Source organism: Natator depressus, chromosome 13 (assembly GCF_965152275.1).
Source record: "Natator depressus isolate rNatDep1 chromosome 13, rNatDep2.hap1, whole genome shotgun sequence".
Taxonomy (NCBI): Eukaryota; Metazoa; Chordata; order Testudines; family Cheloniidae; genus Natator; species Natator depressus.
In genome coordinates this window covers 33,481,158-33,552,572 of record NC_134246.1, presented here as the reverse complement: position 1 = coordinate 33,552,572, position 71,415 = coordinate 33,481,158, and the positions used below count along the sequence as shown (strand labels likewise).

General features: G+C 46.3%; 2 protein-coding genes and 1 pseudogene across 2 annotated transcripts; 2 read left to right on the top strand and 1 right to left on the bottom strand.

The window, feature by feature from the left end:
- Nucleotides 1-5,811: 5,811 nt before the first annotated feature.
- On the bottom strand, nucleotides 5,812-6,824 carry LOC141997721 (olfactory receptor 10A4-like; annotated as a pseudogene).
- Nucleotides 6,825-15,064: 8,240 nt separating this feature from the next.
- Nucleotides 15,065-57,520, top strand: LOC141997720 (cytosolic phospholipase A2 gamma-like). Its single transcript, XM_074970148.1, has 15 exons — nucleotides 15,065-15,149; nucleotides 28,729-28,886; nucleotides 29,210-29,326; nucleotides 31,107-31,249; nucleotides 32,862-33,060; nucleotides 34,501-34,618; nucleotides 35,281-35,421; nucleotides 39,001-39,054; nucleotides 41,094-41,153; nucleotides 44,693-44,815; nucleotides 45,216-45,341; nucleotides 48,030-48,110; nucleotides 50,630-50,787; nucleotides 51,836-52,004; nucleotides 57,354-57,520. The coding sequence occupies exons 1-15, from the start codon at nucleotides 15,065-15,067 to the stop codon at nucleotides 57,518-57,520; spliced, it is 1,899 nt and encodes a 632-aa protein (XP_074826249.1).
- A 6,195-nt stretch (nucleotides 57,521-63,715) lies between these two features.
- LOC141997473 (olfactory receptor 5AP2-like) lies at nucleotides 63,716-64,663 on the top strand. The gene has a single exon (XM_074969857.1). The coding sequence runs from the start codon at nucleotides 63,716-63,718 to the stop codon at nucleotides 64,661-64,663; it is 948 nt and encodes a 315-aa protein (XP_074825958.1).
- The last annotated feature ends 6,752 nt before the right edge of the window (nucleotides 64,664-71,415 follow it).

Below are 71,415 nucleotides of genomic sequence, written 5' to 3'. Positions count from 1 at the left end.
ATTGGCCCGGGGTCTGGGTCCATTACCTCTGACCGGGTCCTGGTAGAAGTTTCCAGAACAGCGCTAGGAGTGACGGCTTGTTTAGCCTGGCTGCGGGTGACCATTCCCACCCTCTTGGCCCGCTTCACATGATTGGCCAAGTCTTCCCCCAACAGCATGGGGATGGGATAATCATCATAGACTGCAAAAGTCCATGTTCCTGACTAGCCCTGGTACTGGACAGGCAACTTGGCTGTAGGCAAATTGAAAGAGTTGGACTTGAAGGGTTGAATCGTCACTTGGATCTCTGGGTTAATTAAATTGGGGTCCACTAAGGAAGCATGGATAGCCGACACTTGTGCTCCGGTGTCCCTGCACGCGGTGACCTTCTTCCCACCCACAATCACAGTTTCCCTCCGCTCCAAGGGTATCTGGGAGGTATCTGGGCCTGAGGCCCTCTGGTGTGATTCCGGTGCAATGAACTGTAATCTGTTGGTGTTCTTGGGGCAGTTGGCCTTTATATGCCCTGGCTCATTACATTTAAAACATCGTCCAGCTGACGGGTCACTGGGGCAAGGTGGGTTGCTGAAGACCAGGGTGGCAGGACGATAAGGTGGCTGGAGGGTTCCTTGGGGGATAGGTGGGGCCTTGGGCGGCCCCCGGTAATAGGGTGTGGTCTGAGGTTGTCCCGTCTGGTATCCGCTCCAAGTGCAACCAGTTTTTTTCTTCTCTGCCACCTCCACCCATTTGGCTCCAATCTCCCCCGCCTTGATTACAGTTTTGGGTTTCCCATCTAGGATGTATCTTTCTATTTCCTCAGGAACACCCTCTAAGAACTGTTCCATTTGCATTAGGAAGGGCAAATCTACTGGTGATTCAAAACTTGCTCCTGATATCCAGGCATCCCAATGTTTCACAATGTGGTAGGCATGTCGGGTAAATGACACATCTGGTTTCCACCTTAGGGCTCTGAATCGCCAATGGGAATGCTCGGGTGTCAGCCTCGTTCTGACTTTCACCTTGGTTTTAAACAGTTCATACTTGTTCATGTGTTCTTTAGGCATTTCAGCTGCCACCTCAGCTAAGGGTCCACTGAGCTGCGGCCTCAGCTCTACCATGTATTGGTCTGTAGAGATGCTGTACCCAAGGCAGGCCCTTTCGAAGTTTTCTAAGAAGGCCTCGGTATCATCGCCTGCCTTGTAGGTGGGGAACTTTCTGGGATGGGAAGTGGTATCTGGAGAAGGATTGCTAGGGTTTTTTGGTATATTCTGCTGAGCCCTTGCCTTCTCCATCTCCAGTTCATGCTTCCTCTCTTTTTCCTTTGCCTCCAGTTCTTTTTCCTGTGCCTCCATAGCTCTCCTGTGAGCAGCCGCTTGGTGTTGTGCTGCCTCTTTCGCTGCTTCCCTTTCTTTGTCCTTTGCCTCCATAGCTCTTCTGTGAGCAGCTTCTAGAGCTTTTTCTGCTTCTTTCACTGCCTCCAGCTTGGCTAACTCCAATTTGTGTAGTGCCTTGGTGTCTGTCATCTTTACCTCTCTTTTTTTAACTAACTTTACACCCGAGGGTTAGAAATAAAACAAACAAAACTTGGCTTGTAAAATTTTGCTGTGCTGTAATAGGATACCTATATTCTCTGATAGTGATTGTCAGCCTACAGAAAAATCCAAAAAAAAAAACAACCCACCCAACAACAACAACAATAAAAAAAAATCAGCCCCCACCCCTCAAACCCTAACACCTTTGTCTCCAGGCAAATAGGCAGAAAACCCCTCTAGTTACTTTTAGGTTAAAAAAACAAACAAACTTCAGGTCTGTGAAGACTTGTGAATTTCCCTGCAGGAGGTTAACTACTCTGCCTCCAGGCAAAAAAACCCTGCAATTCACAAAGATAATTCCCTTTTGTCTCTGCTCTGGCCCCAAAGCAGAGAAAAAAGTAGCTGCTTTCAGTTGGACCTCCTTTCCAGCAGCCCCAAAGGAAAAAAAAAATATTTCCTTTTTAAAATCTGTTTTTCTGGTTCAAAAAATCTCAAATTGATCTCAAAAGGATTTCAGGTTAATCCCACCACTCTGCCACCATTTCAAGACTCCTTCCCCACTCTGAACTCTAGGGTACAGATGTGGGGACCTGCATGAAAACCTCCTAAGCTTACTTTTACCAGCTTAGGTTAAAACTTCCCCAAGGTACAAATTAATTTTACCCTTTGTCCTTGGAATTTCCACTGCCACCACCAAACTTTATCTGGGTTTACTGGGAAACGTGGTTTGGACACGTCTTTCCCCCAAAATCCTCCCAACCCTTGCACCCCACTTCCTGGGGAAGGTTTGGTAAAAGTCCTCATCAATTTGCATACGTGACCACAGACCCAAACCCTTGGATCTTAGAACAAAGAAAAAACATTCAGTTTTCTTACAAGAAGACTTTTAATAGAAGTAAAGGAATCACCTCTGTAAAATCAGGATGGTAGATACCTTACAGGGTAATTAGATTCAAAACATAGAGAATCCCTCTAGGCAAAACCTTAAGTTACAAAAAAGACACACAGACAGGAATATTCATTCTATTCAGCACAGCTATTTTCTCAGCCATTTAAAGAAATCATAATCTAACACATACCTAGCTAGATTACTTACTAAGTTCTAAGACTCCATTCCTGTTCTATCCCCGGCAAAAGCATCATACAGACAGACACAGACCCTTTGTTTTTCTCCCTCCTCCCAGCTTTTGAAAGTATCTTGTCTCCTCATTGGTCATTTTGGTCAGGTGCCAGTGAGGTTACCTTTAGCTTCTTAACCCTTTACAGGTAAGAGGCTTTTTCCTCTGGCCAGGAGGGATTTTAAAGGTGTTTACCCTTCCCTTTATATTTATGACAGCCTCTAACTCCAGGAGACTGTTCACAGCAGAAAATTCTAAGCAGAGCTAGGTGTCTCCCTCCAGCCCAGATTTAGGATCTGGACTCCCTGAGAGGGTTGGCTTTAAGACACATCCCTGTCATTGGCATATGCCTTTGGCTAATTTAGGCAGCTCCCCACCTAGCATGCTGGCTTCTGTGGATCCCATTCTTAGGTGTCCCTCTCTCCCCATTCCTTGCATAGAGAGCTTAGATGCCTGACCCAGGATTTGTTGATTCCACTGGCTTCCAGGTGCCTTAAAGTTAGGTCTTAAGACACATTGCAATGCTGTAGTCTCTTTGTGGATCTGGGCCTTAGCTGCACAGTGAAAACCAAAAACAAGAGGTTAGTCTGCAGAAGAGAGGAATGAGGTGGGATTTGACAGCTGCTTTCAACTACCTGAAAGAGGGTTCCAAAGAGGATGGATCTAGACTGTTCTCAGTGGTAGCAGATGACAGAATGAGGAGTAATGGTCTAAAGTTGCGGTGGGGGAGGTTTAGATTGGATATTAGGAAAAACTTTTTCACTAGGAGGGTGGTGAAGCACTGGAATGTGTTACCTAGGGAGGTGGTGGAATCTCTTTCCTGAGAAGTTTTTAAGGTCAGGCTTGACAAAGCCCTGGCTGGGATGATTTAATTGGGGATCGGTCCTGCTTTGAGCAGGGGGTTGGACTAGATGACTTCCTGAGGTCCCTTCCAACCGTGATATTCTATGATTCTATGATAACACAGGGTAACGAACTTCGTCCAGCGATTCTTGCCTCCAGCCCAGCAAATTATGGCTCTGAGTGTGTTGTTCAGAGTGTGTTGTTCAGAAAGGTATCTGATCTTCATGAAGCTGGTATTTTCAAGAGATCTAGAGGGAATTAGTGCCTGATTCTGACTGAATTTTAATGGGATTTGGTCACCTCACTTACGTGGATTCTAAGACTTAAAGAAATGGAGAATGTGGCACATCACTTGTCATGCTGAGGATAAGGCCCTTGCTCCCTGACTGGAAAAAGTCCCATAGTAGCTCTCGTGTATATGGCTCTGTAACCAGGACTGGATTAAGACAGGATCCATGGATCCGATTAAGACAGGATCCATGGATCCAGTGCTATGCTGGGCGAATGCCCAAGTATATAACAGAGGTTGCCTACTGCCAGAGAGTATTGGAATGTGCTAAGGGGACATCACTGACAGACTGTTGAGCCAGAAAGGTCATAAACTCTTTGCTTTGCTTTGTTGATGGTCCTAAGGCTGGATGTAATCCAGGTCCTAATCCACCGCACCGCACTCCTGACCTTGTCTGTGTATTGTTCTTTAAGGCCCCAATTCAGCAAGGTACCGTTAGCGCATCTAGTTTTTAAGCATATTTTTAGTCCCATGGAACTCAATGGGAATTCTCACATGCTTAAAATTAAACACATGTTCAAGCATTGTGATAAATTGGTGACTAAAGTGCTTGGAGTCTGCTTGGGACAGCTACCATGTTGCACTCACTTCCGACGCAAACAGTTAATGAGGAGACACATGCACTGTGCTCTTGCTTTTGTTTGTTCTTCTCTCATGGTTAACCTTTAATATAAAATACAGTCTCATTTAGACAGAGGCTGAGGTTTTCAAAGCTGCTTAAGGGATTTGACCACCTTGTTCCCATTAAAACCAATGGTAATTATGTGTCTAAATCTCCTAGACAGCTTGGAAAAGCTCACCTGGAGACTATATGCTTGCTATTTGTCCATGGGAAAGATAGTAGATGTTAAGATAGTCATAAGAGAGTACAAGATCACAATTCAGGGTTGGAGAATTATGGCCTGAACCACTGCTGAGGATGGTGGGATTTGGGATTATTTATTTATTTATTTATTTATTGCCTTTTGTACTTCTCTATGATAAAATATAATTCAGTTCAGCGGAACATGTGCTCCCACTGTGATGCTGTGGCCAAAAGGCTGATGTGATACTGGGATGCATAAATAGGGGAATCTTGAATAGGAGCAGAGAAGTAATTTTATGTCTGTATTTGGCACTGGTGCGACCACTGCTGGAATACGGTGTCCAGTTCTGGTGCCCACAATTCAAGAAGGTTGTTAGTAAATTGGAGAGGGCTCAGAGAAGAGCCACAGAATAATTAAAGGATTGGAAAATATGACTTCTAGTGATACACTCCAGGAGCACAATCTGGTTAGCTTTACAAAGAGAGTGTTAAGGTATGACTAGATCGCCATCTATAAGTAGCTACATGGGGGACTAAACATTGATACTGGGCTTTTCAATCTAGCAGAGAAAGGTCTAACAGGATCCAAAGGCTGGAAGTTGAAGCTAGACAAATTCAGACAGGAAATATGGCACACATTTTTAACAATGAGAGTAATTACCCATTGGAACAATTTACCAAAGGTTGTGGTCAATTTTCCGTCACTGACCATTTTAAAATCAAGATTGGATGACAACTCATGGTTGCCCATGACTCTAATTCCCACCTGATGGAAGAGAGTCTTCAGGATGTTTGGAGTTTTGTTGACATTCAAACATTTACAGGGCAGATTTCCAAAAGTACAGAGGGTGGTTGGGTGCCTGTCACAAGGGGGCCTGGCCATTGAAGGGAGGTGGGCTTAGCTCTACCTGTGACTAATTATCAGCCTCCCAGAGGATGTATCTTGGGCCAGGGATCAGATGACAGCCTGCAGGTTGCTTGCTCCATAGGCAAGAGGCCAGCTCAGTTAGGGAGACAAACCCAGGAGAAAGGACCTAGAAGAAGACTCTCCAAACCCACCAGCTGGGAGCCCTGGCTGGGGAGACCTGCTGTGTGTGTAAGGGCTGCAGGATGGACCAGGCAGGACCAGTCTGTTCTGACTGGCAATGTGGGCTGTGCTGGTTTTGGAAAATAAACCCACGCCTGGACACAGGGGCTGAAATCCTGCTGGTTTTGGGAGCTGCGTTTGGCTCATCAGCCACTGAGTCAGCCCCACCCTCTTACATCCCCCCAGGCCCCATTGGAAATCATTTGTGCCCTTGGGAAACCTCCCCGCAGAGGGAATGTCATCCCACCCAGTGCCCTCCTCCGGGCCTCCTTGACCTCTTTGTTCCTCAGGCTGTAGACAATTGGGTTCAGCATGGATGTCACCACTGTGTAGAAGAGGGCCAGGAGCTTGTCACTCTCCATCAAGTAGCTGGACTTGGGCCTGAGGTAGGTGATGATGTCAGAGCCATAGAAGAGCAAGATTACGATGAGGTGGGAGAAACAGGTGGAGAAGGCCTTGCGCTTCCCCTCAGCTGATGGCATCTTCAGGACAGAGGCAATGATGAAGAGGTAGGAGACCAGGATGAGTGTGAAGGGGGAGGTTATGAAAAGAAGAGCCACCAGGTACATTGCCAACATGTTCATGGAGGTGTCCCCGCAGGCCAGCTTCAGGAGGGGGGGATGTCGCAGAAGAAGTGGTTGATCCTGTTGGCCCCACAGTACGTCAGACTGAAGACATAGCTGGTCTGGCTCAAGCCCACCATCCAGGAGGCTATGGCCAGCTGGGCGCAGGCCCCCTTTCTCATGACGAGGACGTAGTGCAGTGGGTTGCAGATGGCCACGTAGCGGTCATAGGCTATGGCAGCCAGGAGGCAGCACTCAGTGGTGCCAAAGAGGGTGAAAAAATACATCTGGATGGCACAACCCCATAGTGAGATCCTTCTGTTTTCTGACACCAGGCTCACCAGCGTCTTAGACAGAATGGATGTTGTGCAGCAGATCTCCAGCAGGGACAGGTTGGTGAGGAAAAAATACATTGGAGTGTGGAGGGACAGGTTGGCTTTTATGACGGCCATGATGAGAACATTCCCCATCAGGGACACCACATACATGGACAGAACCATCGCAAAGAGCAGCGCCTGCAGCTCCCCCAGCCGGGAGAATCCCACGAAGATGAACTCTGTCACTGAGGTCTGATTTCCCTTGTCCAATGGCTTGGCGTATTTCAGTGGCAGAGGAAGTGAATGAAGGACCCGTATCAGGGAAAACAAGGCATGAAAGTCATTTATTTACCTTTCTGATAAATGCAAAAATACGTCCAACTGAGACTGAAGATTTAGGTCAAGGGCTTGCAAGCCAACTAAGGAGGGTGGATGCTCAATTCCCATCAAAATTAATGGGGTTTGGATATCCAGAAAATGGGAGCCATACCATGGATTCATCTTGTAGGGCCTTCAACATTATGATCTAGTTCAATTACAAGCTATTGGTAGAGCTGGCTGGGAAGTTATTTTCCCCCTCCCCAATAAAACATAAAAATTGGAAGTCCGAAATCTGGATATTTTTCACTTTTCAGTTGCCAAAAAGAGAAACATGATTTTAGTTTTTCACATTTTCTACACAATCCTGAGTATTTTCTATAAAAACAGGGATTCTACTGGGAAAATTCACAATCCATGATAAAGCCATTTTCCACAGAAAAAAATGTTTTGATGGAAAATGTTCTTACTAGCGATAGTTACTGCGATCAATTCAATAATCACTGGGAGAAATTCTCTGTCTTGCATTATGGAGGAGCCCTGACTCAGTGATTTTAATTCCTAGATTCTATGGCCAGTAGGCTAGATTGGATCACCTCGTCTGACTTGCATAATACAGGCTGTAATGGCCCCTATTGGTCTTAAAAGCAGACCTTTCTATCTCATTGGATCTTATTATAACCTGTGTAGCTGAGAGTACAACCTGTCTCAGAGGGTAACCAGATTTCAATTAAAGTATAGAAATACATGTTTTAAAGACAGGTTCGTGAGAGGCTGAAATCGTATATTTGGGTTTGAATGGGGCAAAGGCAGTGCAAAGTTTTCTACATTGCCCTCCCAATTTGCTCATTCCTAAGAGAGATGGGTGAAAAATGGGAGAGGGAGAAAAATGCAGCTAAACATCACAGAAACATTTTGTAAATTCTTGTCTGTTTCACTGAACAGGTCATCTTAAAAAGAAAAGAAGAAGGAAAGAAAAGAAAAGAAAAGAAAAACTTGGATAAAGTCAAAATGTTTCATTCTGACATTTCCAAAATGAGAGATTTTGGGTTTTGGGTGGAGATGACTTTTTGTTTTGGAATTTCCTTCATTTAACCAAAAATCTATTATTTGCACAACTGTAGTTCTAACTGTCAGAACCGGTTCTGCAAATCATATCATGGTGCTTTGTTTTTGGCCAATTCACGGCTTAATAGTTTTTCCCTACAAGGTATTCGGAACATTTTACTAAGACCAACCAAATCATTTTACACCTGCTAACAACCACACAACTGATGCTAATAATTTTCACTTGCTGGTCACTGGGGATAGATTTCATCCAGCAACAATCAGTTTAAAGGATGAAAAGCTTTACAATCCCTTAAGCCGTGGGACCAGATGAACCAGCACATGGACCCAGAAGAACTGCATCTTCTCTGCCCTTGTTCTGTGACTTTGGAATGAACTCGGCGGGACTGAATGCTGGGGAAATTGTTGCACCTTCTAGTGGCTGGACATTTGCTCCCTGTTTGGATGGAAATGAGCAAGCTTTCAAAGAGCAAGATCAAGATTCTCCAGCTACTAGCCACAGTTTAGCGAAGCAGCAAACAGAACAGATGGAGAAAATCTTTAGCAACATTTAGTTCTTCAGACTGCTGTAATTTTAATTGAGAATAAGGGAATGGCCAACAGAGAGGAACACAAAGGACGGAGAAGATGCAGTACACTGAAGAGCTTTCTTGCTTTCATTCTGTTTATGCATTGTTCCCATCAGCAGAGATCTGTCACCATCTAACATCCCAAACGCACAATTTTCTGGGAAGTGTGAATCCACATCATTCCTTCGGGCAGGTGCAGTGCTTGGCCATCTTTGTCTACCCGGGCAGCTCTTTGCCTGTCCTCGTTAAGGCCCATAAAGTTTCCCCTCCCTGAGTATGCTTGACAGCAGGATTCTTTGTGCCACACCCTGGTGCATATCCCTCCTGCTACCCAACAGCACACCGCCCCAGGCAGCCACTCTGGCTTTCTTACAGAGATTCTGCTTTCTGGCTAACTTGGGAGACAAAGGGTTTGTTGATCGCGCTGATGAATCTTGGCATTTGTTACGAAGGTGTTCTGTGTAATACCTAGTATTTTTCAGAGGCATTTAGACAGCTGCCTGTGTCTTGGAGGAGTCCCAAATGATATTACAAAAAGCCCATCCCCCAAGATATTGCCACTGTACACCAAAGTAAGAATTCATAGAATCATAGAATATCAGGGTTGGAAGGGACCTCAGGAGGTCATCTAGTCCAACCCCCTGCTCAAAGAAGGACCAATCCCCAATTAAATCATCCCAGCCAGGGCTTTGTCAAGCCTGACCTTAAAAACTTCTCAGGAAAGAGGTTCCACCACCTCCCTAGGTAACTCATTCCAGTATTTCACCACCCTCCTAGTGAAAAAGGTTTTCCTAATATCCAACCTAAATCTCCCCCACTGCAACTTGAGATCATTACTCCTTGTCCTGTCATCCGCTACCACTGAGAATAGCCTAGATCCATCCTCTTTGGAACCCCCTTTCAGGTAGTTGAAAGTAGCTATCAAATCCCCCCTCATTCTTCTCTTCTGTAGACTAAACAATCCCAGTTCCCTCAGCCTCTCCTCATAACTCATGTGTTCCAGTCCCCTCATCATTTTCGTTGCCCTCCGCTGGACTCTCTCCAATTTTTCCACATCCTTCTTGTAGTATGGGATCCAAAACTGGACACAGTACTCCAGATGAGGCCTCACCAATGTCGAATAGAGGTGAACAATCCCGTCCCTCCATCTGCTGGCAATGCCCCTACTTATACATCCCAAAATGCCATTGGCCTTCTTGGCAACAAGGGCACACTGTTGACTCACATCCAGCTTCTCGTCCACTGTAACGCCTAGGTCCTTCTCTGCAGAACTGCTGCCTAGCCATTCAGTCCCTAGTCTGTAGCGGTGCATTGGATTCTTCCGTCCTAAGTGCAGGACTCTGCACTTGTCCTTGTTGAACCTCATCAGATTTCTTTTGGCCCAGTCCTCCAATTTGTCTAGGTCTCTCTGTATCCTATCCCTTCCCTCCAGCGTATCTACCACTCCTCCCAGTTTAGTGTCATCTGCAAAGTTGCTGAGGGTGCAATCCACACCATCCTCCAGATCATTTATGAAGATATTGAACAAAACCGGCCCCAGGACCGACCCTTGGGGCACTCCGCTTGATACTGGCTGCCAACTAGACATGGATCCATTGATCACTACCCGTTGAGCCCGACAATCTAGCCAACTTTCTACCCACCTTATAGTGCATTCATCCAGCCCATACTTCTTTAACTTGCTGACAAGCATACTGTGGGAGATAGTGTCAAAAGCTTTGCTAAAGTCAAGGAACAACACGTCCACTGCTTTCCCTTCATCCACAGAACCAGTTATCTCGTCATAGAAGGCAATTAGATTAGTCAGGCATGACTTACCCTTGGTGAATCCATGCTGACTGTTCCTGATCACTTTCCTCTCATCTAAGTGCTTCAGAATTGATTCCTTGAGGACCTGCTCCATGATTTTTCCGGGGACTGAGGTGAGGCTGACTGGCCTGTAGTTCCCAGGATCCTCCTTCTTCCCTTTTTTAAAGATGGGCACTACATTAGCCTTTTTCCAGTCGTCCGGGACTTCCCCCAATCGCCATGAGTTTTCAAAGATAAAGGACAATGGCTCCGCAATCACATCCGCCAACTCTTTTAGCATTCTCGGATGCAACGCATCCGGCCCCATGGACTTCTGCACGTCCAGCTTTTCTAAATAGTCCCAAACCACTTCTTTCTCCGCAGAGGGCTGGTCACCTCCTCCCCATGCTGTGCTGCCCAGTGCAGTCGTCTGGGAGCTGACCTTGTTCGTGAAGACAGAGGCAAAAAAAGTATTGAGTACATTAGCTTTTTCCACATCCTCTGTCACTAGGTTGCCTCCCTCATTCAGTAAGGGGCCCACACTTTCTTTGGCTTTCTTCTCGTTGCCAACATACCTGAAGAAACCCTTCTTGTTACTCTTAACATCTCTTGCTAGCTGCAACTCCAGGTGTGATTTGGCCTTCCTGATTTCACTCCTGCATGCCTGAGCAATATTTTTATACTCATCCCTGGTCATTTGTCCAATATTCCACTTCTTGTAAGCTTCTTTTTTCTGTTAAAATCAGCAAGGATTTCACTGTTCAGCCAAGCTGGTCGCCTGCCATATTTACTATTCTTTCGACACATCGGGATGGTTTGTCCCTGTAACCTCAATAAGGATTCTTTAAAATAAAGGCAGCTCTCCTGGACTCCTTTCCCCCTCATGTTATTCTCCCGGGGATCTTGCCCATCAGTTCCCTGAGGCAGTCAAAGTCTGCTTTTCTGAAGTCCAGGGTCCGTATTCTGCTGCTTTCCTTTCCATTCATTAACAATTCATTACTCATAGCAAATTAATAAGCACAAGGCAGTGTCAGGTTGATTGGCTCCGTGTGTCACTGGTGCACTTCCAAATCCGCTATTTCCACCTGCCCTAGCATCACAGCCAAAGTGGAATGAACTTAGTGTTTGGGACATTCTCTATGGTATCTGGGGTGTTAATTACATTTATGAGTACTGTACAGGAATCAGTGTCATGGGAAATTCTGCATTTTGCATTTTGCAAATGTTTCCATTCCAAAATGCCACAGAACAGAAAGAAGTTGAAATTTTCCATGAAACAAAATTTTGAAAAAAATTGTCATTTTGGGTCAGATGAAATGCTTTGTTTGGATGAAATTGAAATGTTTCCTCTGATTTCAACCATATCATCTCATGTCACATCAGACACAAAACCTGAAATGAAAAGTCATTCCGACAAGGAGAATTGAAACATTCTGTATTGACCATATCAGAATGTTCCATTCCAATTAACAGACAAAACATTTTTGCTCAGATGAAACAGTATTTCCGAGCAGGTCTAATGTTTGTGTATTTATTTATTTCAATTTTGAATGTGGGGGAAGAGGGGGCGCAAAAGGAGAGAAATACCCATAAATAAGATCTAAGACCCAAAATTTTAGTTAGGTGCCTAAAACCCATTGAAATCAATGGTATTGAGAAACCTTGATGTTTTTGAAAATCTCACTAGGTGCCTAAATACCTTAGAAAATCTGGACTTAGGTGCCCTGACACTGAACTCAATCCATATCAGAGGAACTGCCCAGCAGTAGAGACACATCCTTGCGGTAAAATAAATGAACCCAGTCCACAAACACAAAATTTCCCATCATGAGCCCCCTCTCCTCAGCCTTCCCCAAACTTCCTATCACATAGATCCTCTTTGCAGCATGCTCTAAGGGGCAGCAGGGCTGGTTTGAAGACTTCTCATGGATTTCAGCACCAGATGGGACTGCTGTGAGCACTCAGTCTGAAAACATAGGCCAGAGAGTTACATCCCCAATAACTCGAGGCTGAGCTATTATTATTTATCGTAGCCTGCAGGAGCCCTAGTCATGGAACAGGGCCCCACTGTGCGAGGTGCTAGAAAATATCTTTTAGAAAGATGTCAAATCTTGAGGTAAAGGCCCCAAGAGAAGGAGAATTTGCCACACCCCTAGATGAATTGTTCTAATGTTTAGTTACCCTCCCTGTTTAAAACTTGCGCCTTATTTCTACCCTGAATGAATCTAGCTTCAACTTACAGCCATTGGATCTTTGTCTGCTAAACAGCCCTCTACTATGAGAAACTGCCATTCCATGCAACCCATGAACAAGTCACCTCTTACCCTTCTCGAGGATAAGCTGAACAGGTTAAGTTTACTTAGTGGCTCACTGCAAGACAGGTTTTCCAGACTTCAGATATTTTTGGTGGCTCTTTCCTGAACAATCTCCAAGTTTTCAATGCCCTTTTTGAGGTGTGGAGACCACCAATGTACACAATATCCCTTTAACGGTCTGACCAGTGACCTATTTGCATTGAACCCCAGAGCTTCATCATCATCAAAGGAAGAAAAAGAAAAGGAGATGGAAGATGAAATGGTAGCAGAAGGGAAAGAAGAAATATCATTTGTCCCTTGTATTGATATAAAAATGCACCTACTGTATATCTCAGCTATGAGTGATTCCTGGCTGAAAGTAGGAAAGAAGCTAAATGCAAGCTTCTGGTCTCAGGCCAATTCCAACACAAAGGATTGTCCCTGCTAGTCAAAGGTAGCGCCAAAAATCCTGCCCTGCTTTTCACCCCATGCCATGCCGAAGAAGTTTCACATTAAATGGGGTGAGCGCAGTCCCTTTCTACTCCTAGCTCTTCCCTAATTATGTTTGTTTAGAAGCCAAGCCAGCTCAGATTCTGGGGCCTAACTCTGAAAAAGGCACCGTTCTCCTGGCTGGCTAAGGACTTGTTTGTGGATAGAACCAGAGTGTTTCAGCTCTCTTCCCCTGCCCTGGAGGGCTCATCCTAGAATCATAGAAGATTACGGTTGGAAGAGACCTCAGGAGGTCATCTAGTCCAACCCCCTACTCAAAGCAGGACCAACCCCAACTAAATCATCCCAGCCAGGGCTTTGTCAAGCTGGGCCTTAACAGACAGAGATTCCACTACCTCCTTAGGTAACCCATTAGAGTGCTTCACCATCCTCCTAGTGAAATAGTTTTTTCTAATATCCAACCTAGACCTCCCCCACTGCAACCTGAGACCATTACTCCTTGTTGTGTCATCTGCCACCACTGAGAACAGCCTGGCTCCATCCTCTTTGGAACCCCCCTTCAGGTAGTTGAAGGCTCCTATCAAATCCCCCCGACTCTTCTCTTCTGCAGACTAAATAAGCCCAGTTTCCTCGGCCTCTCCTCATAAGTCATGTGCCCCAGCTCTCTAATCATTTTCGTCACCCTCCACTGGACTCTTTCCAATTTGTCCACATCCTTTCTGTTGTGGGGGCCCCAAAACTGGACACAGTACTCCAGATGTGGCCTCACCAGTGCTGAATAGAGGGGAATAATCACTTCCCTCGAACTGCTGGCTATGCTCCTTCTAATGCAGCTCAATATGCTGTTAGCCTTCTTGGCAACAAGGGGACACTGTTGACTAATATCCAGTTTCTCATCCACTGTAATCCCCAGGTCCTTTTCTGCAGAACGGCCGCTTAGCCAGTCGATCCCCAGCCTCTAGCGGTGCTTGGGATTCTTCCGTCCTAAGTGTAGGACTCTGCACTTGTCCTTGTTAACAGCGGAAGCTCAGAGACATTTCCTCTGAGGAAAAAAGAGTTAGATTGGCGTGTCCCTTTGGGTTGGTTCTCAAGGAGAGGTGGCTGCCTAACTCCTCTAACAGCCTTTGGAAATCTCAAGCGGAGGAGCTGTTTTCTGTCTGATGTACAGGTCCTCGCTTTAATGGGAGTTCCATGCACGAGGAGTGATGGGGGTTCAAGAGCCAGCCTCACTGAGTTTAGATTCGTTATAGTTTTACCATAGGGTGCTTTATTAGAAGGTTACCAAGGAGGTTTTGGAATCCCCACCCATGGAGGATTTTTAAGAGCAGGTTAGACAAACACTTGTCAGGGATGAGCTAGGGGTGCTTACTCCTGCCTCAGTCCAGGGGGGTGAATTTGATGGCGATTCCTGAGGTCCCTTCTAGCCTGACATTTCTGATTTCTATGTGATTTTTTTCAGAGATTGCACTGAGAGCACGAGGCAACACACAGGTAGCAATAGAAGCAAGTGTTCTGCCCCACACTGAGCTCAGGGAATAGTCTGATGAGGTAGGATGGTCCTGTGGTTGGGACTTAAGGCAGCCTGGTTCAGTTCCCAGTTCTGCCAGAGACCTGTGGGATCTGGGGCAAGTCCTTTAGGGCTGGTTGTGAACAGGGGTGCTGGGAAGGTCAGGCTTGACAAGGTCCTGGCTGGGATGATTTAGTTGGGGGTTGGTCCTGTTTTGAGCAGGGGGTTGGACTAGATGACCTCCTGAGGTCCCTTCCAACCCTGATATTCTATCAAGACACATACATTAAAGATATTGATGCTGCTAAGATACTATGGTCATGGGATGGGGGAGCATATAAATTCCTACGTAAAGAGATAAAGGAAATTGTCATTGCTAATTCCAAATTATGGTCTAGTGGTTAAAGCGGGAGGGGGTGTATGTGTGTGTCAGGATTCCTGGGTTCTATTCCCAGCCCTGGGAAGGGCTCTAGTGGGTTGGATGTAGCTATTGTAACATTATCAGCTTTCCTGCGGTGGGGTCCTGGCTGTGTGACCATGGTTCAAGTCACCCATCCTGAGTTTCCCCACACGTTAAATGAGTATGTTGATGCCTATCTCTCTCCCACCGTGATTGAAAAAGGTAAGAGAAGGGCAACAAAAATGATTAGGGGTATGGAACAGCTTCTGTTTGAGGAGAGATTAATAAAACTGGGACTGCTCAGCTTGGAAAAGAGGTGACTATGGGGCAATATGATAGAGGTCTCTACAGTCACGAATGGTGAGGGGAAAGTAAATAAGGAAGTGTTATTTACTCCTTCTCCTAACACAAGAACAAAGGGGTCACCAAATGAAATTAATAGGCAGCAGGTTTCAAACAAAAAAAGGAAGTATTTCTTCATACATATAGTGTGTTTATACAGCATAGCTGCCCCTTTCCCAGACCCACCCTCTATTGCCCCTAGTGCCCGTTATACAGGATAGCCGCCCCTTCCCCGGCCCCACCCTCTGCTGCCCCTAGTGTCTTTCTGCGTTCCTAAGGGTGATGTGGGGAAATGATTGTCTCAGGCTGAGCCATGGTACCTCTTGCTGTGGTGGATTCCCATCCTATTTCCTGCAATAAAATGCGTTACTGCAAATGAAGAAGGGCTGAGTGTATGTTTGTGGGGATGTGCTGTAGGGGGCGGAGTTGGGGTGGGGACTTTGGGGAAGGGGTTGGAATGGGGGCGGGGCAGGGGCAGGATGGGGCGGGACGGGGGCATAGTCGGGGTGGGGGCGGGGGGATTGAGAACCCGTTGGAGCCTATGAAGCAGTTTATCACAAACTTTAAAAAGACGTATAGACAATGACATTATTTCACCCAAGATTCATCTAAATGTTACTTTTGATCTCTAAATCAATAGCTATAGTGACAGACAGGAACTGTCTCTGTACGTGGCTAACATTTAAGAAGCTATAATTAACACATACAATTAGTATCACCTTCAATTCTCTAGCACTACAGGCTTGCATTTCAAAGTTCTAGCCTATCTAGCAAGGAATGGACTTTAATTACCATTTACTGTTCTCACCTCTCTCTAATGGTTGACTCTGAGCCAATCAGCCTGCAAGCTGCTGAACCCTTTCTGGCCATGTGTCATACTTTGTGTGAGATTTGCTGCAATTATATAACAGTGGTAGCAATAATGATTTTCATGATTATATTTTAATTAGATAATGTCACAGAAGTGCTTTGGAGGACAGGGTGAGAATTCAAAACAACCTTGATCAATAGGAGAATTGGTCTGAAATCAGGAAGGTGAATTTCCGTAAAGACAAGTGCAAAGTGCTTCACATCTTCATGAGCAACTTTAAAGCACTGCCGCAGCAGCGCTTTTACATGGCTTGTGCAGTCGTGGCATAGCGCTGGGAGAGAGTTCTAGACAAGAGTCCAGTGCTCTAAAAAACCCACCTCCATGAGGGGCGTAGCCCAGTGCTGGTGCACTGTCTACACTGGCACGTTACAGCGCTGAAACTTGCAGAGCTCAGGGGGGTGTTTTTTCACACCTCTGAGCGAGAAAGTTGCAGCACTGTGAGGTGCCAGTGTAGACATGCCTTAGGAAGGAAAGATCAAAAGCACAACTGCAAAATGGGATATAACTAGCGAGGTGGTGGTATAGCTGAAAAGGATCTGGGGTTATTGTGGATCACAAATCGAATGAGTCAGTAAAGTTATGCAGCCATGAGAAAGGCTAATATCTTCTGGGGTGGATTACCAGGAGTGTTTGATATAAGACATGGGAGGTCGTTGTCCTGTTTTTGCCTTGTAGCTTGTTGCTTTTTTGGCTTGTAGCTTGTAGTAGCTGTTGCTTCTTCTTCTTTTTTTCCTTTTGATTGGCTCGCGGCAAGCAGGAGTAAGGGGGGAGAGAGTCAGGGGTGCACAGCGGGCCCACCACAGTCCCAGACTGCACGCCGGGGGGATCCAGTCACACAGAGTGTTGGGGTTCTTAGGGACTGGCTTGTTTTAGCCTTGTTTTGAAATGGGATTAGCTTGATTTTTGGCTTACTGTGAAAGTCAGGGTACTTATTTACCACATGATAATTGGGAATTGTGCTCATGGGATGGGGAATTGGTTCAAGGACTTTTCCTGTCTAGCTGTCACCAGTGGCTCTGTGAGGCTTTGGGGGTGTGTGTCGTGTCGGGAGAGTCAGGTGAACTTTCAAGTGAGGCGTAGCAGAACCCCCTGGGGCTGCCCCACAGCATAAATCCCCTTAATTCCAGACCTCTGGGAGCACTTCATCCTTCCCTCTAATTCCCACCCTGGCTCCCAAGGTCTCCCTCTTCCCTTCTCCCCATACCCTGGGGCTCACTACCTGCCCTGTCCCCTGATTCTCCATCAGCCTCAGCCCCTTATGCCTTTCCACCTCCCAAGCCCCTAGACCTCATCCTGTCCTCTCCCGGGACATTAACCAGCTCAGCGGGATGGCTTTTCCCCTGCTCATCTGGCCTCTCTCCCTCCTTTGCTGTCGGGGCTTCCAGAGGTTATTTATCAATGTTTCCTCCAGCTACTCCTCCCCTGCAGACTGTGATCAAGGGCTGAAATGGAGCCCAACTGGGCAGGGAGCCAGGGGTATACAGTCAGTAAACAAAGCCAGTCACAAGAATTCCTCAGGACTGGGAGTAAAAGGAAAGTAACCTGCCAGGTGGGCTGGGGAGTGGAAAATTGACAGGGTGTGTTTGCCAAGGTGTGGGCTTCAAACAGCTCTGCCGGTGCCACTCACTCCTGGCTCGCCCAGTCCTGAGCTTTCCCCATCCCCAGCTCTGACACTGCCCTGACCCTCCTGAACCTCTGCCCCCTGCTAGCCCAGCCCTTGATTCTCCCCCTGCCACCATCTCTGCTGGTAGCCATCAAGTCTGACACTCAGCCTCTTGTTTTCTGGGTCTCCCCAGTCCCCACTTGTTGGACAGTGAGAGGATTGTGTTAGCACCTGTGACTGGCTGAGCCCACATATTCCATCTACATTAACATGCCCCTGTGCATGGCAACAGGTTTGGTGATAAACAAGTGTCAGAACCATGGTGGACTCTGCAGTGTAGACACACCCTGTGTGACGCTGCATTAGCCACCCCACATCTCTGTGCCTAGTGTGATACAGCATGGCCAGAGGGCAGCAGGAGAGTGTTTTTTGAAGCAGAAAAGAATTTTATTTGTGTAACACTTTCAAAAAATCACCAAAAAGGATAAAGCAAAACTATGCAACAAAACAAAAGCAAACACAAGGTATAACACAGCAGCCTTCAGGAGGGAGAAGTGTTCAGGCTAGCCTGGGCCCAGAGCGGGGGGGCTTCCTCGACACTCGTGGTCTTCCACCCTCCTGAGTTACCTGGTGGCCTAGAGCGGGGGGGCTTCCTCGACACTCATGGTCTTCCACCCCCTCGAGTTACCTAGTGCCATGCCCAGTGTCACCCGATTATTCCTCTCCTGAGAGTGCCCAACAAGATGGGCACGGCTGCAGGGTGGGTGGTTTTGGGGTGCGGGGGACATACACCCACGTGTGATAGGACCCCTCCTAGGTGACAGTGATGATGGTATCCACAGCGGCAACGGCTGGGGCTGGGGTCTCTCGCTCTTCTCCTCAATCAAAGGGTCAGACAGAGGGAACCGGACGGGGTCACTGAGCAGAGAACCTCGGACAGTGCCCACCGCTCCTCGAAGGCATCAAGGGAGTCGGTGGACGCCGCCCAGAGGAACTCCGCCCGGATACGTGAATGTACTGAGGATCGGAAAACGGCCCTACAATCGCAGGACGCTTCATTAGCCAACCTCCCCTCTCTGGTTTTATAAATGGCTGTTTTAGCTAGGGCTAGGAGGAGGTTAACCAGGAGATCTCACGATTTTGTGGGGCCACGGATGGGGAGTGTGTAGATAAAAAGGTGAGGGGAAAAGTGTAGCCAAAAGCGTAATAAAATATTCGTGAGAAGCCGGAAAAGGGGCTGCAGCCTGGCACACTCTAAATATATGTGCGCCAGGGTTTACCTCACGTTGGAAAAAGGGCAAGTATCTGGGATGGGGGTGAACTGTGTCAAAAACACGCCCATGCTCACAGCTCCGTGAAGGAGCTGCCAACTAATGTCCCCGACGGGCCTCGGGACCAAGGTGGAATACAGGCTGGCCCACCACGGTTGCTCACCCTCTAAAGGTGGCAGGAGGTCCCGCCACTTTGTATCGGGGCGGGACACCAGGGTGTGGGCGTGAAGGGTGTGAAGCGTGAGTGTGTATAGATATTTCCGTGGCGCGATTTGGAAGCTGACCAGCTGCAGTTCATGCAGCCGGCTCGCAGTGAAAGGGTGAGGGGTTTGTTGGGATCTATGGGGTAGGGGCCCAATTGAAAGGTCCAGCAGGCCTGGGGTAGAGGGTGGGTGGGGTGTGCCCTCACACAGGGCTCGGTTGAGATAAGCCCGAGCAGCGGGCGTCAAGGCGGCCTTCACTTCCTGAAGTATGCGCTGGGGGGTACGAGGTCTGGAGAGCCCCAAGCACCGAGCAAGCGTCAGGGGATCCAGCCAGTCTCCCCGGTCGTAGTCCAGGAGGTCTCCGACTCTCGTGACTTTTGACAGGACCAAACTCTGGTGCACCGAGAGTAGCCCCCGTCCCCCCACTCCAGCCGCCAGCTGTCCTCGGCGGTTGGATCCGTATGGGTCTCCTGCAGGAAAACCACAGAGTACCCTCCTTCCCAAAGGTAAGAGAGCACCTGGGACCTGCGGAGAGCCATCCTATAGCCCCTGGTGTTCAAAGTTGCAATAATGAGAGGCGTCATGTGGAGGGCTAGGGGGGTGGGGGTTCCTTGTTGGCGGGGGTGTTCGCAGCCCCCGGCGGGTCACGCAACAATCCATGACCCATCCCGTAAGTGAGTAAATCGTCATGGAAGCTGAGGGCCTGCCTGTAGGCCGCAGCACCGTGCCTTCCTTTCCCTTTCACCTCCTTTATAAGGGCCCTTGTGGCCTGGAGGATTTGATCAAAGTCCCCCCATAGCTGGAGAGCCAGCTGTACCCTGTTGCGGGAGCCACAGATGTCTTCTAAAAACTCTCGCAACGTTTTTTGCAGCTCATGGGGGGGTGGGGTTGCGATTTCCGGGTTATTCCCTGGTGGGGCTCTTGGTGCAGCCTCGTGGTCCGCTGAGGCGGGCAGGCAGGGTGCAGACCACCGACGGGGCGTCTGACAGGCTAAAGTTATTAGGTCCGTCTCAAGCGATGGGGTAGAAGGGGATGGCGGAGGGAAAATTTCAGCTCCTAATGGGTCGCGGCAGGAAAATGCAAAGGCTGCTCCTTGGGGGGAAGCCACAAAAAACGGGAAAGAAATAATCCCAGGGGCGGCAATAGCATTGCAGGAGGAGGTGGATTGGGGAGGGACGGGGTGGGGGCGAGGGCAGAGGCGAGGCTCTGGGCTTCGGGAGGCAAGCAGCTAAGAGGTGGTGCCTCCCGAACAGATTCGAGGGTTAAGGGGGTGGGGAGGGGGCTCCCAGTGATGCTAGGCGCAGGCTCTGTGGTGGCTTTGGCAGCCATGGCATCAGGTGGTGGACCACCTTCTGCAGGGTGCTCGCCTGGGAAGGCGGTTAGGGGGAGGGAGCATGGGGAAAGGGGGACTGGGGTAAGGTTGCCCAGGTCGAGGCCAGCCGGCAGTAGGTCATTCTCTCCCTGGGTGACCGGGGTCAAACCTAGGGCCTTGATCTCCTCATACATGGAGGAGAGGTCGTCTTCTGCCACCCCGGGGGTCTCCCCTCTGGCGCCTGCTACGACGGTTGCTTCGGGGTTCGCGGGGGGTTAGGGTGATATTCGGGCAGAAGGGGCTTCCTCAGGGGTCTCGGAGGGGAGGGTCTCCCGTGGAGGGGAGATTCTACCTTCCAGTGCTATTTTGTCTTCCTCTCCCGACACCGGCCGATGGATCTCACTCGTGGGCATAGCGGAAGGCTCAGTGTCAGTGCCTCCCTTCCTGGTCTTCCGGGGGGCCTCCGCATCGGATGGGTGCAGCGGAGCTCGAGCCTTCCGCTTGCCTCGCTTTCCCTGGACTAGGGTCCAGCCCTCCATAACATCGTCTGGGGGCTGGTTAGCAGGGGTCGTGTCGGGGGGCAGAGGCGATGGTTCAGGGGCTCGGGGGGTAACGGTGAGGCAGCATGGGGGGGGGGCGGTTCTCCTTGTGGCGGGCCCTCTCCTATGCCCGGTAATATCTTTGCTGCACCCTCCTCCATAGGCTCTGCTGGATTGTTAACAGCAAGGGCGGGGCTCCCTCGCTCGTCTGGGCATTGTAGGGGAGGTGTCTCTTGGGCCCGGGCAGGAGCAGCGGTGGATCGAGCAGGAGGAAAGGTGGTTTCAGATGTCGGGTGGCCAGGGGCGTCGGCAACGACGGAGCCGATGTCCTGCCGGGTCTCGGGGGTCTCGGGTACCCCTCCCCGCCGGGCCAAGGGGCAGTCTCTTTGGACATGCCCCGCTGATCGGCAGAGGTAGCACCGGGCCTCTCCTGTGGAATAGTAGACCCGATAGCGGGCTCCCTGGTAGGGGACTAGGAAGGAACCCTCGAGCGCCTCTCCGTCACGTGCTGCCAGAGGCGGTAGAAGATGCACTTGCCGGCGGAACGAGAGGATGTGACGGAGGGTGGGGTCCTTACAGCTCAACGGGAGAGGGCTGATGACAGAAACAGGTTTCCTCAGGGTGGAGAGAGTGGGTAACAGGGCGGCATTGGGTAGAAAAGGAGGGACAGAGGTCAGGACTAGGCAGACGGCCAGGTCTTCTAGCGGCTCCAGGGGGACAAACACCCCCCCCCACCGCCAAACCCTTCTCCACTGCCTCCTGGGCGGCAGCCTCCGATGCTAAGAAAAAGACTACCTTCCCGTACATTTTGGAGGCCGCCACAATAGCCATGGGTCCTACCACCCTTGCCAACTCCTGCATGTATGTCTCCACGTGGGGCGAGGTGGGCACCAGGAGGCAATGGATGCCATGCTTCCTGGTCATGGTGGGAAAGGGGCCCCGGCCGCCATTGATGGTAGCGGAGGCGGTGGGTGGGGGAGATGACGAGGCGGCAGGCAGGGGGGGCTGCCACCACCCAGGCATTCGCCCTGGGGGCCGGGGGAGGGACGCTCGCAGAGCTGGTGGAGGGAACAGCGGGGAGGGACGCCATGGTCGATGACAAGGCCACAGCGGTGGGGGCAGCCCCTGCCATGGAGGGCTTGGTGGTTGTGGCGGGGCCCTTCCCCTTCTTCGCACCCTGGCCTTTCTGGCTAACTGGGGGGGCTTTCCTAGAATCTGGAGGGGCGGTGGGCATAGCAGTGGCAATAGTCGCCCCGGTGCCTCCGGCTGCCGATGCCCCAGCGGTGGCGGTGGCAGGTGTTTTGGCAGCAGTGCGGGGGGGCTTGGGGCTTGGGCAGGGGGGTAGGTGGGGGAGGGGTAACTGAGGTTGTTAGAGGGGCCTCACCCCTCTCATTCCCCGCCATTGTGATCAGGGAGAGACGGGGAGACACCAGAAGGAGAAGGGGGGAGGGGGAAGCAGATTAACCACTTCTCCCTGTTGGGCTGCGGGGGCGGGGGGGGGGGGAATGGGTCGGACTGCACAGGGGAAGGAAACAGGAGTTGGGGTCAGGTAGTAGGGGCAAACTGTGGGATGGGCAGTCCGGGGGCGGGGCGGGGGGAACGCGGACCCACGCGCATTTGTCCAAAGAGTTTCGTTTGGTCAGCTGTTGTGTCTGGTCTGGACGATGGAATTCAGGGCAAGCAGTTGAGTCTAGAGGCAGATGGCAAGTTGCCAGCAGAGACGGACAGCGGGGGGGCCATGACGATTGTAGTAGTGTTGGGGGGGGCAACGATGGATCGGGGGGCAGCTCCGTGCCACACCCCCTGTGCCCCTACAAACGCAATTAAGACACAGTCAAACTCCCCCCACAAGTGAGTACAGTTCAAAAGTTACTCAGTCTTATGGCCCCCTCCGCAATGATTTGTAGCTTCCCTAGGCGATGTCTTTGTCAGCTGTCTTCTCTCCCTGTCTTTGTGGAGCATTCCAAAAATGCCAAGCAGATAAGAAGACGATTAATTACGGATCCACAAACAAACAGCAAAATGGTTGGGTCTGGGGGCTTCCACTCCCCTCCTCCGGGGAGCGGGTCGGCAGTCCCCCCCCACCCTCCGGGGTTGCAGCTGAAACAGTAGCAGCATCCGAGGGCAGGCGTGGGGGTGCTGGCAGGCAAGCTGGCAGCCGACCAGCACTCGAACGGCAGCAAAAAAAACCAGCAAAAAAAAAACAACAACCGAAGAAAAAGCCTCTGGCCCGGTCTGGGGGGGAACTAAAGCAGGGGCAAAAAGCAAGGAAAGCCTAGGCCAGAGGGTAGCAGGAGAGTGTTAGAAGGGAGCCTTCTTCCCTGGGGAGGGAAGAAAGTTTGCTATCGATTAATTAAAGTACCTGAAGCCAGTCATCTGATAAAAAAACCCTGCTTCAATCAGACTAGAGGAGGAGTTGAAGCAGAGTGGATTGGTGCTGGAGCAGAGAGCAGTTTGGAGGGAAGCAGAGGAGAGTGTGGAGAAGTGCTGCGGTGGGCTAAGAAGACCAAGACCCTAAGTAAAGGGACACCTGGTTTGTGCTGAGGGAGGGCAGGAAGCCCCACAAGCTGAAGGGCAGGAGAGGGAAGCAGCCCAGGAGAAGGAACCGCTAGTTCAAGTGGTTTACCGCTATCCCTAGGGCCCCTGGGCTGGGACCTGGAGTAGAGGGCGGGCCCAGGTCCCTCCCTCTCCACTCCCCTCCTCTAGGACACTAGTGGGGCAGTTAACACCCCAGTTCAGGGGCAAGAAACAGTGCCCTGAACCCCCCTCCCGCCCCCAAGAAGAGAAAGCTCGAGACCCATCATAGCAGTGCTGGCAATTTGCCACACTAGGTTGAACCTCTTCAGAAAAGGATTAAAATCACACTCTTTGTCGCTGTAGGGCCCGAGGCACAGCCAGGGTAAAGACCCCAGTGGATTTCATTGGGTTGCCAAGGCAGTCAGTGAGGCCTAAAGGAGAGGGACCTGGGCCGGGATCAGGCCTTCACCTGTCCCACCCACTGCTGCACCCACAAGGAAATGCCTTTTCCAGGGATCCCTCGGTGTGAGGGGGCCGCTCTGCAGGGCTGGCAGGAACGGACATTGAGCTGATCATGGTCTGAGGCTGTGCCGCTGTGTTTGCCCAGGGGTGGCTTCCAGCTCTGAGCTCCTCCGAAGGGGACGAGATGAAGAGCCTTTTTTGGAGACGGAAATGCTGAGGAAGCTGCAGAGCACCCCCGGGAGACCTGTCCCTGCTCAGATATTAAGGCTGGTTTGAGGGGAATGGATCACTCCAGAGGGGCCCAGGTAAGCTCCTCAGCCCAGCCCCTCACCCCTGGCTCTGGCCTATCAGACAGGGGTGCTGGGCTCAGGGCTTGGTTTGTAAACCAGGGCTCATGACTTTGATTCCCACTGGGCTACGGGGTTCAGCGCTCAAGGGGTTCGCCTGTCCGCCCGGATGGGCTGGGGACACCCAATAACCATAGACTGGAGGGTGAAACCTTCTCATCTGAATCAGGCAGTTCTCACTGAGCCCAACTGACCTGCAGAGCATATCAGCACGGACATCTCCCTGAGACTCGCACAGCGAAAGGTGTGTCCCCCCCCACACCATGTAGTGAATGGAAACAGTTCTCAGAGTCAGACATTAGGGTGCCCAAGTGGAGCTGTGTGTGGGGACGGGGGAGCCCTGGGTAACAGGGGTTTGAGGGTCAGGACAGAGGTCTATCTGCAGAGTTGTTCAGGGGAGGGAATCAAAGGCTGGGCTAGCAAGGGAATGGGGGGCCATGAGTGAGGGGCACCAGCAGAGCTGGGAGATCCCAGGGCTGGGATAGCAGGGCAAGTGGGATTGGATTGAGTGGCACCAGCAGGGCTGTTTGAAGCCCACACCTTGGCCAACACACCTGTTGTTTCTTTACTCTGCAGACCATCTGGCAGGTTATTTCCATTTACTCCCAGTTCTTAGGAACTTCTCATGACTGGCTTTGTTTGCCGAATGTCCCCTCCCATATCTCACTGGCCACCTGCTCGGCACAGCTCCATATAATGGACACCAGAACAGGAGGATGCTCAGCGGCTTTCATCTCAGCAGTGATCTGGATCCAAATCTCAGACGGGAGCTCCAGCCCAGGACAAGGTGAGTTGATGACGCAGCTGAGGTCAGGTTCTGAGGGGTATCCAATGTTCAGCATGAGGGTCAGCTGATGTTCTCCTGAATTCAAGTGGCTACAGCTGGAGCAGCTGTGAGTCGGGACTCCTGGTCTTTATCCCCAGTGCTGGCAGGGAGTGGGGTATAGTGGTTAGAGCAGTGGTGGGGCTGGAAATCAGGACTCATGCCTCTAGGAAAGAATCTGTCACCTAGATATTCAGATAGAGGGCTCAGCAGACTCCACTGTGGTTCTTCTAAGGACTGGAGTAGGAGTTTCCACCATTTCAGATCTTACCTCTGAGCTGCAGAATTGCAAACCACAAAGCGGGTGAGAGGGGTTGGAACAGTTCATGCAGAGGGAGGCTCAGAGCTCAGGCTCTCTTCTCATTTTAAAGTGTCTCTTTAAAGGGGAATAAAATAAACAGGCTAGGTTGGGAGGACACAACCACCATGGGGAGACAGTCAGCGTCCCATGCTGTGCAAATCTGGGGTGACTGTCCAACCAGTGCTACTTGGGTCCCACGAGTGACACTTAAGAGACCACTGGAGCCTAGTGCATGAACTGCTACTGCTCGAGGACCATGGCTAGGATTTCCAAAGGCACTAAGGGAGTTAGGGGATCTGTTAGAATCATATGTTTACCTAGTCTAACCCCATGCCAAAATGAAGGATTTGTTGTGTCTAAACCCTCCAAGACAGATGGCTATCCAGCCTCTTTTTGAAAACCTCCAGCGAAGGAGCTTCCACAACCTCCCGAGGCATCTGTTCCATTGTCCTCCTGTTCTTACAGTTAAGAAGTTTTTCCTGAGATTTACTCGAAATCTGCTTTACTATAGTTTGAACCCATTGCCTCTTGGCCTCCCCTCTGTGGCCAGAGAGAACAGCTTTTCTCCATCTTTTTTTATGGCAGCCTTTCAAGAATTTGAAGACCGCTGTCATGTCCCCCCTTAATCTCCTCCTTTCCAAACTAAACATACCCAATTCCTTCAGCCTTTGCTCATAGGGCTTGCATTCCATCCCTTTGATCGTCATTGTCGCTTCCCTCTGGAGCCTTTCCAGCTTCTGTATATCCTTTCTATACATTAGTGACCAAAATTGGACACAGTACTCCAGCTGAGATCTGACCAGTGCTGAGTACAGTGGTACTATCACCTCCCATGACTTGCATACTATGCATCTGTTAATGCAGCCTAAAATTGCAATTGCTTTTTTTGCAACAGCATCGCATTGCTGACTCATATTGAGGTTCTGATCCACCACAACTCCCAGATCCTTCTCAGCAGTGCTGCTGCCAAGCCAGTTATCCCCCACTTCATATTTGTGCATTTGTTTTTTTCCCCTAAGGGTAGCACCTTAAATTTGTCTTTGTTGAATTTCATTTTGCTGTCAATAGTTCAGTTCTCCAAGTTATCAAGATCCCTATGAATCATACCTCTGTTCTCCAAAGTTTTGGCAACCCCCCTCCACCCCCCAGTTTTGTGTCATCTGCAGATTTGATCAGTATGCTGTCTGTTCCTACAGCTTGTCATCAATAAAGATGGTAAACAACACTGGACCCAGAACAGATCCCTGTGGAACCCCACTTGAGAACTCCTCCAATCTGACATCATTCCATTAATAGTTACTCTTTTTTTGCGGTTGCTTAACCAATTACGTATCTACTTAATGGTAGTTCCGCAAAGCCTGCATTTCTCCAGCTTACTTATCAGAATGTCATGTGGGACTGTGTCAAAAGCTTTGCTAAAGTCCAGGTATATTATGTTCACCTCATTCCCCCTATCCACTTCTTGTGGGATTTGGACATCTAAGTCAGGAAGGCTCCTTTCAAAATCCAAGCTCAGGTCCCCCATCTGGCAGACTCATAAACCTCTGGGGATCAGCAATGAGAGAGACAGAAATATAATTAAAGTTAGTGGTATTCAGGGAAATGCAGAATGGCTTCTTGGAGCTTCACCTATTCATACCAAGAGGGCATTATTTGTTATTCCATATTATGTAATTTTATTGTTCAATCACAAACTTGTCCACTTGCATAATGACAGGTTTCAGAGTAACAGCCGTGTTAGTCTGTATTCGCAAAAAGAAAAGGAGGACTTGTGGCACCTTAGAGACAAACCAATTTATTTGAGCATAAGCTTTCGTGAGCTGCAGCTCACTTCATCGGATGCATACTGTGGAAAGTATCGATCTTATTATATACACACACAAAAAGCATGAAAAAATACCTCCTCCCACCCCACTCTCCTGCTGGTAATAGCTTATCTAAAGTGATCACTCTCCTTGATTATCATACACATTGTAAGGAGAGTGATCACTTTAGATAAGCTATTACAAGCAGGAGAGTGGGGTGGGAGGAGGTATTTTTTCATGCTTTTTGTGTGTGTATATAATAAGATCGATACTTTCCACAGTATGCATCCGATGAAGTGAGCTGTAGCTCACGAAAGCTTATGCTCAAATAAATTGGTTAGTCTCTAAGGTGCCACAAGTACTCCTTTTCTTTTTGCAAACTTGTCCACTGTAATTTTCTATTGGAGATTTGAAATTCAATGTGTTTGTTATTTGTCAGTGACTTGACATTCATTGCTTGTTCTAATTTCCCATTGTGTGTGTGTGTGTGTATTTGTTATTTGCCTGGAATAACTCCATTTAAATCAGTAGGTTTAAGTGTTATGGCTAAGAGTTATGGTTAGGGGACATAGGGGGCAAAATCCCACTTTCATTTACACTTGGGTAGACTTGGAGTTGTGACTGCAATGGGGTCAGGGCTGAAGTCTGATTTCGCTTCCCACCCCCCAGGGTAAAAGTTTCCACTGGGGTGGAGGGTAGAGGTCGAACAGCTGACTGCTGATTTTGAGTAGCCACAAACCAGGGCTATAAGAAGAGCTCAGCGGGGAGCTATATAGCTCAGGGAGGCTTTAAAAAACCATTTTAATAGTGAGCCACAGTAATGTGTATGTTATATTGTGCTGTGCCTGGCATTGTTTTTATGCACCCTGGTATGCACCTTGTGATAAGAGCTGTGTGTGTAGTAATATAACATTGCAAATACACCTATTACTATTATCTCTGAATGATGTCAACCCCAGCCAGCATATGTTGTGAATTAACAAAAATGAATTAAGATTCCATAACTAGATTTTTATTCCAAACCCAGGCAAACAGACATATTTATTACTGAATGAAACATTATAAATACAGGGGAAAGTATCTTTGAAGGGGAAAAAACAGTTATTTCCATTTATTTGCTTATAACTAACTTTATCAGAAGATTAGGCTTGGGAACTTGAGCCATCATCACTTTCTTTTGTAGCAGGAGAGAAATGTTACTACTAGGGGTTTGTTTTAAATCTGAACCTGATACAACACCAACCACTTTTGTATCTTCTTATTTATGTTTGGAAAGTGGAACCTCTAAACTAACCAAGCTCGATGTTAGCTTATTTTCTTTTACATTTCCAGATTGAGATTCAGTAGGATTTGGGTTCCTAACTCCCTTATGCTCCTTTGCAATTGTTCCTTTTCTCTGAAACAGCCACAGAAAGAAGAAAACGGCTGTCAGAGGTTGACTTGGTCCTCCCATCTAGGCACTCCCCAAAGAGTCCATTTGTCACTGAAGGGATGCATTCCACATCACCAAGAGCTCTCCAGGAAAATCTGGAAGAAGCTATGGAGAAGTCTCAGATGAGAACGGTAAATTATTTCTCATGCAGAAACTTGTCTTGTTCGACCCAGAGTAGATTTCTTTCAATTTGACAAAACCTTTTTGCAATTTTTGGATTCAATCCAAACTGATTCTCCCCCCACCCAATTTCTCATAACTTCCAGTGAACTGAAATATCAGTCATTCGCCCAGCTGTCTCCCCAAACTTGGCTGAGGTTTCTAGGTACAGCCATGATACAAATATAAAGAGTGAATCTCTGAGGTACTTGTGGTAGCTGCACCCAGACCCCCATCCACTCCCTCACAGCCTTTAAAGAGATGAGATATTTTATTGGCCTTTTATTTTTGGCAGGATGATGGACATCTCCGGCTCTTCCAGGAGCTCTCGGATGGTGAGAAAGAAGCCACTAGGAACAGAAAGGCAAAAGTCCTGAAGTGCCTCGAGAGTCTCCACATTGCCTGTGATGAGGTGTGTGTCTGGGGGGGCAATCATGCCCCAGAGTGCTAAGGAGAACAATCTAGCATGTTAGCCACATGGATGGTGACTGAGATGCCTCATACAGTGGGAGGAAATACCTCCAAAATCCAGCCCCATGGAGATGTTCCCCTTGCAACGCAACATTCCCAAAGCACCAGGGGGCAACCCATGGACACAGACATACAGACCTTATGTCCTTTGGCAGGGCTCAAATTTGGGGGCCTTCAATGCTAAAAGCAGAAGCCCCTATCCCTTCAGCGAAAGGAGTAATGCAGTAACGGGCTTAGAATTCAGTAACGGGCTTTCTGGGGCTAACCTCTAGATGGCTCCATGCTCATGTGAATTCAATCAGTGCTTACTAAAGACTCGTTGCAGTGTGTGTGTATACAGCACTGTGGTTTGAAGCCAGACAGAGCCTGAAGCAGAGAACAGATGGGAAGGGGACATTAGAGCTGTCACTGTAGAGCATGGATAGCCTTAGAGGGACAGAGATTTGGGTGAGCTATTGATAACTTGTCTGACTTATTACTAATGGCAATAATGAATAGTGACTATATAACATACTTCTACATGTATCACAGCCCCCTCTGATGATTGAACCACACAGAGGGTAAAAGCCAACCACTGCTTCCCACCCCCTGTGGTTACTCTGTTAAATGCCGTGGTGGAGAAACGTGAGGAACATCCCAGGATCGTTACTCATCATTGAAAAGTGATGGTCCTTGGAGGGATCCGAGCTCCTGTGGACCTGACATATTTGAGCACATCTCCCCTCTGAGGGCTTTGCAAATGTCAGCCTAAGAGTCCTCCACTGCTTCCTCCTCACAATATTCTTCCTTCAGCACTAGGGAGAGTGACCTGGGTTTTTTGGTGCTCAAGGTTCAGTCTCCATTGGTGACTCACTTGTCACTAATCTTGTTAGTGCATTAGTATTACACTGGGCTGACTTTTTACGTTTAATGCATTTTGAATGAAAAATTGCTATTTTGTGAAAACAGAAATGTCCATTTTTGACAAAAAAAATTCAAATGTTTTTGAAATAAAGAGAAACTAAAAATGTATTGGGGAGTAGACAGGTGATGGGGGGGATCATTTTGCGGGTTTTCATGTTTTGGACAGACTCCACCCCTTAAATTTTTGATGAACAATTTGGTCCCTCAAAAAAAGAAAGCAAATTTGTCTAGGAATAAAAATCATTTCTTGAGCAGCTGTATTTCATACGTTATTTTTTGGACACAAAGACTATTCCTTCTACATTACACACATTTGTTCAAACAAACTCACTCCCGTGAATCATGAAGAGTAAGGGGCATGAAAATGGAACACAGTAAAGAGCACTAGTAAGTTTGAGCCATATTTCAAGTCCAATGGAAATCAAAGGGAGTTAGGCACCTAAATTGCTTAGGTGCTTTTGGAATGCCCTCTAGGCTCTTAACTGCATCCCTTTGAAAATTCTGGTCCTCGTCTGTATGTTGATACATAGGATTTTAAGCACAAAGGCCCAGAGGTTCAAAGAGCCCTAAGGGATACTGGACTACCACTGTGTGATTATGGCTGAAAATGCAGGATAAGATGCATTTGCTCTTGACTCAGGATGAGACACAGGTCATTGGGCACCTGATAAGGAATGCTTCCTAACATCAGGCAAACAAGTCTTGGAACTTGAGGCTTTCTCTGTGAATTTCTTGAATGGACCAGGACCAAGAGCTGCATAGCAGAGACCACTGAGCATTCCTAGTTCATTTGTCATTCCCTCTTTTCCCTCCTCCAGGATAACATGCCCAATATCGCTGTCCTAGGATCGGGCGGAGGTCTGCGGGCCATGATAGCCCTTCAGGGAACCTTGGTGGAGCTGAAGAAGCAGGGCCTGTTGGATGCTGTCATGTACCTGTGTGGGGTATCAGGTTCCACTTGGTAGGTGCATGTCAGAAGTGAGAATGTACCAGTTTTCCTGCACAAAATTGGTCACTGGGCATTCTTATTATTAATTAGCTCTGTACATTTTCAAGGCATTATGAGTGAGATTTTCAGAAGCACCTAGGCGTATGCCTAAACTGCAATCAGGGGCATGATGTAACAGGCATAGACATACCTGAGGAGCTTTAATCTTGCCAGCTCGGGAACCAATGGCCGTGAAGATCTGGTGCTACAACATGGGCTGTACCAGCCTGTTTTGGACCCTGAGTTCATTCTCATGCAGCTCACCCGCAGCTGACATCCATGCTGCTGCATCTTCGCTGCAATTGGCACTCGAGCTAGCTTCATCAAAGCTAGCGCACATCTGTCTACACATGCTGCTGTCACACCTCTGAGAGCAGCACAGACACACCCTAAACGACTCACCCCTTGACTTGCAATGAGATTTGAGCTCCTAAGTCACTTTTGGAAATCCCACCGTTCAGTAGACATGACAGAAAATGGGTGCAAAATGAAACAGAGGTGAAGTGACACATGCAAGATCATCCAGCAGGTCAGTGGTAGAACTGGGGCTAGAACATAGGTGTCTTGAGCCTTAACCCAGTGCGTGCTCACTGGACATCTGCCTCCTGGCCAGGCATGGAGATCTGATGCTGGGGACCCAAGGTACTGGATGATATGGTTAGAAGGGACATTCTGGGCAGACTCAAGAGCTGGAGAAGCGAGGCTCAGTGGAGACAAGAGAAGTGATGTTTACAGCAACCAAGGTGACAGAGGACAGGCTTCCAGCAGTGGGAACAGTGAGAAAAGGGCAATCTGTGGGGGTTGTTAAGTGTTTGCGGTTCATTGGGGTTTACCAAGAGGTGGAGAATACACAGAGGGAAGAGTCAAACGGGTCTCCAGTATTGGGGCTTGGGAAGAAGGAAGAAGAGTGGAGTTGTCCATGGAGAAAGAGATGGGAAAGGAAAATCTTTGGATGCTTCTAGCTGATCACCCAGGCCCAGAATCAGTCTCTGTGCCTGCTGCATAGCACCTCATTCTGAGAGTCACCCCATCGGGGTGAGTGAGGGGGGCAGAAAATGAGATGGGTGAGCATGGGTGGCCTAGTGAAACTGGCAGTGTGTGTGTGTGCTACCATTTCCCTCTACTGGGTGAAATCTTAATTACTTCTCCCCATGTCATACAGCCTGTATTGCCAATGTAGTTTCCACATTGGCTCAAGAAGGGCCCTGGGAGCTGGTCAGACTTATAATAGCTGGATTAGTGTGCTCACCAGTGCCCTCTGTTGGGAAGAGTCAGAATTGCTTAGCATGCATCATAGGTCCTAGAGAAGCAACTAATGGAGTTTCTCCACAGCTCAGAGCAGCAGGGGCCTTGGCTTTTTGCAGGAGATCTTAGTTCTATCCCTGTTATTGCCATAAATTTCCCAGTGGCCACGGTGACAGATAGTCATGGATGAAGTCCTTGTTAAGTCACAGATTTGTTACAATGTCAGGATGATTAGAATCCCCTGCATGAAAAATAAAAGGTATGAAGATTAAAAGGGGGAGGGGGAATTTCCCATCCTATTCCCTCAGTCTCAGCCATATCTTTTCTGGTTCATGAAAAGGTGCATGTCTTTCCTCTACCACGAGAAGGACTGGACAGAGAAAGTGCAGGTCTTGGAAGAACACCTGTGTGATACACTTTCCAAACCTTCACTTGGTATTCAAGAGGAGTTTATTATTGCAACACACGCGGCTGAAGATGAACTCTTCTCTCTGACTGATGTCTGGGCCTCTTTCTTTGTCTGTGAAACATTGAAGCAGGTGGGTTGCTGTGTAAATCCAGAGTGGTTCCACTGAAAAATCACTGGATTTACTTAATATATTCCTTTGTTTCTCTCTCTCTCTCTCTCTCTCTGTCTCCGCAGTACTTGGGATTCAGGAGCAAAAGAGTGGAAGGATATTGACTCCTGCTAATATTTTAAAGCGATCTAAACCCTTTGGCAACTTTATAAATCTCAGCCTCTTACCATGAGCTCTCAAATGATCACTGAACATTTCTAAAGTGAAGCCTTCAAAGCTGTTTAAGGGATTTGGATACCCCTTTTCCATTAAAACTAGTGGGAATGTGGCCTCCAAATCCCTTAGGTTGTTTTGAAAATCTCAACCGAGCATCTGATCCCAAAATTGAAGGCATCAAAGTCTCAATCACAGTCTTTAATTTTTAATAATGGGTTGTTCAATCTATTAGAGAAAAGGTCTAACCCGATCCAATGGCTGGAAGTTGAAGTTAGAGAAATTCAGACTGGAACGAAGGTGTACATTTTTGACAGTGAGAGTAATTAACTATTGGAACAACTTACCAAGGGTTGCAGTAGATTCTTCATTGCTGACCATTTCAAAATAATTATTGGATGTTTTTCTAAAAGATTATTGAATCCAAAACTATTTTTGGTAGGTTTCAGGTCATTTTTGAAGTTGTTGGGTTTGCTTTTTAACTTTTTTTTTTAATTTAGCTAAATTTTCAGATGAAATACCATTTCAAAAGAAAAAAGTTGAAATGTTTCACTTCAATGTAGCTGAAATAAATAATTTAAACTTTTTCACAATTTATTCTCAGATGAAAGAATTCACCACATTTGACGTGAATTCACAAATAATTTCAATGCTCTGAAAATGAATTTTTTTCATACAATTTTTTTTGCCTGGCTTTAGTCCTCCCTAATTGCTATTCATTTTGATGGATCTCAGGCTCTGTCTCCACTGGAGCTGGAAGTGTAATTCCCAGCTGGAGGAGACACACCCACATAAATTCTGATGGAGACCCTAGGTACGAACCCAGTGGGGTTAGCCCTTCCCTCTGCTTCTGCTGCTGCAGCTACACCGATATTCTTACCGTCTCCTTGAGCTGGTAATCTGACCTTTCTTCTCCAGGATAGCTATATCCTAAGGCTCTTACCTTGCTCAGGTGCTTTTGAAAAGTCCTTTATGTGCCAATCTGCATCTTTAAGTGCCTAAATATTTTTGAAAATCTGGGCCTAATTCCCTTAGTCCCATTTGAAAGTCTCCCCCATGGACTGTAAATACTCAGTTTGTCCATACAGTGCACACTAGAATGAGGGAACAATGACAAAGATGATGATGATGGTCTCAACAAAAAGCGTCTTTGTAATTTCTAGCCTGAACTAATTAGTCAGGGATGAATTGCTGGGAACATGACCAAAACTTGTGTCTTTCTGCGCTAATCGATTCTTACCTTTCCAGTATGATAAAACCAAGTTATCTGAACATGACGATGCCTCCAGAAATGGGAAAAATCCTTACCCCATCTATGCAGCAATAGAAGCAAACCAATTGCGTAAAGCAGGTGAAAACAGTCCAGGTAAAAGAAAAAATTGTTTTGCATAAACCTATCAAATCTCTCTCTCTCTCTCATTTTCAATCGATTTTTTTATCAATGACTTTACCAAAATAGTTATTTATGTTCTTCATTTTTCAAAAAAACCCAGGTTTGTCAATAAATGAAAAAATCCCATAATTGTTTCAGTAGTGACTTTGAAAACATTTTCAATACAAACGTCTATCATATAAGTTTGTGATAGATTTCTCAATGAATTGTAAAAAGGATCAGTTTTGAAAATGAAAAGAACTTGGAAAACTTCGGAAAATGTTGTTGTGAAATGGTTTGCCTTTTTGATTAGCTCTACAGGTAAATGTATCACTTTTAGATTTGACTCATTATGATTCATTTTTTCTTTATACCTTTGGGTTTGATGGATGGGTGGAGGGTGGGTGGATAGGGGTTGTGATCACCACAAAAGGAATTCTGGGGTATCCAAGGACAGCAGATGCTGGCTTAGGAGGGAAACACCAGATGAAGGAGGTCACCATGGAAAATGGCATGAAAATGACCATGGGGGAAGGAACAGACTGAAAAATTAGGTGGGATTCACTGGTGGAGCAAACAAATTGAGGGGATGGGAATTGAGAAATTATTGCCATCAGCCAAGAAAGGGACAACAAGAAACTATCTATATTTCACAGGGACCTGGTTCGAATTCACCCCCCATGAAGCTGGCTTTCCTGGTCTGGAGGCATTTGTGGGCACAAAATACTTGGGAAGCAAATTCGAGGGTGGAAAGCTGACAGAAAAGAGGGAAGAGAAAAATATCTGCTACCTGCAAGGTAAGCATTGAAGCCCCTTATTCTTAGCTGATCAATAGATATGTAACCCTTCTGCCAGGTGGAGTCGGCAGCAGCAAGGGCTGGCTTCAATATCCAGGGGTCCCTCTTAAGAATATAACACAGAAACCAGCCCCACCCAGCAATCTGGGCAAATTACAAACCACTGCTGGGTGCTTCAAAGAGGCAAAACTTTCCCTCCCGCCGGCACTGAGCCTGTGTCTAGCAGAGAAAACTTTTAGTAAAAGGGGCAAGGAGCCCAGCATTAATTTGAGAAAACACCACCACCGTGATTCGAACACATCCGACCACGAGCAAAACTCCCGCTCCAGAGTATGTTGGGCAGTGTCCTGGGCCTCTGTTTCTCACCTTGCCATGTGAAAGTCCAACAAACAGATGTCCCTTTAACACACCACGGCCCTCTCCTTCCACTGCACGCCACTCACAGCTTCTGTCCTTGGTCAATGGAGACCCAGAGTTCAGAGGTCTGTTCAGGTGAACTCACATCCCAGCCGGGGAGGGTCCGGGGTGGGGAACGTGGAGCAATGACTCACCTGCTGCTATCACTGCAACTGGCTCACAGTTGCTGCGGTTCACTCTGTGTCGCTGCTGTCATTCGTCATGCCACAGTTCACTGCACCGCGCCGCTGTCTGCTCTGTCACCAATGGCCCTGTGCCCTCGCCTCCGGCTGCCCCCTGCCTCCCCCTGTGACCTCTGCGAGTCAGTCTCTTGGGGTTCCACCCAGCTCTCAGTGACTCCAGCCGCTAGTGGGGGAACCCCCCTGCTAGTGCAGACTGGGCCGTCTCTTCCCCCGAACACTGTCCCGCATCAACTCTAAGGCTGAGCACTTAGGCCTGATTATCCGTGATTTAGCTCTAGTGGTCACTTGCCAAAACAATAAGCTCTCAGCTGAGCCTAATCAGCTCTACATTTAAACAGGGGAGAGGAGCAGGTCAAATGGTGCTTATGACTCTTAGACAGAGCCCACCCCTCTCGGCAGAACCACTTGTTCCCCTCCCCCACTCTCTCCCCACTGGGATCTGGCATCAGAACCCCTTGCGTAGCAAGTACAGTTCAGTTCATTTGGGCTTGACCCCCCCCCCAATAAGGGCAGGGTAAGCACAGTTCTGCTGCCCTTTCCTCATATAATAAGGATAACAACATTTCATGATCCCTGCATTCAATACTGAAGTGATTTGTAACCCAATGCCAGACAAAACTGGTCACTTGGGCAGGATGCCTCTGCAGATTAGGTGTGTTCATGTAAATACAGTCTGGTCCTGGAGCCTTTCCCCCCCATCTTATCACTAGCTGCCAGAGGAGAGCCCATTTATTCCTTGCTGATAGATAGATAGAGGGGGTGTATGGAGATAGATAGATAGATATTGCAGGTCCACCATGTTGTTCTAATGCATCATATTATAGACCAGCTTGGAATGTTTCCAGCCACTCAACCCTGTAGGTCTCATCCCAGTCTCAGAGCTCTCTTCCCAGCTGCTTGTATCTACCCAGCTTTTCTTCCCTCCCACAACTCAATCTTCCTTCTGTACCCTCACCCCTATTTCCACCTCACTCATGACATTCACTCACATGTAACCCCCTTTGCTCACCCTTAGCCTCCATCTCATCCTTTCTTCAACCCAATTGCATCCTCCTGAAACATGGTTAGCTTTTGTATAGATAGCGATCCTATCCACCGATCTAAACACGGTTTTCAAAAGTTTGGTGAGCATCAACATACCCATTTTACAAAGAAGGAGACTGAGTCATTGGAAAATGGCTTTTCTAAGATCATAAAGGTTGGGAATGGGAGGTAAAGGAATAGAAGTCAGGTTTCCTGTGTCTATGCTACTGCTCTGGCACTAGTGCTGTGATTTTCTGAGGAGCCTAGGGAAGTTAGGAAGTCCATTTTTGCATTGAATTCCAGTAGGGTTTGGACACCTAACTCCTACAGTGTCCTTTGAAAATCCTAGAGAGGAACTTTCACCTTCCTACTAGTTAATATCCGGTATTTGCATGTCTTGGCCTTTTATATTTTATATTTATTTATTTGGATTGGGAATTTCCAAAGGGTCTAAAAGGGTTAGGCAAGTGTATGTGTGTGTGGCGGGGAGGGGGAGATTTACAAAGTGTAATTATGTACCCAATTCCCAGGAAAATTCCATGGGTTTTGGAGTTGTGATTTGCTGAAAGGGCGTAAGTGCTTTAGGATCATAAGGATCATTTGAAGTCAGTGGGTGATTTGTGCTCCTAAATCAGTTAGGTACTTTTGCAAATCCCATCCTGGGGGTCTAACTCCCTTATTCCCTTCGAAAATTGCAGCTTCATTAATTAATTAATTCAAATTTGTACTATACCAATCAAACACAGCTCATCCTAGGCTCTGGGTAGCTTTGACAGTACTTCAACATGCATCTCCTAATGTAAGACAAATCCAGTGATTAATTATCCTTAGAAAACAAACAAACAAACAAACATTGTATCTCTAAGGGTAGTTAAGCTCTGGAAAAGGCTTCCAAGGGAGTTTGTGGAGCCCCCAGCACTGAAGGTTTTAAAGAAGTTGGACAAACATCTGTCAGGGATGGTCTAGCTTTACTTGGTCATGCCTTAGTGAGGGAGGATGGACTAGATGACAGCTCAAGGTTCTTTCCAGCCCTACAGTTCTATGATCCTGGAATAACAGTAAACCCAGCAGGATTGCAAACATAACAAATACATTTAACACACCCACTGACAAGACAACCACTGCCTCCTGAGGCTGCCCTGCCCTCACCTAGCTCTCAACTCACTACTGGGCAGGAATGTTCCAAAAGTTATCAAACGCTCTGGGCAGGAACTGTCTTTCTGTCTCGTGTCTGTCCAGCACTTAGCACAATGGGGTCCTTCTTCATGGCTAGGTCACCTAGGCATTATAATACTACAAATACCAATACTCATTAATAGGATTGATTGAAATTTGGTATTGCCATTCCGCAGGAAATTTGGACATTAGTTTGTATCCCAAATCAAAAATAAAACACATAATTTAAACCTTTCCCACAAAATGATTTCCATTTCCATAAAATCAAAATGTTCCATTTCTATAAAATCAAAATGTTGCCTTCCTATTTCTACTCTTCAAATGTTGTCTGTTATAGTTTCATTTACACTGTATTATACAGTCCAATCAATTTGGAAATGAAAGTTCATTTCAAAATGAAAAATTGAAACGTTCTGCTCTGATAAGGTCAACCTGATTCATTTCACATTTATTTTTAAAATGAAATGTTGTCAAAAATCAACAAATTCCCTTGGAAAGTTCAAATTTTGACAAAAGAGGTATTTGCTGATGCAAAGAATATTACATTGGAATATTTTTTGACCACCTCTACTTACAATAAACTTTTTCAGTTATGAATCAATGTGTGAACCAAGTTGCAAAAGCACATAACCCATGAGAGATTGGCCTGCCAGTGCCCCCTTGAGTTTTCTACCAATGGGGCTCCTGCCCAGGCAACTCCTTACATTGTATTAAAGGGAAAGACCTTGATGCTGTCTTAGCTCCACTGTGGTAAATAAGGTCTTTTCCTTCTTGTTTTCAGGTTTATGGGGAAGTGCCCTTGGAAGCATGGACGCAAACAAGAAATATTTAATAGGTACTGACATTTCTGTGTGTTGAAGGTAGGGTTGAACCGTCAGTGGAATCGGAACAGATCCCCAATGGAGGAGCTACTGCACCATTCTGTAGCAATGATTCCAATGCCCTACTGTTTATCACAGTGACACTGTCATGTGTCAAACAGTCACTGTTTTAGCAGTAGCCTAAAGTAGCCCATGGGTGTCTGCCATTTGTGGATGGGTTGGATTTTCAAGGATGAGGGAGACCGAGCACCAAACTCTCATTTTGTGCCTTTCATAATCTCCAGCATTCCAGATAATTTCCAGATTATTATATCTAGGGCTGAGATTTTCTTAACTGATGAGGGGATTTGGATGCTAATTTCCATTAATGTTAATAAGAGTTGGGCATAATCTAATCTCATGCTTCAGAACTTCAGCCAGTCACTGGCAGCAATCAGGAAGGAATTTCTTCCCTGATGTACAATTGTAATCTGTTTTTATTTATTTTATTTTATTTTATTTTCCCACCGCTAGAGATGGGATACAGCTGGGGTAGGCCAATGTTCTGATGTGGTACTGAGAATCCTCTTTCCAGATGACTGGTTGGTGAGTCATGTTCAGGGTTCAACTGATCACCAGATTTGGGGTCAGGAAAGAATTTCCCCCCAGCTTACATTGGCAGGAACCATGGGGTTTTCTTAACATTTCTCAGCAACACGGGGTGCAGGTCTCCTGCTGAGATTATATGGGCATGTCTCACCTAGTCATTCCCTGCCATTGCCAGGACCTCTGCCTCAGGTGCCCTTCAGTCTTTCCTGTTCTCTACCTGTGACACACCAATAGTTCAGTCTCCTGAACAGTGCCTTAGTTTAACTGAGGTCACTGGGCTCAGCCAGTGACATCTATGTGAAATTTAGTGGCCTCTTGGTCTCAAACTCTACGAATCCATGACATTATGAAATTCAACTCCTTTAGGCATCTTTGAAACTCTCAGTTTAGATTAAATCCTGATTTCAAACTTCAATCTCATTTTGCAAAGATTTAGCCTTTGGGGCAAATTCTGGCCTCACTTACACCGGCATAAATCAGGAGCAAATGATTAGTCAGTGGTGGAATTACCTCCACTTCATACCAGTGTAAGTGACATCCGACTCATTGTATGGAGGTGTCGAGGAAATCCAAAACTAGATGATTGGTTACTGATGATTTTAAAGGGAAGCAAACACTCAAGGACTGGCCTCAAGATTTGTGGTGGTGATTTGAAAACCATAGTTATCAGACAATGTCTAGATTATAAAACCTAGATAATGATAAATTCTAAGGCTTGATTGTGGTTTCAGGTTTGTTTTACACTGGTTTAACCCCACAGTGAGAAATTGTCTTCATTTACACTACCATAAATCAGGAATAATGCCAGTGAAGTCAGTGGAGTTACTTCTGAATAGAGCCACATCAAACATTTTGTCTAAACAGTTTTCCGCCAATCAAAAAAAATGTGGGAATGTGTCAATTCTGATATAATATTTGATGGAAATTTTTCAAAATGCTACAAAAACCAAAATGGAGTATTTTGTTTTGACTTTATCATTTTATTCAACTTTATCTTTTCATTTGGTTTCAACTTTTATTTATTTTTTAGCTAGGTAGCTAAAAATATCACATTATATTTTATATTATATATTTATATCATTTTCTTTTTCCATATAATGATTCACTGTTGAAAGAAAACATTTTAGTAAGGTCATTTTGGCAATTCTAAATTGAAATATTTCACAATTTCATTTCTCCAAGATATTTTGATGTTTTGACTTTTTTGAACCAATTTGAGATGAAAACAAATTCCACAGGTTAGAAATTCAGTTTTCTTACCCACTCTCCTTCTGAGATACACCAGTGCAAATCATATCAAAATCAGGTCCCTGATGCCTAGATCGAAGAGCACCTAAACCTTAAAGAAAACAATGACTCATCTTTAAATTTCGTGACCCAAATGTGATTTCCTAGATTATATGGTTAGTGTCCTTAGCTGTGAGATCTCACTCATAATGCTTGTGTTCTGTTTTCCATTGCTGAGACTTTCTTAAGGAAATATTCCGAAAACTAAGAGAACATTGCTGTGCAGTAGGTGAAGCAGGTGGGTCATTAAATTCCTGGAACCATGGGCCATGTTTTTTTTTTTTTTAAACTCGCCCTGGGTTTATCTTGACATGACTCCATTGACATGAAGAGAGCTATTTCTGATCTGTACCACTGGGAGAGGCTATGTCTGCACTGACAAAAGGAGTTTTTCTGGTGGTATATGACCACTAGTTCCCCTAACAACATTAGCTATATCGACAGAAGCACTCTTCCATCTTCATAGCTATACTGAGTTTTCGGGGGGCGGAGTGGAGTTGGCATAGCCACGTGTGTGTGTTTTTTCACTCCCGTGAACAACACAGGCATGCCCTATAAGCATAGATCGAGCCAGAGGGGAATCAGGCCATTTCCATTAATGACATATGTGATTTTCATGGGTCTCAATGAATGTTAACACTGATAGTCTCTGTTTGACAAACGCTTGCCCAGAACAAAATCACCCTGAAAGCTCATATGTGACCTTCGCTACATGGGGAATTTTACCAGTTGTCCAGGTATAGGTATACCAGAATAACCCTCATGTGGACACTCTTGTTCAGGTGTAAGCATGGCTTTCTCACATTAGCTTAAACCACTCCCAGTGAGATATATGCTAAACCAAAAAGGGCAGAAATAACTATCCACAAGAGAGTAATAGATTACAAGGCAAGAAAGGGACCATTGAGACCATGTAGTACGACCTCATAGAATATCAGGGTTGGAAGGGACCTCAGGAGGTCATCTAGTCCAACCCTCAAAGCAGGACCAATCCCCAACTAAATCAAACCTCCAGTAAAACAAACACCAAAGACCTTCCCCCAAATAATTACTAGAGCAGTTCTTTTTAGAAAAAAACATCCACTCTTGATTTAAAAATTGCCAGAGATGTAAAATCCACCATGACTCTTTGTAAGTTTTTCCAGTGGTTAATTACTCTCACTGTTAAAAAAAAATATGTATTCCTTATTTCCAATGTGAATTTGTCTAGCTTCTATGTCCAGCCATTGAATCTTGTTATATTGTTATAAATATCTATAAGTAGCTACATGGGGAGCAAATCCCAGATGTGTCCAGAAGTTCTTTTATGGACTATGTTATACGGGAGGTCAGAATAGACTATCACAATGACACTTCTGGCCTGAGAAGTTATGAATTGTAATGAAAGAGACCTACTCTCCTTCAGATACTACCTCACCCACCTTGTCTCTCTCATAGCCTGGATATAACAATACTGCCAACAAGAATGAATTTTAATGCAAGTTAAAAAACATTTTAAATCACACTAGGCACCTATTTCCAAATTTAGGCAAATCAGTACCTTAAAAATCCTGGCCAAGTGTCCAATTCCCATTGGTGCCTTTGAAAGTCTTCATCTTAAGTCATTTGGCTGAGATTTTCAAAGAAGATCAAGAGAGTTAGGTGCCCAAATGCCACTGACTTCTATGGGTACCTAACTCCCTTAGTATTTGTAGTAAATCTCAGCCTAGAGTCCAGTTTTTTAAAGATATTTAGGCACCAAATGAGATTTTCTAAAGCATCTAGGTGATTATCTACCTTTGAAATCAATGATTTTGAGGCAGTTAGGTACTTCTGAAAATATCATTAGGTGCCTAGATACTTCTAAAAATCTGGCCCTAAATGACTACCCCAAGGCCAGACAGGGAATCAGAGGGGAGCCAGGAAAAGAGCCCAAGTGTTTTTCTGATCTCCCCACAGTGGGAGGTTTGCAAGCAGAAGGCATTTAAAAGGTGTCCCTGTGAAGTCCAGCTGGTTGAATCTTCTGCAGAAGGAAAATTCTGACTTTTCAAAATCTAATCAGAATGAAAGCAAACAATTTCAAAAAGTTTGGAAAAGAATCTTTACAGGTCAATCAAAGCTCTCCCTTTTGATAAAGTGGGTATGGTTTGTTGTGATTTAGACTTTTTAAAAATGTGACTTTATATTCTATATAAAATAAATATTGGGGGCTAAATCAAAACACTTTGTTTCAATTCTCTTTTCACCAAAAAGAAATGTCATCAAAAGCAATATGTTCCAAAATTGATATGTTCCAGTTTGTGAAAATCAATGTTTCCATGGAAAGTTTAAATTTTGACTATATGGCCATTTCTGATGCATAATGTGCTGTTAGGAAATTTGAAACCAGGTCTACTGTGAAGTCATGACATACAGGTTTCCTTCCCAGCCCTCATAACCAGCCCTAATCCCAAAGTTCAATTTATTAACTTCTACCCTGCAAACCGTTTGCTGTATCCAATGGAAGACATTTCCTTAGATGCACCAAGTGTCCAGAAGAGGTGTCCATTGATCCATAGGGGGCTTTGGGTGTCTCCTTAGCATGCACCAGCCCCAAGCAGCTATATCCTAAAGCAGAGAGCACTGGAACATGAATGGGGAATAACCATTCACTAGCGAGATCCAGCAACTGCACGATTGGCAGTGTAGTCTGAGCTGTGACTTCTTATGGGCTCCATCCACCATTGCAACCCAACTCCACATGGGGTTTCTGAAACTGGGATCCTGAAACTCTTCTAGGAGTTGGCCAGAGTGGCGTTATGGGCGAGGAAGAGAAATTTAAACTTAGAATCATAGAATCATAGAATAACAGAGTTGGAAGAGACCTCTGGAGGCCATCTAGTCCAACCCCCTGCCCAGAGCAGGACCAATCCCAACTAAATCATCCCAGCCAGGGCTTTGTCAAGCCTGACCTTAAAACTTGATGCAAGGGAGAGCTAAGAGGAGGGGCCAAACAGGGTGCTTAACTAATCAGGTGGACAGGTGAGGATGCCTGAATTTTTGATGGGCTGGAGGGTGTGTGAGGTGGTAGTCAGGGAGATGGGAATTTCTACAGTACTAATGGGCTGTTTGTTTGCTTCTTATAGGAGGTCTACAAGGACTGCCAGTTTCTATGCCTGTCATTGGTAGGTGGACTTATCCCAGTCGGCACAAATTGCCTCCTCAGAGCTTAGTCAGCATGAAACCCCAAATCAGCTAACACTTGACCATGGGGGGAATTTCCCCCTACGCTTCTGTTTGAACCTCTGGAGAGTCCAGTGACTGCAGGTTTGGCAGCGTGGCTGTAGTTACTTCTCCACCTCCACTGCCTGACAGATGGGGGTGAACTTTTCTTTAGAGCTGTAGGTCCAGGACCAGACAGGATGATGCTTGGTAGTGGTTTGAGCACTAAGCAGCTCAAACCACAAACCAGTTGCCAATTTGGTTGAACATCCATTTTTCATTAAATAAATAAACAAATAAATAAAATTGTGAGAAACCCTCATCAGCCCCAGGTAGCTCACACCGTAAGCCAAGTGCCACTGGGAGGTGAGTTCTAACCATTGCACTCCTCCTTCCACTGACATGGGGCCTGACATTCTAGGACACCAGGTAGAGACAGATTCAGCAGCCAGGTGTCTGACCCTACACTGGCTGTTGCATCCCTGCTCTCAAGAGACTTTGGGCACTGGGAACTTGAGTCTTTCATCTCTTCACCCCCAGGGCCTCACAGGATAGACAGCTGCCTTCTGGGCACATTATGTTCTCTTTCCTCCCCAGGTACTGATTACACTAGTGAACACTGTCAGGGTGTCCCCCTCCTCCTCCAGGAGCTTCACGTTCATGCCTCAGCTGGGGAAGACTGCGAGGGAATCTTCAGGCATCTGAAGGAATTCCTGCAAGGCAAGTGGACCAGCAGGACTAAATTTACCGCCTCTCCCTGTGTCTAATCATTTAGAATTGGATTTTCAAATGGGGTCCAAAGTCTACGTCCTTTGGTGCCTTCGGTAATGCCAGCTCTCATGAATTGCTGTGAATGAATTGTGGCATGTTCATTTCCATGACAACATCCATGTATTTGCCAATATTTTCACAAATCCCCAGGGCTGTTCCAATACACACAGGCTGAGGTTTTCAAAAGGGCCTGAGGGAATTAGGACCCCAAATACTATTGCTTTTCAATGGACCTGGGCACCAAAACTGCCTTAGCCCCCACTGAACGTCCCTGAAACCCTAAACATATCTAATGAGCCTTCCATTGTTTGTCCCAAATCTAACCTCATTTCGTCCATTATTTATGCAGAGGAGAACTGCAAGAATTCCCACCTGAAGTGCTGTGAACTGAGTGAGACCTGGGATTTGAAGAGCTGCGAAGAAAGAATGGTGGTGTTGGCTGAACTTATCTGGATTTTTGAAAAGGAACTTGGAGGCAAGTTTTATAGAAACTTTTCTCAGTTAGACAGGATTTTTCAAAGCCATCGAGCCCATTGACTTTCCAAATTATTGCCCCAGATGTGGGAGCAAAGAACCAGATGTGCCCTAAAAGGAAGAAAATTTGTCATTTAACTATTTCCCTCCATAATTCATCATTTCAAGTGTGTCATCTCTTTCTTCTATTTCCCCCCTCACATTAAGAGGGAAAAACAAAAAGTTATGATAACCAGTATCTGGTTAAAGGTTAGGAATCAAAGACTAGGAATAAATGGTCACTTTTCACAATGGAGAGAGGTAAATAGTGCGGTGCCCCAGGGATCTGTGCTGGGACCAGGGCTGTTCAACATATTCATAAATGATCTGGAGAAAGGAAAACTTGCAGATGATACAAAACTACTCAAGATAGTTAAGTCCAAATCAGACTGGGAAGAGTTACAAAGGGACCTTATAAAACCGAGTGACAGGGCAAGAAAATTACAGATGAAATTCAATGTTGATAAATGCAAAGTAATGCACATTGGAAAACATTATCCCAACTCTATATGATGTGGTCTAAATTAGCTGTTACCACTCAAGAAACAGATCTTGGAGTCACTGTGGATAGTTGACAGAAAACATCCACTCAATGTGCAGCTGCAGTCAAAAAAGCTAACAGAATATTGGGAATCATTAGGAAAGGGATAGATAATAAGACAGAAAATATCATATTGCCTCTATATAAATCCATGGTACGCCCACATCTTGAATACTGCGTGCAGCTCTGGTTTCCCCATCTCAGAAAAGGTATATTAGAATTGGAAAAGGGTCAGAAAAGGGCAACAGAAATGATTAGGGGGATGGAACAGCTTCTGTATGAAGAAAGATTAAAAAGAAAGGGACTGTTTCTCTTGAAAAAGAGACGACTGGGGGGAGATATGACAGAGATCTATTAAAATCATAAATTGTGTGGGAGAATATGAATAGGGAAGTGTTATTTACCATTTCACATAGCACATGAACCAGGGGTCACCCAATGAAATTAATTGGCAATAAGTTTAAAACCAACACAAGGAAATATTTCTTCAGACAATGCACAGTCAATCTGTGGAACTCATTGCCAGGGTTGTAAAGGCCAAAAGTGTAATCGGGTTCAAAAAAGAATTAGAACAGTTCATGGAGGCTAGGTCCATCAATGGCTATTAGCCAAGATGGTCAGGAATACAGTCCAATGATCTGGGTGTGCCTAAAGCTCTGACTACTAGAAGCTGGGACTGGACGACAGGGGATAGATCAGTCAATAAATTGACCTCTTCTGTTCATTCCCCCTGGCCATTCATATGTTCTTATGTAAGGCCCTAGGGTCTTTTTGCCACCAAAATCCTATTGAAAGTCTATGGGAATGTGTCTCCTAACACTGACATTCAAAAAGTTCAAGCTTTATAACCATTAAAATACAAATTGTCAACATCACATGTCAAAATGTATAAAGTAAATATAGTTAAATCAAACTCAGATGAGTTCTCAAGCAGCATTTTTCATGCTTTGCCTCTCGGTAAATTTCTGTTATCATAGATCATATAGACGGGAATTATTTTTCCCATGTGAGTGTCCTATGAAATTGACATTTACTGATCAAAATCTAATCCTTCCAAGACTAATAATAGTTGAGAAATAAGGAATCCCACAAAAGATACAGAGATGCTGAATAAGAGTGCTTGTAAGTTTCAGGCCATATGGTTAAAAGATTTAAACCTGGAATGGGATTTTTGAAAGCATCTAGGCACCTAACCCCCACTGATTTCAAAATCCCACTAGGTGCTTAAATATTTTTTTAAAATCTGGCCCTGAGGGACTTTGCTGTAATTTAAGAGAACACAAGGCCATTTAGAACTTATCCTGAAGTAATACCATATTGAAGGTGTGTGGCAGTTAAGTATCTAGGAGCCTTAGATGTCGTTGAGTAAACAAAGGCTAAACTTACCTTTGGAGAAAGTCAATTTAGTTACTAATTTTTTATTAACGAGCAACAGGATTGTTGACAGTACAATTTTTTTATTTATTTAATTTTTTTACAAGCATAGTAAGAAGCACAATGTCAGGTGTTCTAGGTCTGGTAAAACAAAAGTAAAAGTTATTTCTAAAAGAGAATATTTTCCATCAGTTAATCCATTTTGTTCTTGATTTAGAACAAACCCCAACATTTCAAATTTCTCTGTAAAAAGACCCTGGAGTTGTGGGTTCCCCCTGATCTCAGGCAGTCTTCTGGCCTGCCCTTTCACTCCTGACCCACCACTCTCTCCTCAAACCCCATCCCCATTCCAAGTCCTGTCACACCAAAACTGGTCCTCAGTTATGCCTGTGAAAATGCAAAGAAACATCCATTGTCAGAGGGGGCTGCACAAGTAGGAGTCCCTGCATCCTGCCAGCACAGTGTCTGTCAGTCAGTCTGGGAGGTAGGCAATCAGACAGGCTGAGTCCAGTAGCCCCGAAGCAGAATAACCTCTGTGTTTATTGCAATTGCTCTGCAAGGGGCACTATGCTACCTGAGTGCCTGTGGATCAACAAATACCTGTCTCTGCCCCTACTCACACCTACTAGCAACCGAGAGGAAAAAAGGAATTCAGTCTATAGACTTCTTCTAGCTATTTCTTTGTACTTATTTTCAGCTTTGATTTTTATTCTGATTTTTTTTTTTGCCTAATAGGATCATGGCAATTGTTAAGGAAAACCATAGCCTTCCTCCTCTACTGGATATGGGGGTGCACCAACAACTTTCTGTACAAAAGTAGTAAGCAAAATCCACTTGAATTGCACTTTCCACTTTTGTTTCTACCTCTGCAGTATGAATTTCCCTGTTTTTCAAGGTTCTGTTTTGACAGAGAATAGCTTAAACAGAAAGCAATGGGAAAAAGGCAGCCAGATTGTATAATGGGCAAAAGAAGGCAGCAGAGGGTGAGGGACAGGAAAAAGGTAGCTATACTGTGTAATGGGTCGCAGGGGGCAGCAGAGGGTGAGAACATAAGAATGGCTACACTGGGTCAGACCAATGGCCCATCTAGCCCAGTATCTTGTCTTCTGAAAATGGCCAAAGCCAGGTGCTTCAGAGGTAATGAGCAGAACAGGTAATCATCAAGTGATCCATCCGCTGTCGCCCATTCCCAGCTTGAAGGGGTGAGAAGGGGAGGCTTTACTGTATAATGGGCACTAGGGACAGCAGAGGGTGGGGGTGGGGAAGGGGCAGCAGTGGGGAAGGGATTGGGGAGGGACAGCTGTCTTATAGCCCACAAAGCTTTAAAGATAGTGTCATGAAATTTATCACAAATTCTGTATCTAGTAACCTGTTTATTGGCCTCCACATTGCTATATTACCTGAGTGCCTGGTGACAGCTGAGAATTTCCTGCAAGGCAGAGAACTGTTATTCGCATGTAACTGATGGAGATCTGAGGTGCAAAAATGAGAAATGACTTTCTCAAGGCCGCAAAGGGAGGATGTTGAGGACTATGAGAATTATCACAAACCTATGAAAATTCTTGTGCACAAGAGAGAATAAAAGCAGCAGTAAAAATGGAATTTCTGCTTTTTGTTCCAACAAACTTTTCTGAATATTTGTTTTGGTTTGTTTTGCATTATCCACTCACCACTGTTTGAGAGCTGGTGTGGCAATGTATTTTATAAGGTTTTATGAGACTCAGATTGCAAGGCATCCCCAATCATCATTAAGGCAAGAGGTATTCTTTACAGCTGGTCAACATTTATCAAGTGATATTTTCATTCTGAGTGGAAAATGGCCATTTTCTAAAATCAACTTTTTCACAGAAAAAAATCAGTTTTTTCGGGGAAATTATTGGATTAAAATCTTTGTTGTTCATGAAAAACAGAAAATGAGTCAGCTTCCATCCCTGTGGAATGAAACAATTTTGAAATTCCAATGCTTTTTGGGGTGTGAGGGGGGAGAAGCAGATATTCTTCATTTTTTTGACCAGCTCCAATTGCCTTTTTGAGTGTTCATCGAAAGTAAATAAAAGGGACTTCACATGAAACCCGAAGGCACTGTGGGGCTTTTGTTTGGACAGATGATTGTCAGTGCGTTGTTGCTGTGTTTGCCCCACTCTGTTGTGAGCTAGTGTCAAAGCAAACAGTAAATGTTCTGGGTATTAATATGATTCAGAATTTGCCCTGAGTCAGGACTTCTTTATAACGCAGCCGGGATTCTCGTAAAACGGAGACTTACCAAACGCTGGCTCAAATATGTGTTTATAGATCATGCCCATGTGTCACTGAGCTGGTTTAGATGCTAATTTCTCAAAATTAGAGCTGAGGTTTTTCAAGGAGGCTCAGGGCAAGGTTTTAGTGTCTAAAGATACCGATAGACATCTGGGGTTAATAGGATTGAGACACCTAGGCCCAGATTGTCAAAGGTATTTAGGCGTTGATGTGGTCAGCATTGCAACACCAAACTGATTTAAGACTATGGACTGCCAATGAGATTTTCTCTCCTAAACATTGAGATTAGACTCCTAAATCTGTTAGGCGCTGAGGTCAGAAGTGCCTAAATACCTTTATCAATCTGGGCCCTGGGCACTTTGAATACCCACTGGGACTCTCTCTCTATCTTTAGGCACCAACCCACCTTTGCAAGTCTGGCCCCTTGTGGTAACTGCAGAAGCACCCAAGCGGGGCAGGCATCTAACTCCCACTAGTTAGGTGCCTGTCAGTGACCAGAATGGGGGTTGTCATACCTACTGGTTAGAGCAGGAGTCATGCTGAGTGATGACAGCAGGCATCAGTAGCCAGGAATTGGAGCCGAGGGTAGGTGCCAGAGTCAAAGGCCAGTAGCCGGTGCCGAGGGTCAAAGGCAGAGCCAGAGGCCAGGAATCAGAGACGGTTATTGGCGCAAGACAAGGTGGGTACAAGACTGGGCACAGGGCAGGAGCAGGAGCTCTCCCAGCCATGGGTGGATTCTTTGAGCAGCCAGAGCCCTGTCACTGGTCATAAGAGCAAGTTTGCAGCTCCCCACAGCCAGTTGGGTGTTTGGGCTAATCAGGCAGCTCAGCTGGGGCCCAGCTGTGCTCGTTAGACTGTGGGGGGGTTAAGCTAGCACATAAGCAGGCTAGCTGCATCTCCCTTCTCCTGACAGTGCTTAACTTGCTTTAGGTGCCTTAGGAAATCCCACTAGGAGTTTATCTGCCAGTTGAGGCACCTTTGAAAATGCACATGAAATTAAGGGGGATTTGGGCACCTCACTCATTGTGACCCGCTGGAAAAATCACAGCCTAAAACAATACTTGGGTGCACTTTCGCAGGTCATGATGCCCAATCCACTGGTTTGACCAACGACAAATTAATCTACTTGATTGATGCCGGCATTGCCATAAATTCTGCCTACCCCCTCGTTCTGCGCCCACAGAGGAAAGTGCAACTGATCCTCTCCTTCGACTTCAGCGCCGGGGATCCTTTCGAGGTAACTTCTGTTATTCATTGTGATGTCTCCCAACGCCCGAGTCGGGATCAAGCACTGCAGAAATACCCAGGACTTGGCCCATGACCCAGTGAGGTTACACGGTTGTTAGCAGCAGTAATTTGGATTCCCTGAAGGTGCTGTGGGGATCACAATTTGAGATGTGTGGATGTATAGGATCCACTGGGAATATTTACCTTATCCCCTGCAAGGTCGCTTGGGATTGGGGTGTGGGCATGTGACCACTCGTGACCTCTCTTTCCCTGTGGATGTCATGGAAGAAGAGGAAAACTTGAAATTCAGTTTTACTCTGTGTAAAAATGGCAACTGCTTACTCCACAGATGTGCCCGTGTGTGTATCACAGTCCTATCTGACAGGCTAAATGACAGTCATTAGGTTTGACCGCTTTTCATTTCTGTTAGCACGTACGGAGCCAAGAGCGCTCTAGCAGGAGGAGACGGGGTCAGTAGAAATGTGAACTAAGTTCCAATAAGTCAGTTAGAACTCTGCAAACTCGCTAACCTCAGCCTCCCAAATCACCAGTGCTCCATAGGTGATATTGTCTCCCTCTAGTGGCCGCAGCTACTATGACACTTTGCTACTTTGTTTACATCAAACACAAGTTTTTCTATAGATGAATTTGTAAAAAACAAAACAAAACAAAAATCAAACTTGTGCTTTTGGAGCTGAAAGTCTGGGTTTTGATTTCTGTTTATTACGTTGGGCTGAGGTTAAGGGACCTAAGGGATTAATTTTAACGGGAACTGGGCATCCACATCCCTTAGGAGCTTTTGAAAACCTCAGCCACAGTATATGCATTGTTATGCAAAGATTCCTGCTACACAGATAAGGCAACAGGGTCATGTCTGGTTTCCATGGAGGCCCTCGATTAGTCAGTTCTTTAGAGGCTCCTTGGAATGTTTGTATACTGTAGGTGGGGGGGGTATTTTTAACTCTCTAGCCTGGCCATATTAGTGACATCACATTTTATTAATGGAGATGGTCATTTTTTATTTATTTCTTTTTAAATTACTTTTCCCTCTTTCCCAGACCATCAAGAAAACTGCCAAATATTGTGAGACAAATCACATCCCATTTCCCGAGATAGATCCAGAAGAGATTAAGGACCCAGATCACCCCTCCGATTGCTACATCTTCAGAGGAAAGGATGTTCCCACTGTCATGCACTTCCCGCTCTTCAACACCAAAAATTGTCCAGGTAACTTAATTGTACACCACTCTTCTAAAACTTTATGGGCTAGATTCGCAAACAGACTTAGGTGCCTCATTGCCAGTTTAGCCACCTAAATGTTAGAAACAGGCCTCACTGGGAATCACAAAACCCCTGATCAGCTGCCACCAGACTCTATAGGAATCTACACTTGCTCAGGGCCTATGATTTGCAGAAAAGTTCTCTCAGTGCCTGAGTTTCTGTCTCTGGGCATGTCCACTGGTGCCCCATCCTAGGCTTCCAGATACATGAAGAGAGGTGTTTCTCTGCCTCACTTGGCTGTGGCAGACATGCTGAGGCATGGCCTGCAGGATCAGGCCCCACACGTGCACTCAGACAAATGCAGGGAGGGAGGCCCTCCCTCATAACTTTTAGCCCAGAGGTTATGGCACTCACCTGGGATGGGGGGGCAGGTCAAGTTCCCCCTCAGCCTGAGGGAGGAGAATGGATTTGAAGAGGGATGTGCCGTCTCTCAGGCAAAGGCCAAAACCACTGGGCAAGGGGATATTCTGATGTGGGACTCCCTCAGTATCTCCTATTGTATCTGTTCCACTTTGGATAAAGAATTGGAGAGTCAGCGGAACAGGGGGAATGGAGGCCGGGCCCCCCACAGCCCGTGTAAGTGCTGTAACCATCAGGCTATAGAGTTTCTGTCATCACAGATGAGAACCCCAAGCAGAGACAGGCGCCTCCCTCTAGCCTCGACTTGGGTGCTGAAGTCCCTCAGCGGTTAACACACATCCCTCTCCTGGGCATCTCCCATGGGCTAGCGTAGGTGATTCCCAGCCTAGCATACTGGTGTTTGTGGATCACTTTCCCAGGAGCCTGTCTCTCTTCTTTCATTGCACAGGGAGCCTGGGCACCTAACTCAGCCTTTGTGAATCCCAGTGATTTTCCAGGGGTCTAAAATTAGGCGCCATGACTCTCCGTAACCCAGCCCCTGAGTTCCGCTGTGAATCTCGCCCCGTGTGTCTGAATTGGAGCTCGCTGATTGAAATGGAGCTACTCCTGAGTGACACTGGTGAAAATGAGCAGAGGAGTTCAAGTATTGTGACTGTCTACCAGAGCAGGGTCCATCTAGCCCTCTGTCGTGTCTCTGACAGTTGCCATCACCACATGATTCACAAGGAGGGGCACAAAACCCCGTAATAAACAATTATAAATAACCTTTCCCAGGAAAGTAGTTTTTGTATGGGCTAATGCAGGCAGGTTTATATCTCTTGCATTGTCTTTTAATCCAGTCTGATATAACCATGGATGTTTGCATAATATCCAATCCTTCCTACAATCCTACTGTGACCGGCCCATGGTGGTCCCTGCGACAATGAGTTCCACAGGACACTCGTGTGCTTCGCAAAATAATCCCCCATCACCTGTTTTAAATGTATTGCTTTTCAATTAATTTTGAGTCACGCTAAGGTCAGAAACTAGGCCCTTTGGTTCATGCTAATCAAGACAAAAGTGCAAATCCTTGTTGATCAATGTTTTAAATTGTTTAATATATATTTACGCAAATCAAATGGATTTCTCTGGATTACCACCCTGTGTAATTGAGAGGCAATGTAGCAGAACAGGCCACCTTCAGCGGGGAGTGGAAAGGGGACCTAACTGGTGTCACTTACACTTTCTCTTGGCCTGTCGACATGTGAATTACATGAGATACAGACTCTCTTGGACTCATTGGACAGATTCAGCTTTGAACTGCTGCACTGTAAATGCAAATGCAGATCCTCAAAAGGACTTGGGCACCTAACTCCCATCAATCTTCCAGCTGCCCAGCAAAGAAAGGTGGCTGGAAGATCTTTGTTTTTCCTAGTTTGCAAAGGAAGGGAAATAAAATAGATAAACTGAGGAGGGTAAGGAAGATGGGGGGTGGGGAGGACTCATCAGTAGAGCATCTCCTTGTGGCCAGTTGTGGGCATAACATCTCTCTCCCCACCTGGAGCCCCCAGCTGATGGCCACTCTGGTGGACCGCCTTTTCCCAGGACTCAGCCCTCGGGCCAGGTCACAATGTAAATCCACGGTGTACCAGTGTCCCACAAATAAAAGTCCAGTGTCCTTATAGCAGGTCTCTGGCACCAACTCTAGGTCCTAGGGATGTTGTACAACCTTGCCCCATGGCTTCCAGTCATCCTTGTCCCCTTCTTAAGGACTTCATGCCACTTTCTCCTGTAGCTGGTAAGGGAACCCTGGCCCTGGCACTCCACCGGGTTCCAGTCCAGGGGCCCTATAAACAACAGTGAAGGTCCACTCCTTTCACAGGCCTTCTCCCTCCACAACCTCTGTAGGTTCAGCCTTCTTTCAGGGCCAGGACTCTCCCCTGGAACCCCCTAACACAGATCCTGAGCTAAAAGGATAAACTCAATCCAATTACTACCCTCCTCAGGCTTGGCCTCTCATCCATCCCTGCTGCTTTGTTCCTCTGCTGAGCAATTCCCAGGGCTCTTTCCCTGGTTCTCCAATTCCTGCCCTTTTATCAGGGCTTAGTACTGCAGCCTGCTCTGTTCCAATGGATGCTTTTTCTCACTGCTTCTTGCCAGATTTCGATACTCAGGAGACCATCCCCGAAGCCAACTCTCTTCCATGTCTCTCCACTCCCTAACCCAGAGACAGGTCCTCCTTGCAGCCTCCTCCTTCTCTGAAACTCCTGCCTTCATGGAGCCCACCCAGCTCCCTCCCCAGCTGGGACTCACCTTCAGCTAAGTCTAGTTCTCCCTCCAGGTGTAGCCAGGTAACAGAATTGGCCCACATTAACCCTTTCAGGGCCTGTCTGAGCTACACAGTCCATCACATCGGTGTATATAGATAGCTAGATAGGCTATCCCCATACACCCTAGCTATCTAGCTAGATAAGCTCCCTTAAAAGCATGAGATGGGCTTAAAACCATGACATTGTTAAAACAATAAGCATTTGGTTATTTGTATTTGTTTGCTGGTTTCTAAGCCTTTAAAGTGCATTAGTGTCACATTTTCAGGTTTTACTCTGAAACCTAAGGACTGGAAACTTACTTTTGAAAATATAAATAACAGCTGTGATCCTCATCTAATCCTGGTAACCATCTTCAAATATAGACTCATAGAATATCAGGATTGGAAGGGACCTCAGGAGCTCATCTAGTCCAACCCCCTGCTCAAAGCAAGACCAATCCTGAATTTTTGCCCCAGATTGCTAAATGGTCCCCTCAATGATTGAACTCACAACTCTGGGTTTAACAGGATAATGCTCAAATCACTGAGCTATCCCTCCCTCTTAAGTATGTTAAGGGCTTTATAAGGAGGATGAGATCAATGATTCTCAACGTCCATTGAAAATAGGACAAAAAGTCATAGGCTTAATATGGAGCATGGGAGATTTAGGTTCACTATTAGATTCATAGAACGATAAGGTTAGAAGGGACCGCAAGGGTCATCTAGTCTAACCCCCAGCCAAGATGCAGGATTTGTTCTGTCTAAACCATCCCAGACAGATGGCTACCCAGCCTCCTTTTGAAAACCTCCAGTAAAGGAGATTTCACGACCTCCCTAAGCAGTTTGTTCTATTCTCCTACCATTTTTACAGTTTGGATTTTTTTTCCAGAGATTTAATCTAAATCTGGTCTGCTGTAGTTTGAACCCATTGCCTCTTATCCTGCCCTCTGTGGCACGAGAGAAAAACTTTCTCCGTCTTTTTTATGGCAGTCTTTTAAGTATTTGAAGACAGCTATCATGCCCCACTTAATCTTCTCTTTTCCAAACTGAACATACCCAGTTCCTTCAGCCTTTGCTCATAGGGTTAGCATTCCATCCCTTTGAACATCTTTGTCACTCACCTCTGGAGCCTTTCCAGCTTCTGTATATCCTTTCCATATGTTAGTGACCAAAATTAGACACAGTACTCCAGCTCAGGTCTAACCAGCACTGACTACAGGGGTACTATCATCTCTCGTGACTTGCATACTATGCCTTTGTTAACACAGCCTAAAATTGCATTTGCTTTCTTTGCAACAGCATCGCATTGCTGACTCATATTGAGGTTGTGATCCACCACAACTCCCAGATCCTTCTCAGCAGTGCTGCTGCCAGGCCAGTTACCCCCTATTCTGTATTTGTGCATTTGGTTTTTCTTCCCTCAGTGCAGAAGTTTACATTTGTCTTTGTTGAATTTCATTTTGTTGTCTATAGCCCAATGCTCCAAGTTATCAAGATCCCTTTGAATTTTAGCTCTATCCTCCAAAGTGTTGGCAACCACTCTAGCTTTGCGTCATCTGCAAACTTGATAAATATATTCTCTATTCCTACATCCAGGTCATTAATAAAGATGTTAAACAAGACTGAACACAGACCAGATCCCTGTGGAACCCCACTTGAGACCTCCTCCAATCTGACATCATTCCATCAATAGTTACTCTTTGTTTGAGGTTGTTTAACCAATTATATATCTGCTTAATGGTAGTTCTACCAAGTCCGCATTTCTCCAGCTTACTTATCAGAATGTCATGTGGGATTGTGTCAAAATCCTTGCTGAAGTCCAGCTATATTATGTCCACTTCATTCCCCCTATCCACCAAATCAGTTACCCTGTCAAAGAAGGAAATCAAGCTGGTTTAGCATGATTTGTTCTATGCAAATCCATGCAGGCTGCTAATGATCACCTCTTTGTTCTCCAGGTATTTGCAAATTTAATGTTTTAAACATTGTTCTAGTAGGTTCCCAAGTTCCCTGGCTCCCCTTTCCCCCCTTTTTAAAGATGAGCTCTTCTCCAGTCTTCCAGGACCTCTCCTGTCATCCATGAGTTCATAATTATTATTGCCAGTGACTCCAAGATTTCTTCAGCTAATTTCTTCAGTACCGTCGGGTAAATAGCATCAGGCCTTGCTGATTTGAATTCATTAAATTGGTCAGAAAATCTGTGAAATGTTCTTTACTTATTCAGATCTTCATCCCTTCCCCTTTATTGTTTATGTTGCTAGTCATCTGGTCACATGTTATTTTTTGTTGGGGGAAAAAAACTAAGAAAAACTTCCTAACTCTCAGGGTAGTTTCACTCTGGAATGGACTTCCATGGGACGTAGTGGAATCCTCATCTGAAGATTTTAGGAACAGGTTGGATAAACGTATGTCACGGATGTTCTAGGTTCACTTGGTCCTGCCTCAGCATAGGAAATTGGACTTAGTGATGTTTCAAGGTCCCTTTCAGCCCCACATTTCTGTGATTCTAAGAAAACCTCAGAAGTTGGCCATGTTGTTCCCCTTCCTCTTTAGGTACCTGGATTCTATGCTCCTGGGAGCAGTAAAAGTGTAAAAGCAGTACCATTGTTTCCCTCTATTTGACACTTACCCACCTGTTTTATTCCTAGGTAAAATAAAGGACTTCAGAGACAAGTTTACCACCTTTACTACACATTACCCAGAGGATGATGTCAAAGAACTCCTCAAAAGAGCAAAGATGAATGTGTCCAACAACAAGGAGGAGATTTTGAAAGAGATCCAGCAGATTGTGTCCTCCTCCACCAAGGAGTTTTAAAACCACATCTCTGTTTGGCTCCTGATAATGAAGGACAGAAAATCTGTGCCTGGCTCTGACTTGCATATTTCCCAAGAGGCTGTTCACTGTGACCACTTAGAACCTAAGTGCAGCAGGGAGGAGTTAGTTTCCCAGTGTTAGATTCACAAAGCGATTTAGGTACCTAACTGCCCCTGTAGGTGCCCGAGTCACAGATTTAGGCACTTCTGGGGTTCACAAAATTCTTGCTCAGCTGCCAGAGAACCCTGTAGTGCCTAAACTCCCTCAGCGCCTAAACTCCCTCAGCACCAAAGTTGTTTCAGTGAAATTTCCCTGGGTGTCTATGTTTGTTTCTGCCTCGTGGCATGTGCACTGCAGCTGCCATCTCAGTGTCCAGGGCCCTAAGACCCAGAGTGATTTCCTACGCGGGAAAGACAGGTGTTCCTCTTCCTACCTCACCTGTGGAGTCTGAGCCATGGTGCGAGAAGGAGGAAGATGGCTTCCCTCAGAACTGTTAGCCCAGTACTCAGCGTACTCACTTGGGATGGAGGAGACCTCAGGTCAAGTTCCCTGGCTGCCTCAGGGGGGGAAGGGATTTGAAGAGGCATCTGCTACCTCTGAGGAGAGGGCCCTCGTCACTGGGCAGTGGGAAAGTGTAATTGTTATGGCGGCTTTGAGAGAGAGAGAGAGAGAGCAAGGGTGAGAAGCCTGATGGCTGCAGCACTCCCCTCTGAGATCACAGACCCGGGATCTAGTCCCCCAGCTCTACAGCCCACAGTGGGAGGCCCCACAGGTGAGCTATGTGGAGGAACACTTGTCTTCCCGCAGTTTGTGCATTGCTGTGGGGCTTAGGCATCTGTATACCTAGAGCAGGGCAGCCGTGTGCATGTCCAGAGGCACCAAGGGAACTCTTACTGCCAAAACATGGGTGTTGACTGAGATAAGGCATCTACAGGATTCGGCGACAGCTGAGTGGGGGTTTGGTGACTCCCAGTGGGGCCTGATGCTGGGCTTCTGGTGTGTAATATGGCCGCTAGGAGCCAAGTCCTTTTATGAATGTAGCTCTGGCTATGGAATAATGAATTTGGTAAAATGTTCGTAGATGTCTAGATAGATAGTATGTGATGATTATTAGACACATAAGTAGATATACGGTAGATAACGATGATCGAGCTAGCTAGCTAGATTTATCTACAATACATACAATAGCTTGTGATGATAGATAGTACGTGATGATTATTAGACACATAAGTAGATATACGGTAGACAATGATGACATAACTAGATAGATTTATATACAATAGCTTGTGGAGATGGACAGATTAATATATAATAGGTTAAGATAGATAGATGGGGTATATGGGGATAGATAGATAGATAGATAGAATTTATAAGACACATACATACATGTTGGTTTGTCAGTGCTCACATGGCACCACTCTAGGTTGACCAGACATCCCAATATTCTTGGGACCATTCCGATATTAGGGGCTTTGTCTTATATACACAACTATTCCCCCACCCCACCAAAAACCGTGTCCCGATTTTTCACACTTGCTATCTGGTCACCCTACACCACTGTCACACAGAAATTTACAGTGTGCAGAATGATAATATTACAGCTGCCTGGCACACAAATGTGTCTGCAAGATTTCTCTGTGGGTTCTCCTCGTTTAGAAAAGGAATGGAAGTAAGAAAGTAATTTTGTGCCGAGCCGTGATCCATGAAACAGTCTCATTAACACCCCTGGTAAATGTGGAGTAACTTTACTGAAGCTGATGATGTTACTCTCCATTTACATGGAGGCTAGAATCTGGCCTGTTATTTATAACGGTGCATTTTTTATTGCTTGTTAATTTCCAAATCATTTTTTCTTTTGCTGTGTGTGACAATAACATTTTACAACACTCTTTCCTTCTGTGTGATGAATATTAAATAAATAAACGATAATGTCCCATCATTTTTCACCTCGTCTGCCTCAGTGCTAGAAATAGCCTGGCTTTGTTCCACCACCGGCTGATTGTTCCACAGTAAGTGAGTGCGCAAAGGACAAAATTCACAAAGGGAGGTAGGATATGTCTGCACTTAAAATGCTACGGTGGCACAGCTGTAATGCTTCAGTGAGGACACTCACTGCAGTGATGGGAGGGGTTCTGTAGGTAATTTATCCCCTCCCCAGCTCACACACAGAGGCAGTAGCTAGGTTGCTGGAGGAATTCTTCTGTCGACCTACTGCTGTCTGCACCAGGGGTTAGCTTGGCATGGCTACACCTGAGAGTCGTAGCGCTGCCGATGTAAGTTTTCAGTGTAGCCCACCCCTTAGGCGCTGAGCGTCACCACTCCTAACTCTTAGGTGCTTAGAAAATCACTGGGATCCACAAAGCCTGAGTGAGGTGCCCAGGTCTCTGTGCAATGAATGAGGAGGGATAGACACCTAAGAATGGGATCCATAAAAGCCAGCCCTTGCCGGGAGGTGACCAAGCTAACCCACGGGAGATGCCAAGGAGAGGGCTGTGTGCTAAGCCCTGCCCCTCTTGCCTCTTTGTGAGAAAAAAATTACTTGCCTGAGTAAGGGCTAGATGCAGATTCTCTTGCTCACACTGAGTTGTACTTTACACCGTAAGTCATTCCAGTGGCACTATTTGTGGAGCACCATGCTACTCAATGACAGCAAGGGGGTCAGAAGTCTGCTGGAACTGTAACAAAGAAACAAGTATCCAGCGCTCGTGCAGCTGTGGAAAGAGATGGACACGAGAGAAAACAGTGCTCAGCTGTGGTTAATAATTATATCCTAGGTTAGTCACCTGCTATGCCGGGTTTAACCCCACCACAAAGACTTTGGTTCTTGTGGGCTGCAGTGATCACCACACAGAGGATTTTGCAAGAATGCAAGAGTAGGCTAGTGCCCAGAATAGAGCAGTGATATTTACACCTGTCTGAGTTAATAGCCACAGAAAGAATAACCTATTGCCATAGAAAGCAATGACATGCATTTGAAGAAATTTGGGCCTCCAGACATATTTAGTTAAAAACATTGAGATGGCTCAAAGAATGCCAGACCTCCCTTCCGCCTACCCCTCCTCTTTTTCCCTTCCCCCATCCCAGGTCAACTCCTTTCCTCCTTTCTCTATTCATGTGTGTCTTCTCCTCTTTTATTACTGTCCCCCTGCCCTCCAGGTATGCTATGTCTATGTAGCGTTGTCTGCCTTTGTATTGTCTCACCTGGCTGCTTTGAAAAGTTGTAAAATTGTGTCATCCCATAGTTCTACTGGAGTAGAGCCCTGTGCCTGACCCAGTCCTAACGGGACGCAACTACAGGCACTGGGCTCGGGATGCGGTGGGTACAGGACCCAATGACAAGTGTCAGGTTTGGGTCGGAGATGAACAGTCACACCCATGAGACAGGGCAGCCCAGACCCTGCACCTCCTCCAGTCCTGCTCAATAATGGGGAGAGGAGGTGCCTGGAGGTGGGGTCTGGAGCGGGGTTGGGTGGTGAAAGGGTGGCCGGGCAAAGCCATGTCATTTTGGGCACGGTTAAGAGGGCTGTTTGTCCTCCAGGGAAAGAGGTGTTACTGGTTGTGTAAAAGCAGTTGCAGACCCAGGCGTCAGGGAGCCAGGCAGGCAGCTGTTTTGGGTGAGCAGGGTGGGGGCGCGGCTTCCCTGACCACACTGCTCCCTCAGCCTATCATGTGTCTCTGAGGCTAAGGTGAGGGGTCTTCCCCCTCACCTCCTTCACATCCACTGCCCGAGCTCCCTCTGCTCCCCAGACTCCTTGGCGCACACCCACAGCCCCAAACCTCAGTGCGCCATTCAAGGCAACCTGAACCCAGCAGTGTCTGACAACAAATACTGGGCTTGGGTCAGGTCAGGTCTGAAAACAACTTGACGCTCATGGACTGAGGTCCGGTTTGGATTGACTGTGCTCTGACCAAGTTCTAGAAGGGCTTTAGAAATAGGTTTGAGCAAGCTTCTGTATTGGAGACCCCATGTAGCATGCGGAATTTGGAAATATATACAATTTGTAAATCATATTTACCTTTTTGTACTTTCATTGACTGTTTCTTTATGGAAAGAAAGAAAGAAAGACTGGAATCTCTCTTGAGCCTTTTCATCATTAAAGCTTTACCAGATTAATAACCCGCTTGAGATTCACATGTTAATGTTGCTTACACAACAGATATTTCAAAATGGTAGCTGAGGGAGTTGTTATGCACTTTCACTTAGGGAGTCAAAGCAATGCACGAAAGGGTCAGGAAGAAAATAATAGCAATGATGTAATCTTTACTGAATGGGAAAAGGGCATATAATTAGATAGCAACACCAGCTAAAAGGTGTTGTAAGTCAACAACCAAGTCCCAGCTCCTCAACATTTGGTTGACTGTGAGGGACATGGGAGAAGCCTGTACTATCTTATGAATACTATATGCTCTATATGTTTATTGTGTGGCTTGCTTTAGGGTTGCTAGGAAGTTAATTTCAGCAGGCACAGAAAGCAGGTAGGCTGGAAAGCAGACAGTAATATCTGGTACTATAAGGACAGTACTGGTGTCAGTGCCTTTTAAGTTTTACCACCACCAGGCTGGTGACTGCGGATAGGAGGGCCGACAGGTGGGAAACTGAAACAAAGAGCTTTGGGAGTGATTAGAAATCCAAGATTCTGGACTCAAAGGCTGCAGGGATAGAGCCTGTTCCCCCAAAGCCAGAAGTGGGATCTCTGGATAAGTTAAACCTACCACAACTTCAGGTAAGGCAGCTGAATATTGGCTGTTTATTTTGGGAACAAAACCCTATTGTTGTGTTATGCTTTGATTCCTGCTGTTGAGATTAAATGATACTTGGTTTCAAAAAGGCTGGTTTTGGGACGCTATGTTCACCCCGGTCACAGATCCCCATAAGAAATTTTGCAAGAACAGTTGAACCTGGTTGAGCCTGCTGGTAAACAGGGATACAACCTGGGGACTGGTCTAAGGACTGGGAGAAGTTACCTAAATAAAGGGAGTTGCAGTGCCTCCTGGGAGTTGTAGTTTGTGCCAAGTGTCCCCATTCTCATCTACAGGCTGGGCTTCCTCATCCATCCCTCAAAATGCATCACTGTCTCCCATCTTAGTGAGGGGTAGCTGTGCAATATGGAGTCCTTGTTCCTGCTGCATTATGGAAGATGTAGTCCAGATGGAAGAATCCAAGCTTCTTGATAATGGAGACACGAGGTGCAAACTACATATCCCAGAAGGCACTGCAACTCCAATTTTTGGCCAAAATCTCTCTTTTCAAGTTTTTTGGCTAAAAACTTAAAAATTTCCATGGAAAAAATGTTTTGGACCAGTTCCAATAAGACCTCATTATGCCAATACAATGGGAGTGGAGTGAGAATATTACCCATATGTGCTATGTATGTTGCTGAAGCAATTATAGGTAGTCACTCTGGGCTTTGCTGACACGCCTCTGTTATTTTTTTCTCTTTACAGAGGTAACAAAAAGTGCCCTTCTGTGAAGTTCTGCGGTCATTTTAGCAGATATATTGTAGTGTTGTAACAACTGTCATATTTCATCAGGTCAGGTGAAAAAGCATTATACGCTAAGGGCCAGATTTTCAAAGGTATTTAGGTGCCTAAAGATGCAGAGAAGTTCCTAGCTGGATTTACTAATGCTCTTAAACAGGTTATGGGCCAGAAGTTTGAAGGTATTTAGAGCCTAGTGGGACTTTCAAAAGCATCTTGTCACATAATATCTGTTGAAATCAATGAATTTTAGGTACTGAGGTGTTGTAAAATCCCACAAGATGCCTAACTAAGGCTATGTCTATGCTGCACACCTTACAATGGAACGGTAGTGCCGCGGCAGTCGCACCATTGTAAGGTAAGCAGTGTAGCCGCTCTTTGTTACCGGGAGAGCTCTCTCTTGGTGACAAACTGACCCCCCACCCTCCACGAGGGGCAGTAGCGTCATTGACGAGAGAGTGTCTCCCACTGACAAAGCACTGTCCACACCGGTGCTTTTCATCGTTAAAACTTTTGTCGTTCAGGGGGCTATTTTTTCCACACCCCTGTGCGACAAAAGTTTTGACGACGAAAGTGCAGTGTACAGAAAGCCTCAATCTTTTGAAAATCTGTTCTTAAATAAATACTGAATAAAGTTAAAAGGGATGGCAGGACATATCTGAAGATCTGGGGAGAGAAGATCTTTCTTTCTTTTCTTTCTTTCTTTCCAGAGAACACATGAGACACATGCAATGGAAAAATCAAACATCCATCACCAAGTTCATCCTGCTGGGATTCAGGAACATGAATGAAGTTCAGATTCTGCTTTTTGTGCTGTTTCTAGTGATCTACATTGTGACCCTGGCTGGGAACCTTCTCATTGTTATGCTAGTTGTGGCTGATCAGCAGCTTCACACCCCCATGTACTTCTTCCTGGGGAACTTGTCTTTCCTGGACACCTGCTACACCTCAGTCATTGCCCCCAGGTTGCTGTCTGGATTCTTGGCAGAGGACAGGACAATGTCCTTCGGGGACTGCATCACACAGTTGTTCTTCTTCAGTGCTTTGGCTTGCACTGAGTGTTTCCTACTTGCAGTCATGGCTTATGACCGTTATCTAGCCATATGCGACCCACTCAGCTATAATGTTATAATGAACCTCAGGTTCTGCCTTCAGTTGGTATCTGCCTCCTGGATAACTGGTTTCTCAGTCAGTGCATTAGCAGTGGGGATGGTTCCCCAGCTAAGCTTCTGCGGTCCTAATGAAATTAATAATTTCTTCTGTGACATGGAGGAGCTACTTAAATTGTCCTGCACAAAAAGCCGCTTGGCGGAAATGATCATTCTGGTCTCCTGCTCCCTGGTATCCCTGGTCCCTCTCCTCTTCATCGTTATGTCTTACATTCTTATCCTCTCGGCCACCTTGCAAATTGCCTCCTCTGCTGGGAGGCAGAAGGCCTTTTCCACCTGTGCCTCTCACCTGCTAGTGGTGAGTCTGTATTATGGAACCATCGTTATCATGTATGTGTCACCATCTGCTGAGCAGTCCCCAGCCTTCCATAAAGCCCTGTCTATCATGTACACAGTCGTCACCTCGATGTTCAACCCCATCATTTACAGTCTGAGGAACAAAGAGGTGAAGGGGGCCTTCAGGAAAGTTGTGCTGCAGAACTTAGGTATGATTTAGCCTGTCATTTTCAGAATGGCCTATGGACGTTTGGCACCCAACTCCCATTGGCAGATTAGTGCTTAATTCCTTTAGGCCATGTCAAGGTTCCTTCCCCACTCTGAACTCTAGGGTACAGATGTGGGGACCTGCATGAAAACCTCCTAAGCTTACTTTTACCAGCTTAGGTTAAAACTTCCCCAAGGTACAAATTAATTTTACCCTTTGCCCTTGGAATTTCCACTGCCACCACCAAACTTTAACTGGGTTTACTGGGAAAACGTAGTTTGGACACGTCTTTCCCCCCAAAATCCTCCCAACCCGTGCACCCCACTTCCTGAGGAAGGTTTGGTAAAAATCCTCACCAATTTGCATAGGTGACCACAGACCCAAACCCTTGGATCTTAGAACAATGAAAAAGCATTCAGTTTTCTTACAGGAAGACTTTTAATAGAAGTAAAGGAATCACCTCTGTAAAATCAGGATGGTAGATACCTTACAGGTAATTAGATTCAAAACATAGAGAATCGCTCTAGGCAAAACCTTAAGTTACAAAAAAGACACACAGACAGGAATAGTCGTTCTATTCAGCACAGTTCTTTTCTCAGCCATTTAAAGAAATCATAATCTAACACATACCTAGCTAGATTACTTAATAAAAGTTCTAAGACTCCATTCCTGTTCTGTCCCCGGCAAAAGCAGCATACAGACAGACACAGACCCTTTGTTTTTCTCCCTCCTCCCAGCTTTTGAAAGTATCTTGTCTCCTCATTGGTCATTTTGGTCAGGTGCCAGCGAGGTGACCTTTAGCTTCTTAACCCTTTACAGGTAAGAGGCTTTTTCCTCTGGCCAGGAGGGATTTTAAAGGGGTTTACCCTTCCCTTTATATTTATGACAGGCCACTTTGAATAACCTAGCACAGATCTCAATAGAACTTGGTTATGCAAGTCACTTAGATACTGTGATACAAATCCACACTGTCCAGGAAGAGGATAATGAGCTGCTGTGGGCTCAGTCACCTCTGTCCCGCTCCATTGTGACTACTTAAATCCATGGTACGCTCACACCTTGAATACTGTGTGAAATTCTGTTCATTTCAATTCAAAAAAAGATATATTAAAATTGGAAAAGGTACAGAGAAGGGCAGCAAAAACAATTAGGGGCCTGGAACAGCTTCCATGTGAGGAGAGATAACAAAGACTGGGTCGTTCATCTTGGAACAGAGGTGATTAAAAGGAGATATGATAGAGGTCTATAAAATCATGACTGGTGTGGAGAAAGTGAAAAAGGAATTGTTACTTACCCCTTCACATAACACAAGAACTAGGGGTCACATGATGAAATTAATAGGCAGAGGTTTAAAACAAAGAAACAAAAAGCATCTCTTCACACAATACACAGTCTACCTGTGGACCTCATTGCCAGGGATGTTGTGAAGGCCAAAAGTATAACTTGACTAAAAAAAATAGATCATTTGGGAGATGATAATGGAAAACAAGCGTTACTGCTTTTTGAAACCTTTACCACCATTAACTGTTGTCATTAATATAAAGGGAAGGGTAACCACCTTTCTGTATAAAATGCTATAAAATTCCTCCTGGCCAGAGGCAAAACCCTTCCACCTGTAAAGGGTTAAGAAGCTAAGATAACCTCGCTGGCACCTCACCAAAATGACCAATGAGGAGACAAGATACTTTCAAATCTGGAGGGGGGGGGGAACAAAGGGTCTGTGTCTGTCTGTGTGATGCTTCTGCTGGGAACAGATCAGGAAAGCAGCTCAGAACTCCTGTAAAAAGTTAGTAAGTAATCTAGCTAGAAATGCATTAGATTTCCTTTTGTTTAATGGCTGGTAAAATAGGCTGTGCTGAATGGAATGTATATTCCTGCTTTTGTGTCTTTTTATAACTTAAGGTTTTGCCTAGAGGGATTCTCTATGTTTTGAATCGGATTACCCTGTAAGGTATTTACCATCCTGATTTTACAGAGGTGATTCTTTTACCTTTTCTTTAATTAAAATTCTTCTTTTAAGAACCTCATTGTTTTTTCATTGTTCTTAAGATCCAAGGGTTTGGGTCTGTGTTCACCTGTAAAAATTGGTGAGGATTTTTATCAAGCCTTCCCCAGGAAAGGGGGTGTAGGGCTTGGAGGGATATTTTTGGGGAAGACGTCTCCAAGTGGGCTCTTTCCCTGTTCTTTGTTTAACGTGCTTGGTGGTGGCAGCATAGGGTTCAAGGACAAGGCAAAGTTTGTACCTTGAGGAAGTTTTTAACCTAAGCTGGTAAGAATAAGCTTAGGGTGTCTTTCATGCAGGTTCCCACATCTGTACCCTAGAGTTCAGGGTGGGGAAGGAACCTTGACAACTGTAAGTGTGCAAGTCACGTAGACAGCCAGTTGGGGCAAAACAATTAACAAATTTGTGGAAAAATAGCAAAAATAAGTAAAGCAGGAGGTCATGACATGGAATTCAGCCGCAAGTGGTAACCACAATGTTGGCACATATCCAAAGTCTTAACCATAAAGATAAACAAGAGCCAGGAAAACAAAGCGAGAGAGAGAGAAGACACTGATTGAAAACTTCTAGCAAGAGCCGGGGTCACAAACCATTCTCCCCCGATGACCTGCAGATGACTGGCCATCGGAAGCGGGAAGCTGCCCATTCAGCATCACCTCTGATTGTACGTCACCACGGTTCAACGTACTTCTAGCTTACTGCAACGGGGATTTTTGTGTTAATAAAAGGCTTTGTGTGTTTGAACTGCTTGTGTCGGTCACTTATTGGACAAAGGTGTCGTGTCCTCAGGGAATTCCTGAGACCACCCCAGTACAGTGAAACCCTTGGAAGGGTAACAGAGGATGGGGTCCATCAATGGCTATTAGCCAGGATGGTCAGGGAGGCAACCCCAAGCTCCGGGTGTCCCTAGACCTCTGACTGCCAGAAGACTGGATGACAGGGGATGGATCACTCAATGATTGCCTGTTCTGTTCATTCCCTCTGAAGCACCTGACAATGGACGCTGTTGGAAGACAGGATACTGGGCTAGGTGGACCATCGGTCTGACCCAGTATGGTCATTCTTATGCTGCTATGCCCCATTACTGGAGGGAGGGGCTAGCAGGGAAAAGGCCAGCTCATTTGGAGTCTGGTAGGGAGCGGGGACTGATCTCCAGCTCTGACTCTATGAGATAGGACAGGCTGGGAGCAGGAACCGACCAGAGATGGGTGCTGGCCAGTCCCTCCTTGAGGGAAGGTGGATGTGATATGGGACTATTGTTTTAATTTGCTCCTGCAGTAGAAAGAGAAAACCTGAGACATAAGGCCTGGTATAAGGGGCCTGGTATGAGGACTAAGGCCTGAACTAAAGTAATCAGGCCCTGCTGATATAAAGCGAAGTTAGCAAGAGTTAGGCTATAGGCCCTGATACAAAACATGCCTGCTTGCAAGTTCACAGAACTTGGCAAGAACAGGGCTGGTACTGCAAAACCAGACACATTGTTGAGAAGTGCTAGGTACAGGACACGCAGGCAAACACATTCCAGAACACCCCAATACCAAAGATGGTAGGAACATACTCTCCAAAGATAAAAGGGACACATTGACCCCCCTTAAATGTAAGCAGGGGAATAGTCCCACTCTTGTGGGGAACTTTCCTGACTTCTGCACTACCCCGGTGAAGTGGGCTAGCAAAAGGATCTGAGTCCTCAGTCCCACTTCCTTTACCCAGTGGCCTCCCTGCCCTTGAGGTCTCCCCTTCTACTCTCCTGTCTGGCAGAATCCTCGAAACCCCAACAAGACTGGGCCCAGGATTTCTGGGGGACTCGACCCCCAACCCTGCTGTGGTCACCTAGGACAGGGGCTAGGGTGTCCCCACTCCGGGGTACTGTCTCTGCACTGGGCACTTCTCTGACCCACTGACCATTACATACAAGTTAAAGCAAATGCAAGTTATTTAATCAACAATTAATTTTAAAAAGAATAAGGAATAATGGGAAAGGTTAAAGGAAACATCAGCCCGCTCTGTGGCAGGGAACATCACAAACAGTGTCTCTGGAACGTCAGGGCAGTTCACAGTCTGTCCCTTGTAAGTCCCAGGCCTTCTTCTCAGGCCCTGGCTGTGCTGCAACACTGTGGGTTGGACACTTGCTCTGGTGGTGGCCACACGCTCTCGGGCTCTAAGGGTTAGGACCCTTCTTCCTAGCGTCGCCCCCGCCCTGTTGGGGTTACGATCCAAGCCTGGCCTGCAGAGCCCCTTGGCTGAGGCGTCTCCCTGTGCTGGGCCTGCTGCCCAGGGTCCCCCTCGCTCTCCACAGCTGCTCACCGCACCCAGCTCCGGACTGCTCCAGCCCCAGCTCCACCACTCGGTCTCTGCACGGCTGCTGCTCTACCTCCAGCTCCTGGGCTGCTTCTCTGGCCCCTCTGGCTCTGGTTGCTGCAGCTCTGCTCCCAGGACAGGTCTGCTCTGCAGGCTGCTTCTCTGACTCTGCCCCCAGCACCGACCTGCTTCATGGGTTGCTTTTCTGGCCCCTCTGGCTCTGGTTGTTGCAACTCTGCTCCCAGGGCAAGCCTGCTCTCTCTGGGCTGTGCCTCTGGCTTTGGGGCTGCAGCTCTGCTCCCAGGACAGGCTCTGCTCTCTCTGGACCTGGCACAGCTCTGCTCCCCAGCTCAGCTTGCACCCCTGCTTTTCTTTAGCTCAGCCCCACTCTGTCTGACCCAGGCAATTCCAGCTCACACGGAGGACGGGACCTCCCTGGCCTCTTGACTCCCTGATTAGCTTGCCCGCCCTGTCATTCAGGCTGACCTGGAGCATTGGTCTCTTCCCATTGTTCCTGGGGACTATCAGTCTCAGGGTCCCGATTTCCCATAGACCCTTCCCCTTTTAGTACTGGGAGCTAGCAACCAAAACACCCCCACTGAATATTAGTAAGGGGGCAACCGTCCCCTTACATAAAGATATGGTCAGTATGACAGTGTGATGGATACAGATGTTTTGATGGAACCAATAAGTACAAGGTAAAGGGTGGTAACTCACCACATCAGAGGGGCAATATGTAACTTGTTTGTATCAGTGCATCAAAAGGGGTCGCAGAAGGATTGTCTTGGTCCAGCCGAGGGGGGAGTAGAAAATCACACTTCTCACTGAGCTGAGTCCATTGTAACGAACATACACGTGCTTATGTACCTGTGGTATGTATAGGGTGCTAGGGCCATGCTTCACTGACAATAGAATCATAGAATATCAGGGTTGGAAGGGACCCCAGAAGGTCATCTAGTCCAACCCCCTGCTCGAAGCAGGACCAATTCCCAGTTAAATCATCCCAGCCAGGGCTTTGTCAAGCCTGACCTTAAAAACCTCTAAGGAAGGAGATTCTACCACCTCCCTAGGTAACGCATTCCAGTGTTTCACCACCCTCTTAGTGAAAAAGTTTTTCCTAATATCCAATCTAAACCTCCCCCATTGCAACTTGAGACCATTACTCCTCGTTCTGTCATCTGCTACCATTGAGAACAGTCTAGAGCCATCCTCTTTGGAACCCCCTTTCAGGTAGTTGAAAGCAGCTATCAAATCCCCCCTCATTCTTCTCTTCTGCAGACTAAACAATCCTAGCTCCCTCAGCCTCTCTTCATAAGTCATGTGCTCTAGACCCCTAATCATTTTTGTTGCCCTTCGCTGGACTCTCTCCAATTTATCCACATCCTTCTTGTAGTGTGGGGCCCAAAACTGGACACAGTACTCCAGATGAGGCCTCACCAGTGTCGAATAGAGGGGAACGATCACATCCCTCGATCTGCTCGCTATGCCCCTACTTATACATCCCAAAATGCCATTGGCCTTCTTGGCAACAAGGGCACACTGTTGACTCATATCCAGCTTCTCGTCCACTGTCACCCCTAGGTCCTTTTCCGCAGAACTGCTGCCTAGCCATTTATGAAGATATTGAACAAAACCGGCCCCAGGACCGACCCCTGGGGCACTCCACTTGACACCGGCTGAGTGTCACCGGCTGAGTGTCAAATAAACCTGGCTGAGTGCCTTCACCACTGGCTGAGTGTGACATACTACCCTGGGGTGTAACGTGGAACTGGGGTACAGCTGAGCCTTCTGTCTCACCAGCCGGGACTCCCTTACTCACTGTGATGCTGTGACAAGTTGCAGACCTCTCCCGGTCCTGCACTCACACAAGCATTTACACAGGCAGGGACATACCCAGCTGCAGCTACATGAATGCAGTTGCCAGTCACTCAACAATAGAGAAGCTTCAGCCCCCTCCCTAGGAACCCTTGTACCGTCTTGCCCTTGTCAAAACCCTGACCAGGGTATGTTTATTATCCAGTCCACCCCTCCCTCAATGTAGAGAGGACAATGCACCAGCCCCTGTTCCTGAGCAGATTTCCCTTTGCACTTCAATCAAGACACTGTTTTAGGTAAAAAATATAAAACAGATTTATTAACTACAGAAAGAGAGATTATAAGTAATAGCATACAGATCAAAGTAGATCACCTAAGAAATAAAACAAAATTGCAATCTAAGTTCTATAAACTAGACAGGATTTGCATTGAGCAGTGTCTCACCCTGATGGTACAAACAGTCCACCAATCTTCCACACACAGGCTAGAAATCCCTTCAGCCTGGCCCACATTCCCAGTTCAGTCTTTTTTTCCCAAGGTGTTTCTGGGTGTTGAGTTGTAGGGGGAGTGAGGCCCAGTGATGATGTCACTTCCCCCTTTTATAGCTTCTGCCATGTGGAGAGAACTTCTTTGTTCCAAGCAAAGTTCC

Bases quoted from the DNA above. Each gene is read 5' to 3' on its own strand.
- LOC141997720 (XM_074970148.1), top strand. From the start codon at position 15,065: ATGGTTCAAGTCACCCATCCTGAGTTTCCCCACACGTTAAATGAGTAT. The intron at 29,327-31,106 runs GTGTGTGTCTGG...TCCCTCCTCCAG, and splicing joins TCCACATTGCCTGTGATGAG to GATAACATGCCCAATATCGC. The intron at 50,788-51,835 runs GTAACTTCTGTT...CCTCTTTCCCAG, and splicing joins GCGCCGGGGATCCTTTCGAG to ACCATCAAGAAAACTGCCAA.
- LOC141997473 (XM_074969857.1), top strand. From the start codon at position 63,716: ATGAGACACATGCAATGGAAAAATCAAACATCCATCACCAAGTTCATC.